Source organism: Melanerpes formicivorus, unplaced genomic scaffold (assembly GCF_026170545.1).
Source record: "Melanerpes formicivorus ecotype bairdi unplaced genomic scaffold, bMelFor1.0.p_v2 SCAF_21, whole genome shotgun sequence".
Taxonomy (NCBI): domain Eukaryota; kingdom Metazoa; phylum Chordata; class Aves; order Piciformes; family Picidae; genus Melanerpes; species Melanerpes formicivorus.
In genome coordinates, this window is record NW_027142373.1 from 11,147,291 (window position 1) to 11,215,919 (window position 68,629).

The following is a 68,629-nucleotide window of genomic DNA, read 5'->3' on the forward strand; positions in this document are numbered from 1 at the left end:
CATGCCTTGGGCAGTGCTTGGGGGATCAGACAGTGTGCTGGAGGGCTGGGCTGAGCACCAAGGATGTGCAGCAATGGGAGGTGCAAGCCTTGCACCCTGCCGGTGACCAGCATAGCAGCTTTTGATGGCTGAAGCATCTCGAGCATCTGGTCTCCAGAGAGTGGGTTCCAGCTGCTATTTTCCAGCAGCAGGAAGAAGCAGTTGTGTTAAATGTGCAGGGGTGGGAGAAAAACCCAGCCTGCCCCAGCAGGCAGAGCAGCTCCAGGCCACCATGGACATCTCCACCCCACCAGCTCCAGACTGCATGAGGCCAAAGATAGTTTTGTTTGGAGGGATTGGAAAGAAAAAGGCTTTTCTTGTTCAAAAAAACAGTCTCTAATTCCTTTGGCTACAAGAGGAGGGAAATAAAGGTTCTTCCAGATCACCATGTGTAGCAGAAGAGCCCCAAGCATCACCTGGGTGCTCCCAGGAATTTTATTTCTCATGCCAGCTGTGTGGGCAGGGAGCAGGCTTGGTTGGACGCTTCCCCATCCCAGCCTTTCCCTCCAGTACAACCAGGACACAACAGGGACATTGCTGCCCTCATGGAGGCAGGAGGGTAGGAGCTGACAGCAGCAACCACAGCAGTGAGGAGCTGTGGCCAGGTGAGGGACTGGCTGCACCCCAGCATGGGGTAGCCTGAGGGGCAGAGCAAGGCCCTCTGGAGGGAAGCCAGAGCCCAGCACTGAGGATGTGGGGGGCTGGATCAGGCCCTTCCAGCCAGATGAGAGCAGCATGGAGAGCTGGAACGGCTGCAGTGAGGGAAGAAGACCAGGGGCTTCATGAGGGCTTGTCCATGGTGTGCACACAGCCCTGAGAGATGCTCCAAGGGGCCCTCAGCTGGGCATGGGGCTGTGTCCTGCATCTTGATCAGGTGCTGGAAGCATCACTGTGGCTCATTGGCCAGGCTGGCAGTCATTACCCTATGGTGAGTCCCTTGGTGACACGTGGCAACTTCCAGGTATTGCCCCATTGGACAGCAGGATCTGGCCCCTGGGTCCTGGTGCTGGGGCGCTGGCTGCCCCCGTGCATGCTCTGCCCGGCTGTGCTGTTCCATCCACACCTGGCTTTGCAGAGCCTTTGGTCACTTGAGGGCAGGTCCGGGCCCCTGCTCTGCCCCCTCCAGGTTGTGTCCCCGGGGCTGCCAGCCCCTCCTGGCTGCTCTCAGGCGAAGGCACAGCAGCTGGACTTCTTCTTCTGTGCCTCGATGTAGTCGTGGATCTGGAAGCGAGGCTCATCCAGCGGCTGCACCGAGCGCTGCTTCAGCTCCCTGGAGGGGGTGGGGGGGCACGTTACCCCACCTGCCCACTCCAGTGCCAATGTGAGAGGTGGTGGGGCCAAGGGCACACCTCCCTTGCCCAGGTCACCCGGGTACTCACTTGGCAATGGCCAGGAAGGCCAGCTCCACGTTCATGCCTGTCTTGGCGCTCGTCTCCATGAAAGGCACCCCGTACTCCTGCAAGGGCAGCATGGCTCCATCAGTGGCCAGCTCTGAAATGCCCTCCTGCCCCTCCAAATTGTCCCTGTCACCTGGCTGAGGCTTGGGGACAAGGTGCCATCCCCTCCCTGCCTTGGCCTAGGTTCTGTGTGCAAACAGCTGTTGTGTTGCCTGCACTGAAGCCAGGTGGGTCTGAGCACCCATGGGAGGGGATGGCAGGGCTGGGTGAAGATCCTGAGTGGCATACAGTTGTCTGGGGGGGTGGGGGGTGTGCAACTGTGTTAGACTCTGGCATGGCTCACCCTGGCCAGTGATGCTCCATCCTCTGTCCTCACAACTCTCCCACTGCTCACATCAGCCTGTTGAGGGAAGAAAAGTGTCACTGTGTACCAGGGACAGCTGGCAGCTTGGGGGCATCTGACAAGCAGGCACTATGGGGTGCATGAGAGGGTGCCAGGGATCTAGGAACATCCAATGCTCAGAGGAGAATCAAGGACCTGTTCAGTATCTGGGACCTGGTAGCACTGAGGCTGTGGGAGGGCACCCAGGACTTGGGGACATTGGGAAGCTGGGGCAGCATCCAATACCTGTGGGCATCCAGAACACTGGGGGACTGGGGCAACATCCAGTACCTGGGGGCATCCAGAACACTGGGGAACTGGGGCAGCATCCAATACCTGTGGGCATCCAGAACACTGGGGGACTGGGGCAGCATCCAGTACCTGGGGGCATCCAGAACACTGGGGGACTGGGGCAGCATCCAGTACCTGGGGGCATCCAGAACACTGGGGAACTGGGGCAGCATCCAGTACCTGGGGGCATCCAGGACCCAGGGGGTTCTTCTGATACTCTGCCGGGAACTGAGAACCCAGCATCACTCAGGATTCAGGGGGCATCCAATCCCAAGGGAAAATCCAGTACTTAATCAAGCATTGGGCAGCTGGAGAGAATTTGGGGTCTGATTTGGCATCTGGGACTTGGAACTACCTGGGATCTAGGGGTGCATCCACGACCTGGGTGGGCACCCTGTTTCCAACAGCACCCTATACCCTTACCAGGAGCATCCCATCCTGGGAGTCTCAGCCTCATGCTGCCTCCCACTGACTGCTGGGAGAACTGAGGACACTGTTACTGCCAGACCCTCCTGAACTTCCCCAATATCCCCAACCCTTTGGGGTCACCTCTGTGCTGCTTGAACCCATAAAGCAGTGGAGCCTGGTGGATGGTGCAGGAAGGCTGCCCCCAGCTGGCACACAGAGCACCTTCTTCATTCTTGGGGGTGGCATGGGATGGCAAACTGTGGGGTTAAGGGGGACCCCCCTGCACTTACCTTATTGCCCAGCAGCATGATGACCACATCCTTCTGGGCATACTCATGGATCTCTGTCAGCCAGGCCTGTGGGGCAGCAGGGCTGTGTTGGGGTGAGCGGAAATGCCTTGCCCCTCTGCTCTCAGCCTTCACCCCCCACCCCCCACATCCCCTATGAGGACAGGGAAACCACATTTTTTCTGGCATGGGAACCATTCCATCCTCACAGCCCAACAGTCCTGCAGACACCCTGGCTCCTGGCTCCAGCCCAAGCCTTCATGTAGTTCAGGTCCATCCACACCTTTTCTCCCTCCAGGCATTTACCCTGCCCCCAAACAAGACTCACCCAGCCCTGCAGCACCCAGCCAGGAGCCCTGGGGATGAGCTCCCAGCCAGCTTGGTCTGGCCCAAGCAGTCTCTGCTTAGGTGTAAAACAGGCTTCAAACTGCCCCAAATAGCCACTCAGGACACCCACAGCCCCGGTCCCCAGAGAGAAACATGGCCCTGACCCACGGGCGGGACTCACACGGATGTTGTCGAAGGACATCTTGCTGGTGATGTCGTAGAGCAAGAGCAGGGCTGGAAGGGAAGAGAGGCATTGCTCTGCTTCAGGAATGTGCTCTGGATGGTCTCCCCCCCCCTCCCCCACCAGACCCCAAACCCACCTTGGGCATCCCTGTAGTAGGCGTGGGTGACGCTGCGGAAGCGCTCCTGTCCTGCCGTGTCCCAGATCTGCTGAGAAGCCACCCTGATGAGAGCAGGGAGGCAAACACCCCCACCCGAGCTGGGGATGCTCCTGTGGCTCCTGGCCCCACCAGACCAACACGTTCAGCCTGGGTGGGGGGATTCCAGAAAGCTGGCTGGGAATTGCTCACCCCCTCCCTAAGCTCACCTGCAACTTCACCTTCACGCCGTCCACGGTCACCACTTTGTTCTGCAGAAGAGAAGGAGAGGATGTTCAGCAGCCCTCAGCACACCTTGGTGTGGGTGCCAGCCAGCCCTGGCATGGAACTGGCTGTGCCCCAGGCCCTTGGCTGCTCTCCCTGGGCTGTTGGGATAGAATCATGGAATTACAGACTAGTTTGGGTTGGAAGGGGTCTTGAAAGGTCCTCTAGTCCAAGCTGGAGCACCTCTCTTACGAGGACAGGCTGAGGGAGCTGGGGCTGTTCAGCCTGGAGAAGAGAAGGTGCCGAGGAGACCTTCTTGTGGCCTTCCAGTATCTGAAGGGGGCTCCAAGAAAGCTGGGGAGGGACTTTTGAGGGTGTCAGGGAGTGATAGGACTGGGGGGAAATGGAAAAAACCTAGAAATGGGTAGATTGAGACTGGATGTTAGGAAGAAGTTGTTCCCCAGGAGGGTGGTGAGAGCCTGGCACAGGTTGCCCAGGGAGGTGGTGGAAGCCTCATGCCTGGAGGTTTTTGCATCCAGGCTGGATGTGGCTGTGAGCAACCTGCTGTAGTGTGAGGTGTCCCTGCCCATGGCAGGGGGCTTGGAAGTGGCTGATCCTTGAGGTCCCTTCCAACCCTAAAACTTCAGTGATTCTATGATTCTAAGCTCTCTGCAGTCAGCACTGCAACTAGAGCAGGTTGCTCAGAGCCCCAAACAACCTCACCTGGAATGGTTCCAAGGATGGGGCATCTCCCACCTCTCTGAGCAGCCTGGGCCAGGGTCTTAGTACCCTCTTGCTTCTCTCTAGTCTAACAGTCAGGATGAATGTGACTCTTTCACAGCTGTGGATACAGGAATGAAGGGTTAAATCCCACAGCTGTGAAAGAGTCACAAATCCCTTCAGATGAAGCCAGGCTGGAATGCTGAAGCCTCATTGTTGAAAACCCCCTGGTCCTGCTGGGAGGCTGCGATGCTCCATGGTGGCTGCAGGGACATCCCAGAGCATCATCCCCGTGTGCCAGGGTGGGAAAATGCAGAATCAGGCCCTGATAGGTGCAGAACAGCAAGATTCCAGCCTGCCTTGGACCTGGTGCCTTTTTTGTGTCCTACAGCCAGCATCCCTGTCCTGTGGCTTCTGAGTCCCTTAAGGAGCCAGCTATGATGCCATGGCCAGGAGAAGCTCAGCAGAGCTGGGTAAGTGGGGAGGTCTTTGATGAACCACATGCAAATGTGCATTTTTTAACAACATCTTGGGGTGCTTTGTGGATGTTTGCCCATCATAAAGCCCTGACTCTCCTGGCAGGATTCCTCTGCTCTTTATGCTGATGGAATGACTGCTGCACTAAAAATTTGGGCTATTTGCAGCAATTTAAGGCCTTTTTACACTGCAGGCTTCCTGCAGACACTCAGTGGGTGATGGTGGGTGTCCAGCTCAGGTTTCCTTTCTGGTGGGAGCCTTTCTTGGCCCTTAAAGATGGTAGCTGACACCAGGATGGGGATCTGCTGGTAGCACATGCAGGGAAGTCCCCTGGGTCAGGATGGTTTGCAGCCAGGCAGCTGGGCTGGGGACTGGGGAAGAGGCATCTGCAAGTGAGGGAAGAAGGCAGTTCTTGGGCTTAAGTAATCGCTGTACCCAACTCAGAAGCACAGGAACTTCTCTCCAGAGGCCAGAAGAAAGAAAAGCAGCAGCTACTGGAGGGTTATTTTAAGCCTCTTAAAGAACTGTACTTAGAGAGATGAGTCTGGGAAAAAAAAAAGAAGACCCCTATAAATAATTTGGTTGCCTGGAATTGTTTGAAATGGAAATTCAGCCCATGTGGAGATGACAAAGACTGAGAAAATGGGCTGATGGGGAAAAAAACCAACATAAAAACCAATTAAATAGTGCCTAAAGAGACCAGCACAGGTCATGAGCTGCTGGAGGGGACACAAGGCAGAGTAGGTATCTATGAGCTGCCAACACCCCTGGAGCCATCAGTGCTGAGCAGTGCTGCAGTGGGACATGGCAGATTTCCCTTCTTTCATGACTCTCTTTGAAGGACAGGCCAAGAGACCCCTCCAAAGTGAACCCCCAGCCTTCTCCTCCATCCCCTGCTCACTAACCCCACCCCACTCCCCTCCGCAAGCCAAGAGCAGTTGGGGCAGGCAGCAAAGGCAGCAGAACTGCAGAGGCAGAGGAAGCTCTGACCGCACTTGACACGTGTCAGACAGAGCCCTGCCCAGGGACACCCCCGCGGCCCCCAGGCGGAGGAAATGCTGCTCTGCCCCGTGCTGCCAGCAGCTCTGCCTGGGTGGGCATCCCCAGAGAGACCCTGCAGCTGGAATCTGCTAACCAGAGAGTCTCAAGCAGGGTTTAAATGGGATCCACTGGCCTTATCAACTCCTCAGCAGCCCATTTCTGCCCTTTTGAGGCACAAAGTTTGTTCCCCCTGCAGTCACTGGCCTCAGCCCAGGCAGTAGAGCATGCTGGGCTCCTGCTGCACACCCCCAGGATGGGCTAAACAGAGGGGTGTTGCTGATTTAAAAGTAAGAGGTGATGCTCCCAGTAGGCTCTTCCATCTGGTAACACTTCTCCAGGGAGAGGTGGAAAGATTTCAGCAAGCATCTGCAGCCAGTTGTGAGATTATTCAGGGTGCAGAGACTGGAAACCCCTTGCTCCCCTTCCCAGCACCCTGTCCTGGCCAAGGTACAGGTGAGGGGAGGTGAGGGGCTGGCAGCCATGGTGGTCTCACCCGGAAATCTATGCCCACGGTGGCTATGAAGGTCCCGGAGAGAAAGGCTCCCTCTTTGAACTGGAGCAGGAAACAGGTTTTCCCCACGCCTGAGTCTCCAAGTAACATCACCTGCAAGATGGGTGCAGGGAGAGGTGTCAACAGGACAGGGAGAGGGCAGCATTGCTGCGTGGGTGGTGCTGAGCCCCCCTCAGCCCGATGCGTCCCTCCATTTCTTTCCCCAGGGCTGCTTCCGATCATTCTGGGGAGATCCGTGAGAGCTGGGTGCCAAGCAGCACCCCCAGGGCAGCAGAGCAGCCCCCAGGCACCAGAGAAGGGGAGAGCAGAAGAGGAGGGTCGGTGGGAAGGCAGCAGGAAGAGATGTCTCCTGGCCAGAGCCTGGCCATCTCCTGGCCATCTCCTGTCCCAGGAGGCTCCTGGAGAGCTGGCCACAGGTCCTGAACGCGCAGAGCTCCCTCCACCCATGCTTTATCCCCAGCCAGGGTGTGCCCAGCCCCGAGGGCTGATGCATGGTTTGGGCAAGCCCTGCTGTGTCCGGGACTCTCACTCTGTCAGTGCCCTGGGCCCTGCTTACCACAAACACCAAAGCAAACATGGTGCCTTTCCCCCTCCTGCTAAGCAAATAAGATCAATCCAGGCTCCTTAATCACTCCAGCACTGCCAGACACGGGCAGGATTGATGCTGATCTGACGCTGGCCTCCATAAGCACAGTCTCACTAATACCCTGGAGCTGTGCTCTCCTCCCTGCTCACCCATAGCAGCTCTTTCCTGCCCAGCAATAATTAACCTAAAAATGGCAGTGAGCAGGACTCCAGTAAGAAGATCCATCCCACCTTCTAGGGATGCTGGAGCCTGCAAAGCAAACCCCCCTAGCCCCACTGCCCCAGACTGGGTGAATGCAGTAAGCTATGGCCACCCTGTGCAGGATGGCACAGGAAATGGACCAGCACAGCCAGAGCTGGGGGCTGGGAATGCTCTGCCTCCTGCCAAACCACTTTGCTGGTCAAAATCCTTCCCTGGGACACCCCCACCCAGCCCAGGCTGGAGGGCAGCTGGGAACCCTGCTCACTTCTGCCTTCACCTTGCTGCACATCAAGCTGGTAACTGATTTCCTCTCTCAGACACAAAAAATGCACCTCCACCAAGAGGAGTTGGAGTGGTGGATAAAGGTGAAGGAATGAAAGTGGTTTAGGGGAAGTGGCAGTGCCATGGGCCAGCTCTGGGAGCCAGCTCAGCAAGCCAGTGGGAGGTCTTGGGGCTGGCACCATCAGCACTGGGATCAGACTGGGGCTGTGGATCAAACTATTCAGGTAGAAGGTTCACGGTTCCTGTGCCTCCCCTGTGCCCAGGGTGCCTCCTTAGGGCAACCCTTGGCAGAGCTGAGCTGGGGATGAAGGGTTCTACCCCGATGCCCAGCAGGGGCATGGGGCTCTGGGGTACACAGACTGCCCCCAACCTCGTGCCCTGGGGATGCTGTGATGGGCTGGGTGGGGTCCTGCTTCTCCTGCCCTGTGTCGTGGGGCAGGAGATCCCGCTGGAGCTCCCCTTGCCCGGGGAAGTCCAGGACGGGTTTCAGAGGGCAGAGCCTCACCCGAGAGTGTCCTGCTGCCCACCGCAAGCCCTGTTACTGCAGCTGGGCCGCCGTCGCCTCCACCTTCATCTCCCCCGGGGCAGAAACACATCCAAGACGAAGACCTCCCGCGGCTTCTGAGGTAGGGACCTCCCGTCCCCACATCAGCTAGACGGGGCACGGGGAGGCAGGGCTGGAGGGGCTCAGCCGGGGCCGCTCCCTCCTTCCCCGGTCCGCAGCCTCTTCCTGGGCGCGGTCGCGGCAGCGGAGGGAGAGGGTGGTCCCCGGGACCCCTCCTGGTCTCCCCCAGACCGGTGGTCAAGACCCAGCCTCCATCCCCAGAGTGGCTTGAGGGAGTCCACCCGTGCTCTCCCCCAGTACCCCACGCCGGCTCCCACCTTGCCTGCCAGCTCGTAGTCCTGGGGCAGCACTGGGGGGTCTTCGCTCCCCTCCGGGGGGGTCCCGCTCCCCGCAGCCCCGCCGGGGCCGTTCATGCTGCGCCAGAGCAGAGCCGCCGAGTTCCGAGGCAGCGAGAACCGCGGCCACACCCGGCCCGGCCCGGCCCGCCTTCCTCCTCCTCTTCCTCCTCCTCCTCCCCGGCCAATGCCACCCCCGAGGCTCTGCCCTTGCCACCTGCCTGTCCGGCCTGGCCTCAGAGCGAGGAAGAGGAGGCTGAAAGCTGGAAACCTGTCCCGCTGCACCCCCACACCGGGGACTCCGAGGTGCTTACGTTTGCCAGGGGCTTTTTCGCATGGGCCGATGTGCAGAGCCCTGGCACATCCCTCCAGGCACATGGGTGACCACAGAAACCACTCACCCTATAAGTGAACAGCCCCCAGGGTGCGAAGATGGAGACCCTCCTGCTGCCAAATCACCCCCAGCCCCATCACCCCCGTGCCAGTGCAAGGTCAAGAGGGGCAGCAGGGACAGCGAAGGCAGCAGCTCCCACTCCACCAGCACACCGAGGGTAGGGGGGTTGCCGCATCCACTGCAGCTCCGATGGCTGCTGAACTGAGTCCTGGGTCACCAGCAAAGCTCAGCAGAGCAGGGAGGAAACCAGCGGCAGCAGCCTCTGGCCGGAAGCCCTGGGTTGTGCTGAGCTAGTTCCGGGCTGGGATGGCTGCTGGGGGTCCTGCTCCCCACAGCTGCTCACAGCCCCCAGCCTCTTCTGCCGGCCAATGCAGCCTGGCTTACAGCACACTTCCTCCGGGAAAAGCCCAAGGATGAGAATGCAGAAGAAATTCCAGGAGGGCTTCAGAGATGTTACATTACCCCAAAACTCTGAGAAACTCCCTCCAGGTCCAGGTGCTGTGGCTGCCTGGGGGCTTCAGGCTTACAGGCAGCACTCCACCACCAGCAGCCTTCAGCACTCTCTGATCTATTTACCCTGGCCCACTTCCCATGTGCCAGGGCTTATCCCAGTGCAAAGCCCCCAGCCTCTCTCACACCACCAGGATTCAGGCATGCAGGGCTCCAGGGCAGAGCTGTGCCCATTGAAGGCTGCAGGAGGTCTGATGGCAGAGATGCCCTCTGTGACAGCATCCACCTCTGCACCTTCCCTGCTGCCAGCTCCTAATCTAGTCAAGCGTCTCCACATCCCTCAGGAAAGGGAACCTGTATTTCCAGTCTCATAGCTGCACTCAGAGTCAGCTGGGGGATTTATAGTTTATATATATATTTATGGTTTTGGCCAGGAAAGTGCCCAGAGCTGGAGGCTGGAGGCACTCAGAGTTCCTAGAAGTGGCTGAGCTCCTGGGCAGCTTGCTAGGGGTTGAGAAGGTGGGGGCTGGAAGGGTACAGCAAACTGTGCTGATGCTCATGGAGCTGCCCAGGCAGGAAAAATGCCTGGCTGAGCATCACCTCTGCGCACTATCAGGTGCTGCAGGAGAAATGAGGCAGCCAGGAGCTGGCAAAGCTTGGGAACACAGCTGAGCCTCCGCAGCCTGCCCAGGGCTGGGGTGCAGAGGCCCCCATGGCTGCTATCCCCTGGGCTGTTTGACCCTTTGCATGTGGACCCTGTGCTAGTACCATGGAGAGAAGGCACCTGGGGGTTGCAGCCTGCCCATGGGTAACAGTCACCTCACAGGTGACAGCCTCCTCATGGGTGACAGCTACAGCCAAACCATGGGCAAGAGCTACTTGCTGAGCCCCATCCCTGCCACGGGTACTGGGGGGATGCTGGGGAGGTGCAGATCTCCCTGTGTGAGGAGGTCCCAGGCGCTGCCTCTGTCCTGGGCTCCCCCAGCAGAGGGTACACACGTGTCAGAGCCACTCGATGGCCCCGCAGCAGCTCTGCAAATAGCACTGGACAGCAGCCGAGTGCTTCTCCCATCTGCTTGACTTTTCATGAGGGCCTGGGGCTGACACAGGCAGGACACAGGCTGGCTCATCGCTGGCAGAGCACGGCTGCTCCAGAGGCGGCTTTCCAGCTGTGATGCAAAAGGTTGAGCTCAGGCACAGTCTCATCAAGGGTATTGGGACATGAAGCCTCCTCCATCCTCCCCAGCAGCCCAGAAGTGTCTGCCCCCCAGCTTGCTAGTGAGCACAAAGCCAAACCAGGCCCCTCATCCAGCAGCCCCAAAGCAAACTCTCCCAATTCTTTGGGCTTTAAGCTCCACTTTGAGTCGTAGACCCACAGGTTAGGATGACCCAAGGGAAACTGCTCCCCAAGTGGGAGCGAGGTTGCACAGCCCAGGGAGCAGGGATTAGGCTCTTACCGTAAACCCAATGCCCACGGTGGCAGAGAAGGAGCCAGGGATGAACTTGCCCTGGTCAAACTGGACCAGCAGTGATGTCTTCCCCACGCCGCTGTCTCCAACCAGGATGGTCTACAAGGAGCAGGAAAAGAGGCATCAATGTGTGGAGCAGGTGTGTGGTGCCTGAGCTGGCAGCCAGGGACTGGGTGCTTGAGCAGGGGGGATGCAGCAGGAAATGCAGCATGATTTGGAGGGAGCCAGCTCAGCCCTGGATTGTGGCAGAGAATCCCAGCAGCAGATTGTCCCCATGGGCTGCTGCCTGACAGTGCCACCATCAGATAGCTTATCTCCCCATGTCCTCTTCTTCACTGCCACCTTTGGTCCTGCCACTCACCCAGAGATTAATTTGCCCCTCTCTGACCATCTCTGTAATAAATAAAATGTACCTCAGTCTGAACTTTGGGAGTGAGCCCCACTGAGCCCTTTCCAGGTGCAGAGAGGTGGAAGAGAAAGCAAAGCTCAGCCCATCATGGAGATGGCAGTGCCCCAGCCTTGGTTCACACAGGCCTGGTGGAAAATGTCTTTGGAGGACTCTGTCAGAGCTGGATGATGTCCAAACCCGTTTATTAAAGAGGATGTCTCCAGCAGCTGCTGCTCACAGCCTCTGCCCCAGCCCTGCAGCCTCTCCAGGGCACCAGGCTCTCTCCATGCTTCACTGATGCCTCAGACCTGCAGAGCTGCCCTTCTCAGGCTGCTCTGCTTGAACTCACAGAACCTCTCATCCTCTCCCTTCCTCTATAGGAAGTTCCAGGGCCCTCCTACATGGAGCAAAGCTTGTTTCCAAGCAGAAGGGCCAGGAGAGCTGTGCAGGTGTCAAGGCTGGGGCACAGCCATCACCTCTTGAGCAGCTCCCAGGCCAGCCTGTGGCCCTGGTACCCACATCGCATCCCCGGGGAGCTCATCCTCCCCTCTGCTCCTGGCTCTGTTCCTCCAAATACCCAGCCTAAGGGAGACCAAGGGTGCAAACACAAGCCCCTCCCTCCCCTCTCTGACAGAATCTGGGGTTTGTTCACAGAGCCACTGGCACAAACATTCACATCCTTTCAGGAAATTGAGGCACTTTCAACCCTTTTGCAGGGACGTGAGTTAAAACAAACATTCTGCTGGCTGCCTCCTTATTTAGGAGTGGCTTTGGCTCTGCCTTTCAGGACATGGGTTCCTTTCTGCATCCCTGGCAAGTGCTGAGCTAGTCCTGGGGCAGTGCTCCCCTGTCACTTGTCCCCACTCCCTGACTCTGCTGTACTTTGCACCTGCTGTTTCCCTCCTTGGTTTGTGTTGAGTCTGATGCAGCTCCAGCAGCTCTGCCCCATCCTGGGGTACCCCAGCTCTTCATCCCCACCTCAGGTGACATCATGAAGGTCACTTTTAGCCTGCTGAGTGACAGCTGTTGCTTAAGCATCTTCTTGATGAACAAAGGAGTCTCCACCTATGGCTGGTCCCAACCCTCCACTGTATTCCCTGCACTGTGGGGCCCTGGGGTGAACAGAATAGTTTGGGTTGAAAAGGGCCCTAAAGATGATCTAGTTCCAACCCCCCTGCCAAGGACAGGGATGCTTTTCACTGGACCAGGTTGCTCAGAGCCCTGTCCAACCCGGGCTTGAAACACCTCAAGGAGGGGGCATCCATGATCTCCCTGGGCAACCTGTTCCAGTGTCTCACCACCCCCACTGTAAAAAATTGACTTCTAATCCCCATTCTAAATCTCCTCTCCTCAAGCTTCAGTCCACCCCCTCTCATCCTATCACTACAACCCCTCCTGAAAAGTCCCTCCACAGCTTTCTTGTAAGCCCCCTACTGGAAGGCCACTATAAGGTCTCCAGCCCCACTTCAGGAACTATGCAACTCCCCTTGTGAAATGCAGGTCAGAGGAGTGGGGAAGAAAGTGCTCAACCAGGTGGCTGAACGGCCCTGGAAGATCAAAACCTGATTTTGTACCCCGGGAGGCCATGTGGGATCCAGACACTGGACACATGTCACAGTGCCCAGCACCATGACACCCCAGGGACCCAGAAGGAGTGGGCTGAAATCAAGAGCTGAGGGGCTTGAGGACCACAAATGAAGCAGGAGCATGGACTGGAGGAGGGTCAGCTTCCTGCCTTGCATAAATCACCACGCCAATACCTGCCTGGAGCCTAGGGAAGTCATTCTGCCCCTGCGTCAGCACTGGTTAGGCCACACCTTGAGTCCTGTGTCCAGTTCTGGCCCCCCCAATTCAAGAAAGATGTTGAGACGCTGGAAGGTGTCCAGAGAAGGGCAACAAAGCTGGGGAGGGGTCTGCAGCACAAGGCTGGGGAGGGGTCTGGAGCACAGCCCTGTGAGGATTGGCTGAGGGAGCTGGGGTTGCTTAGCCTGGAGAAGAGGAGGCTCAGGGGAGACCTCATTGCTGTGTACAACTACCTGAAGGGAAGTTGTATCCAGGAGGGGGTTGGTCTCTTCTCCCAGGCACCCAGCACCAGAACAAGAGGACACAGTCTCAAGGTGTGCAGGGGGAAGTTTAGGCTTGGTCTTAGAAAGACTTTCTTTACAGAGAGAGTGGTTGCCCATTGGCATGGGCGGCCCAGGGAGGTGGTGCAGTTAGCATCCCAGGAGGTGTTTAAGCAAAGCCTGGATGAAGCACTCAGTGCCATGGCCTGGTTGATTAGTTAGGGTTGGGTGATTGGTTGGACTTGATGATCTTAGAATCATAGAATCAATAAGGTTGGAAAAGACCTCAGAGATCATCAAGTCCTACCTGTCACCCAACACCTCATGACTACTAGACCATGGCACCAAGTGCCACATCCAATCCCCTCTTGAACACCTCCAGGGATGGTGACTCCACCACCTCCCTGGGCAGCACATCCCAATGGCCAATTACTCTTTCTGGGAAGAACTTTCTCCTTACCTCCAGCCTAAACCTTCCCTGGTATCTCTTTTTCTGGTGCTGGTTGCTTGGGAGAAGAGACCAACCCCCTCCTGGCTACAACCTCACTTCAGGTAGTTGTAGAGAGCAAGAAGGTCTCCCCTGAGCCTCCTCTTCTCCAGGCTAAGCAACCCCAGCTCCCTCAGCCTCTCCTCACAGGGCTGTGCTCCAGATCCCTCCCTAGCCTCATTGCCCTTCTCTGGACACATTCAAGAGTCTCAATGTCCTTCTTATATTGAGGAGCACAGAACTGGACACAGGACTCAAGGTGTGGCCTAACCAGTGCAGAGTACAGGGCAGAATGACTTCCTTGCTCCTGCTGGCCACACTATTCCTGATCCAGGCCAGGATGCCATTGGCCTTCTTGGCCACCTGGGCACACTGATGGCTTGTGTTCAGCTGCTGTCAACCAGTACCCCCAGGTCCCTTTCTGCCTGGCTGCTCTCCAGCCACTGAGACCCCAGCACTGTAGCATGGGGTTGTTGTGACCAAAGTGCTGCACCTGGCACTTGGGCTTGTTGAATGCCATCCTGTTGGACTCTGCCCATCTGCCCAGCCTGGCAAGGTCCCTCTGCAGAGCTCTCCTACCCTCTAACAGATCAACTCCTACCCCCAAATTGGTGTCGTCTGCAAACTTGCTGATGCTTGACTCAATCCCCTCATCCACATCATCAATAAAGATATTGAGCAGGATCTCAGAGGTCTCTTTCAACCTGGCTGATGCTGTGGTTCTGTGCTCTGCTGCCCTGAATCAGCACTTTCCCTTGGAAAAAAACATCCCAACCTCCAAACACCTCCTGGGAAAGGCCTGACCTGCCAAGCAAAGCTGTTGGCAGGATGGAGCCCTGCACCTCCGCAAGGCTGAGAGGCAGCAATCTGGGGCCAGATCTGCAGCCAGAGATTGCTCCTCCTCCCTGACTCGATGTCAGGCTGTTTGTGGGTCACTTGTACATTCAGAGCAGCCTCGTGGGCTGGAAGCCTGCACCAGAGCTGGAGGGATGTTGGGAGGCAGAATTCTGAGCTAAACCCTTGCACCTGGGTCAGAGGAGCTTGGCCACCCCTTTCCCTGTGGGGAATGTCACTCTCCAAGCCCCACTTGGTTTTACCCTGGGGCCAAGACACGTTCCCCTTGCTAATGGTTGGACTGGATGATCTTAAAGGTATTTTCCCATCAAAAGGATTCTGTGATTCTGTGAGCAGGACCTGCCCTGGAGCAGCCACATATAACACCTCAAGAATTAGTTACTGTGGGCCTGCCACAGCCCAGCATTGCTTTTTTTTTCCCTTGCTGACACACAAGACACTCTTCCCAGTTAAAATGCTGGTGCTGGGAGGTGCAACAGGAGCAGCTTCACCCTGAAGCACTCATTTTGGGAGCAGTTGATGCAGAGAGCAGCATTAATTATGGAGGGAAGAGAGTTAGTTGGCTTCAATGAGCAGCAGAAAGCCTCTAGAGCCCAGGATTTACGGAGAACATGCATAAAAGACAGAGTCTGCTATCAATAATTTAACTGGGACTTATAATAGAGATAACTCATGAATTGTTTCATGATTTAATAATACCCCTGCTAGTAAAAGTTGGCCTGAATTAGCCAAGAGTTTTTCCTAATGGCTTCAGGAAAAGATCAGGGGGTTAGTGGAAGCACAGCAGAGTGGAAATCACTGTGACCTTCCTGGTTATGAAATAAACATAAAAACAGAATAAAATCCCTGCTGTGGAGTGGATGTGGCTGGCCAGCTCTCAGATCTCACATCTCAGATCTCAGAACGTGTCCAGAGAAGGGCTACAAGGATGATCAGAGGGCTGGAGCACCTCTCCTATGAGGACAGACTGAAGGAGTTGGGGCTGTTCAGTCTGGAGAAGAGAAGGCTCCGAGGTGACCTCCTTGTGGCCTTCCAGTATCTGAAGGGGGCTACAGGAAGGCTGGGGAAGGACTTGTCAGGATCTCAGGTAGTGATAGGACTAGGGGGAATGGAATGAAGCTGGAGGTGGGGAGATTCAGGCTAGATGTGAGGAGGAAGTTCTTCCCCATGAGAGTGGTGAAGCCCTGGAATGGGTTGTCCAGGGAGGTGGTCGAGGCCCTGTCCCTGGAGGTGTTTAAGCCCAGGCTGGATGAGGCTCTGGCCAGGCTGATCTAGTGTGGGGTGTCCCTGCCCATGGCAGGGGGGTTGGAACTAGATGATTCTTGTGGTCCCTTCCAACCCTGACTGATACTATGATACTATGATCTCAGGCTGGACATACCTGAGTCATGACGGGAAGAAGCCTCCCAGCCACAGAGCTCCATACCTCACTCTGCCCCTTGCCAATACCTTTGGCCACAGCCTGGCTTTCTCTCACACCCCTCCCCCCCAGTTTTCTCAGGGGTTTTCCTTTGCCTGGAAAACTTTGGCAGAATAGTTCACAGGTGTCTTTTGGTGCTGCAGGTCCCACCTGCAGTGTGCTGTGAGGCTGAAGTGGTGCTTTGCCGGGGTACACACACAAATGGGCTGGCCAAGGTGCAAAGAGAAACCTGGCCAAGACCAGGAGAGCTGCTTGATAGCAGTCCCAAAGCACCACTGTGCTGAGTCCCAGCACAACCAGAGCAATCTATGTTTCAATCTAAAGGAAATTGTTTCCACTGGGTGGGCAGAGGTAACCTCACTTCATCACCCCACAGCTTGCCTAGCCTGTGGCCCCAGCAGAAAAGTGGCACAGCCTGGGACACATCCCTAGGGAAAGAGCAAATATCCCTTCCTACAACTCACAGGAGTAGTTTTGGCCTTTCAGATCACTGCTGGCCCTGTGTAGGTTGCAGAAACAGGACAGAGTAATGGGGCAGTGAGGGCAAATCTACTCAAGTCTCCCCTCTTTGTGTTGGCAGCCAATGAGCTGATGTGGCAGGGGAAGAGCAGTGCTACTCAGCTGTCAGAGCAGCTCAGAGAAGTGCTGCATTTCCAGTGCCAGCCAAGCAGGAGGAGATCTAGGATGGCACATGTGGGTTAAGGTTTTCTTCCCAGTTAATCTTTGAGCTTCAGAATGTGGTAGCTGGACTTGAGCTAACATGTAGCTTGCAGGAGGAGGGGAGAGGTGCTCTCCATAGGCTCTGCTGTTGCTCTCAGACAAGTGCTGAAGCTTCAACCCCTAAAGTGTGCTCCCAGGTCAGCAGGATTTGTGTCAACATCTTGTGGCACTAGCATACGTGCACCCCAGCACAGCTGCCTGCAGAGCTCAGCCAGGACGTGGCACTGGGAGAGGTCTGGGAGTGAGGCTGTGGCTCCTTTGAGCCCCGCACCACATCACTCTCCCTGTCTCTCAGGGATGCATTACCCAGGCTTACTTTCACCTGCTCTATACACAAAATTGCACTGTCTATTCCCTGCTCCAGGCAGTGCTCCAGAGCAACTTGGATGCTCCTGAATGCTGCCTTGAGCTGTCCTGTGCCACAGGGACACCTCTGAGCTGTCCCCAGATTGCCCAGGCAGTGTTTTACCATGGCCAAGCCCCTCAATGCTGGCTCAAGCTAGAGCCCAGGGCCCTCTGCCAGCCCTGCTGGGCCCTTGCCCTGGCAGAAGCTGTCTCAGCCCTGAAGAGCTCTGGGGCAGTGCATCAAACAAAAGCTGGCTCAGATCCTGCAGGGAATCCCTGTTTGCAAACCCCCTGCTAACACCTTGGATCAACCACAGCCCAGGGGCACATCCCTCTCCCTTTGGGACTTGTTCCAACTAAAGACATCCAGGCATCCAACGGGAGGAAGATTGATTTGGCAATGGATCAAATCACCTGAGAGCAGAATGTGTCATTCTGTGCCAAGGGAAACTTTTCTGGAACAGCCCAGAAGAAACCTTCACTGTTCCTGCTTTGATTTCCTCCTAGCCTGCTTCCTCCTCAGGCCTGGGATTAGCTACCAAGCAGAAATGACCTAGCCTTTGCCTCCAGAGTGCAGAGCTCTCTCGGAGTGTCTCAACACGCCTGAAATGCGATTCCTTGCTGTAGTGGTGCGGTGCTTTAGCCCACACGCACCAAGGATAAGAGCACAGCTAAACTCAGTGGGAGAAGGGAATGGGAAGCTGTATTTTACAAGCAAACCCACACACCACAATGGAATGCAATGGAAATGTGCAAAACACACAGTGTTTACAATATTAACCAGGAATTGACAGGAAAGAACACAAGCACAGATCCTCCCGAGGAGAATCCCCTTTCGGGTTCCCCCCAGACCCCCTCTCCCCCTCCTCCCCATTCCCCTAGTAGTTAATTAGGTGAAAAAGGAGAAAGAGAGAAAAAAGGATATTAAGGGAAATTTGTTAACTGAAAGCAGTTGTGAAGAAAGTTAGTTATTGTTATCTCATCAGTTTCATTCCAAGGTCACTTGCATGCTCTCTGGCTAAAGAGCAAGAAGTCAGACAGCCTGAAGCTGGAGCTGGAGTGAGGGAGACAAAGAATGCTGAGAGATATTTGTGATGCTACATCTCACATCTGACCAATGAAAGTCGTTTAGAATGGATCCTTGTTTGCCTTTTTACACCCAAATATTCAGCCAGAGAATTCTGCAGCTGTCCTTTTCTTAAAGGCACAGCCCAACCTGTCACGCTGGCTCAGAAACAGGATCCAGCAAAGTATTTGCTGCCTCACACCCCTGGAGCAAGGCTGGGCTTGCTTCTCCAAGTAACCCAGCCAGGAGCAGCAGCAGGAGACCAAAGAATAGAATAGAATAGAATAGAATAGGATAGAATAGAATGGAATGGAATGGAATAGAATAGAATGGAATAGAATTGAATGGAATAGAATAGAATGGAATAGAATAGAATGGAATGGAATGGAATGGAATGGAATGGAATGGAATAGAATAGAATAGAATAGAATAGAATAGAATAGAATAGAATAGAATAGAATAGACCACGTTGGAAGAGACCTTCAAGATCATCGTGTCCAACCTATCATCCAACACCACCTAATCAACTAAACCATGCAACCAAGCACCCCATCAAGTCTCCACCACCTCCACAGGCAGCACATCCCAATCGGCAATCGCTCTGTGTAGAACTTCCTCCTAACCTCCAGTCTGAGCCTCCCCTGGCACAGCTGGAGACTGTATGCTCTTGTTCTGATGCTGGGTGCCTGGGAGAAGAGACCAACCCCCACCTGGATACAACCTCCCTTCAGGTAGTTGTAGAAAGCAAGAAGATCTCCCCTGAGCCTCCTCTTCTCCAGGCTAAGCAACCCCAGCTCCCTCAGCCTCTCCTCACAGGGCTGTGCTCCAGACCCCTCCCCAGCTTTGTTGCCCTTCTCTGGACACATAAGGCAAAGCAGCCTAAGGTCAAACAGTCTTCTGCTGGCATCAGGACCTGTTCCCTCAATAAAAAGAGGAGGGTAGTTGTTATTGGTGATTCCCTTCTGAGGGGAATGGAGGGCCCTATATGTCGGCCTGACCCATCTCATAGGGAACTCTGTTGTCTGCCAGGAGCCCAAGTTAATGATGTTACCAGTAGGCTGCCTAAACTGGTACAGCCCTCTGACTACTACCCCTTACTAGTTATGCAGTTAGGGAATGATGATGTTGCAACCAGAACTCCCAGGGCTATCAAAGATGACTTCAGGGCCCTGGGAGACCTGGTTGAGGGGTCAGGGGCACAAATAATTTTTTCATCAATACCTTTAACTGCAGGAGGGAATACAGTAAGGAACAGGTCAGCAGCTATAGTTAACAAGTGGCTTAGAGGCTGGTGCAGTCAAAAGAATTTTGGGTTTTTTGATATTGGGAAACTTTCCACTGCACCAGGCCAGCTGGCAACAGATAGAGTACATCTGCCCCAGAGAAGGGGAAAGATCACTGTATATGAGAACGGACTGTCCCCCAAAGATAAAAAAATCCTGGGTAGGGAATTGGCGGGTCTCATAGACAGGGCTTTAAACTAGTTTCGAAGGGGGAAGGGGCTGAAGAGAGTCCTCTCAGACAAGAGTCTGGGGGCGACAAGCTAGAGTTGGAGGTGAAACCAGCAGCCCAGCTGAAGTGCATGTACACTAATGCACGAAGCATGGGTAACAAACAGGAGGAGCTGGAAGCCTTGATGCAGCAGGAAAATTATGATATAGTTGCCATCACAGAGACGTGGTGGGACGACTCACACGACTGGAGCGCTGCAATTGACGGTTACAAGCTCTTCAGGAGAGACAGGCGAGGAAGAAGGGGTGGAGGGGTGGCCCTGTACATCAGAAAGACACTAGATGCCATTGAGATGGAGATTAGGGATGATCGGGTTGAATGCTTGTGGATAAGAATTAGAGGGAAGACCAGCAGGGCAGACACCCTGGTTGGAGTCTGTTATAGACCACCCAACCAGGAGGAAGATGTTGACGAAGCATTCTATAGGCAGCTTAGGGCTGTCTCAAGATCTCCGGACCTTGTTCTCATGGGTGACTTCAACCTGCCTGACATCTGCTGGGAACTCAACACGGCAGAGAGGAGACAGTCTAGAAGGTTTTTAGAATGCATGGAGGACAGCTTCTTATCCCAGGTGCTGCGAGAGCCTACCAGGGGCAAGGCTATGCTTGACCTCCTCTTCACCAACAGGGAAGGACTGGTGGGTGATGTGGTGGTTGGAGGGTGTTTGGGGTCCAGTGACCACGAGATAATTGAATTCTCGGTTTTTGGTCAAGCCAAGAGGGGCGGCAAGAAGACCTCCACTCTGGACTTCCGGAGGGCAGACTTTGGGTTACTCAAGGAACTAATTCAGAGGGTTCCTTGGGATAAAGTCCTTAAAAACAAAGGGGTCCAGGAGAGCTGGACCTACTTCAATGAAGAATTGTTGAAGGCTCAGGGACAGGCTGTGCCAATGTGCCAGAAGATGAGCCGCCGGGGCAGACGGCCAGCCTGGATGGTTCATGAACTTTTAATGGAACTGAGGGAAAAAAAGAGGGTGTATCACCTTTGGAAGCGAGGGGAGGCAACCCACAGAATGTTTAAGGATGTTGCTAGGTCTTGTAGGAAGAGAATTAGGGAGGCAAAAGCACACTTGGAACTTAAACTGGCCTCTACTGTGAAGGACAACAAAAAGTCCTTCTATAAATACATTAATAGTAAGAGGAAGGGGAAGGAAAACCTCCACTCCTTGGTGGATACGGAGGGGAACATTGTAACCAAGGATAAGGAAAAGGCAGAGATACTTAACACCTTCTTTGCCTCAATTTTTACTAGAAGGGCAGAACGTCTTCCTGACAGCTGGCCTGCAGAGCTAGCAGAAGGAGCCAGGGAGCTGCACAGTTTCCCTATGTTCCATGAGGCGGTAGTTGGAACTCTCCTTAGCAGCTTGGATCCCCACAAGTCCATGGGACCAGATGGGATTCATCCTAGGGTGCTGAGAGAGCTGGCAGATGAGCTGGCCAAGCCACTCTCCATAATTTTCCAGCAGTCCTGGCTCACTGGCGAGGTCCCAGAGGACTGGAAGCTGGCCAACGTGGTGCCCATCCATAAGAAGGGCCGGTTGGATGAGCCAGGGAATTACAGGCCTGTCAGCCTGACCTCAGTGCCAGGCAAGATCATGGAACAGGTCATCCTGAGTTCAATAACACAACACTTACAGGATGGCCAAGGGATCAGGCCTAGCCAGCATGGATTTAGGAAGGGCAGGTCCTGCCTGACCAACCTGATCTCCTTCTATGATCAGGTGACCCGCCTGGTGGATGTGGGGAGGCCTGTTGATGTAGTCTACCTGGACCTCAGCAAGGCCTTTGACACCGTCCCCCATAGCAAACTGCTGGCCAAGCTGTCAGCCCATGGCTTGGACGGGAGCACACTGCGATGGGTTAGGAACTGGCTGGAGGGCCGAGCCCAGAGAGTGGTGGTGAATGGTGCCACATCCAGCTGGCAACCAGTCACTAGTGGTGTGCCCCAAGGATCAGTGCTGGGCCCTGTGCTCTTTAACATCTTTATTGATGATCTGGATGAGGGCATTGAGTCCATCATCAGTAAATTTGCTGACGACACCAAGCTGGGGGCAAGAGTTGATCTGCTGGAGGGTAGAGAGGCTCTGCAGAGAGACCTGGACAGGCTGGACAGATGGGCAGAATCCAACGGCATGAGATTTAACACATCCAAATGCCGGGTTCTGCACATTGGCCACAACAACCCCATGCAGTGCTACAGGCTGGGGTCAGAGTGGCTAGAGAGCAGCCAGGCAGAGAGGGATCTGGGGGTGCTGGTTGATGGTAGGCTTAACATGAGCCTGCAGTGTGCCCAGGCAGCCAAGAGGGCCAATGGCATCCTGGCCTGCATCAAGAACAGTGTGGCCAGCAGGAGCAGGGAGGTCATTCTGCCCCTGTACACTGCACTGGTTAGGCCACACCTCGAGTACTGTGTCCAGTTCTGGGCCCCTCAGTTCAGGAAGGATGTTGACTTGCTGGAACGAGTCCAGAGAAGAGCAACAAAGTTGGTGAGGGGTTTGGAACACAAGCCCTATGAGGAGAGGCTGAGGGAGCTGGGGCTGCTTAGCCTGGAGAAGAGGAGACTTAGGGGTGACCTTATCACTCTCTACAACTACCTGAAGGGAGGTTGTAGACAGGCTGATGATGGTCTCTTCTCCCAGGCACCCAGTACCAGAACAAGAGGACACAGTCTCAAGCTGCGCCAGGGGAGGTTCAGGTTGGATGTTAGGAAGAAGTTCTATACAGAAAGAGTGATTGCGCTATGGAACGGGTTGCCCGGGGAGGTGGTGGAGTCGCCGTCATTGAAGGTGTTCAGAAGGAGACTTGACGGGGTGCTTGGTGCCATGGGTTAGCTGTTTGGGTGGGTTGGATTGGTTGATGGGTTGGACACGATGATCTTGAAGGTCTCTTCCAACCTGGTTTGGTTTATTCTAATAAAGGTTTATTCTAATTCCAGCAAGTCAACCTCCTTCCTAAACTGAAAAGCCCAGAACTGGACACAGAACTCAAGGTGTGGCCTAACCAGTGCAGTGTACAGGGGCAGAATGACCTCCCTGCTCCTGCTGGCCACACTGTTCCTGATGCAGGCCAGGATGCCATTGGCCCTCTTAGCCACCTGGACACACTGCTGGCTCATGCTCAGCCTACCATTGACCAGTACCCCCAGGTCCCTTTCTGCCTGGCTGCTCTCAGCCACTCTGACCCCAGCCTGTAGCTCTGCCTGGGGTTGCTGTGGCCAATGTGCAGAACCCAGCACTTGGATGTGTTCAACCTCCTGCTGTTGGACTCTGCCCATCTGTCCAGCCTGTTGAGGTCCCTCTGCAGAGCCTCTCTACCCTCCAGCAGATCAACTCCTGCCCCCAGCTTGGTGTCATCTGCAAATTTATTGATGATGGACTCAATACCCTCATCCAGATCATCAATGAAGATGTTAAAGAGCACAGGGCCCAGCACTGATCCTTGGGGCACACCACTGGTGCCTGGCTGCCAGCTGGATGTGGCACCATTCACCACCACTCTCTGGGCTCAGCAGCAGAGAACACAGGACTGGGATGGTTATTTGCCTGGGCAGCTCTTCTGCCCAGAGACTCATTCCCACCAATCTCATTCCTTTGCTGCAGCAGCTCGTTGCTGGAGAGGAGATAGTTAAGGCTTTGCAAAGAATCAAAGTTTCTCGAGTCATCCCTGGAGGCACGTCCTACTCTGTGCACAACAGAATGGAGTTCCTAGGAACTGATGTTTTCCTGCTAATCAAGTGCTGAGCACGTTGCTCTGAGTAGAGCAGGATGTAAAATAGACTCGGATTTGTGAAGAGGGATCCATGCAGCCCCAGCCCTTTCCACTGCCCGGTCCCACCACTGCTTTTTCCCAGCTCCCCAGGGCTGTCAGTCTCTGCACCGTCATTGGGGACTGCAGCAAAGCGGTGTGAGGACAGCAAGAAGGAGTGATGGGTAGATCTGGCAAAGATCAGAGTCTCCTCCATATCTTCTGGAGTTGCAGGGCAGGATCTGACTGCAGGGAGCAAAAGCCGTGGTCCGGCACAGCCTGCAGCAGAGCCTGAACCACCCCGGTCCTGCAAGGACAGCAGCAGCCTCTGGGCAGTGTGGAGTTACAAAACAGAGTCTCGGGGACCCCGCGGAAGAATTTCAAAGCAAGGCATGCAGGGATGGACGTCTCGGGGGTCACCGCGATTTCATGGCAGGGAGGTCTCAGCTCCTTAGGCTGGCTCTGGCCAAGCAGAGCCCCGGGGTGCATCTCCTCCCGACCCTGCGAGCAGCACAGGGCAGAGGGAGCAGCCGAACGCCGGCTGTGCCGCGGGGCTGGCCCCTTTCCAACACTCCTGCTCGTAAACACGCTCAGTCCTGCTGCGGCACCTCCCCACATGCCCCACATCACCCGGAGAGGGTTGGGGAAGGAAGAGCTGCAGTCCCATCCCCCCCACCCCCACATACACCCCACTAGGATGGGGGTGGGGGTGGTGCAGGTGGACCCCAATGGGGAACAAGAAGTGCGGAAGAGAGAGCGACAGAGTTTGCTGGGGAAGTTCAAGCAGGAGCCTGACCGCGGCAGCCGCATCCCCCTCCCGTTCCGTGCATTTTACTTCCCCCCCGTCCCCGTCTCTCCGAGCACCGCTCCAGCCCTACCTTGTGCAGCAGGGCCTCGTTGTAGCCACCCACTCCCGAACCGCTGGCGTGGGCATCCATGGCCGGGGGAGCAGGGGGTAGGGGCCGGGCCGGGCGAGCTCTCCTGCAGCACAGCGGACAGCGCCCGGCCCCGGCCCCGCCTTCAGCACCGCGGACAGCGCCCGGCCCCGCTCCGCCCGCTCCTTTAGTCCCGATGTGGACCGGCCCGGCCCGGCCCGGTCCCGTTGGTACCAGTCCCGTTAGTTTCGCTGTGGCCCGGCCCGGTCTGGTCTCGTTGGTCCCAGTCCCGTTAGTTTCGGTCTGGCCCCGTCCTATCCCGTTAATCTAAGTCCCATAAGTCTAAGTTCCGTTAGTCCCGGTGCAGCTCCGCAGAGGCCGCGGCTCAGCCCAGCCCGGTTCAGCACAGCCCTGTCCTGTCCTGTCCTCCGCAGGCCAGCAGAGCGGTGCCCGGCTCCTCGCCGCTGCCACCGTGCCGGCCTCACTCTCGCCGGGTTCCCCCGCCCAGACGCGGACGGCTGGTCCCTCCCGGGGGCGGGGAGGCCGTGGGAGCTCCCCTTCACGCACGCAGGGCCCGTGGCAGCTTCCACGCAACTGCTGGTCCTTCTCCAGACACCACCCCCCCACCCCCTCAAATATCCGCCGTGGTAGCAGCCCCCATCCTGGGGCTCCCTGCCCTTCCCTCTCCACCAGGAAACGCTGCGGGAGCACAGTGAGGTGGGGCTGGAAGGTAGCCCTAGGCAGAGAGGCTTCTTGCTGCCAGCTCAGATCAGTTACTGAGCCAGGCAGTTCGAAGCCTGCTATGCTGCACCCGTGCTTCACACCTAGCTCCTTGGCACTCCACTTGGGGATCCCCACACCCAGCCTGCTCTGGCTGACACCCCCCAAAACATCAGCCCAGGCAGCTGTTGTGAGTTCATGGACAGTGGCAAAGCGAAGGGCTGGATAGTCAGCAGGGTTAGTGGTGTGTCACCCCACGGAGGGGCTTGTCCTAGCCAGACTATTCCAGCTTCTTCACAAAGCCAGTGCCAACATGAGCCTGGAAATCCCAGCAGCACCCCTCTGGAAACCCACAGAGCTCCTCTTGGAGTGTCTCTGGAGGGAAAAAACAAACTGTGTTTAGAGACAGGAGCCTCTGCCCAAACCTGTAGGTGACAGTCAATATCTCATTGAGCTCCTGTTATTTACAGGTCCCTTCAGAGCAATCTGTTGTTGTCAATCAGACTGGAATGAAACTCATCATTGCGGAGGACTTCATTTAAGAGAGACTCAATTCAATCTCCAGCTCCTTCCTTCCAGATCAGCGGACTGCCCCAAGGCAGAGGAGCAGACCAGGCTTCCAAGAGCCATCTGCACCCATCCATCGCTGCTCAACTGCCTGGGCCTGACGCTGCTAATTATATCTCTGCACCATTTCCTCTGAGACCGGAGGTGGTTGGGCCGGGTCAGATGATCTCTCTTGGCAACAGCAGCCAGAAATGATGAAAAACAACCCAGAGAGACCAGAATTCAGTATTTTTTTTTTAAGGTTTACATGAGGCCAAGAAGCTAAACCTAGCCCAAACAGACCATCCTGCAGCCAGACCACCTGCTGCTCTCAAACACTGGGAGGTGATCCACAGCACCATAATAAGTGATACCATGAGCCACAGTGTCTGGATCAGATCATTCACAATGCCATGGCCAGCACCACAGTTCGGTGTAGCACACATATCCCACACCAGGTAGGACCACGAAGATGACAGCAGCAAACCTCAGAGGGACTTCAGCAAATCGAGGGCAATTCTCTCTCCTCTTACATACACCAGGAACTTGTGTGGTCAGCTCAGCTCCTTCCATGGGTGTCCCAGTGCTGTAATGGCCCCATGAGGATGGAGACCTAATCCTAACATGTCTTGAGTTCGTGCTCAGCCCTCTCTTGCTCCAACATCCACATAGAGTGAAGCTCTGCCCTGCTCCAAGCTGTATGCTGGGTCACAGAGACCCCAGAGGCCCAGTTCTGTCATGAGTACTGAGAGGCTCTGCCTTATGCTCTGACAGACTGCTTCTGGAGGGTGAGACAAACTTAAGCCCCACTGAAGGAGAGAAAGCCCCTAACACATCACTGGATCTGAGACTCCAGCCCTGCTTACCTCTGGAGGGGATTTCCAGCATACTCCTGTGGCATAAAGTACTCTGAGGGTATCCTGTGACCCAATATCAGGGTACAAGGTTTAGCACCAGAGTTGATTGAGTTAGATAATGGTTGGGCTTGATGATCCTTCCATCCAAAACAGTTCTATAATTCTATGTCAGCTCCAGCCACATTTGTTTCCCTTTTCTGAGTCAAAGGAGAGCAGTGAGGAGCTGCTGCTGAGCGAGGAGAGCCTTGCAAAGCCAAGTTCTCCTTTTCTCCTGCAGGCACTGCCCCCTACACCAGGGACAGTGGATTTATTGGTGCTCAGGAGAAGACAGCTTTCCTAATCATGACACCACCAAGTCTGAGGCAGCCTAACGAGACAACTCAGACTGCTGGCCAAAGACAAGCAGTGGAAGAGCCTGGCACTGCTCCAAGGGTTTTATGCCTCCTGATGGCTCTGAGAGACCTGACCCATGCAGATAAGTGGTATCTGCAGCTTTATCGGAGCCCAGCAGCCTGGCATCTGCATCTCCCTCCTCCCCTCACACACTGATGATTGTCTGCCCCCCACCCCCCAAAGCCAAGCAGCTATCACAGCCCCCAGCAGCGGTTCCTGGGAGCCAGTGGGCAGCTGACAGCCCCGGACAAATCCTGACCAGCTGAAACCAGTGCAGAGCCATGAAATCAGAGGAAATGAGCTGCAATCAGCAGGAGAGATTTCCAGTGAACCTTCGACTGAGCTCCATTGTCTGGTCATTTGCTGGTAGATTGGATCTCTGATAGCTTAATTGCTTGTCTGTTTGCCTGCAAGATTCCAATCCAGCTGAGGACTTTCTGCTTTACTGTAGCCTGCTTGCTCCTGCTCCTTCCAGGCTGCCCAACCCCCTTGACCCACTCTAGCATCTCCCTGAACTGCCTGCACAACACTTTTGGGGACATCTGATCTCTACCAAAGTGAGCTAGGGAGGAGTCAGAACTCCATCCTCTGACTCTGCTGAATTGTGTTTTCTGAATGCCACCGTGCTGACTAACTCTTGTCTTGGCTCTTTTTGGGTGAGGAGCCCAGCCCATGGCACAGCCCATTGTAAGCTCACCACCACCACCATGTCTGCAAGGACTTCTCTCTTTTACTAGCTTTAGTCAGGAGGTCTGGGAGGGATCTGGGCTTGTCCTGGTTATCTGTGATGGCAATGGAAGGAAGAGACAGCGGTGCTCAGTCAGCCAGCACTAAAAGGCCCACAGTAGTCACTATTCAGCCTTCTCTCCTAATGATAGTTCCACCCAACCTGTCCAGTCTGCCCATGAAAGCACAGCCTGAAACACCTGGATTGGTTTGCAAAGGCCCTGCATTGAATGACAGGATCAGGAGGTGGAAATGTCATTGAAGCCTAATGCTGAGCTGCAGGGGTAGGAAGTAAGGTGGGATGGGAGCTGTGGGAAGCTCTGCTGGTGCTGGGGCTGTGTGCTCACTAATTAATCAAATTACTGCCTGTTCCAGGAGGCCTTTGAGCCTTTTATTGCTTTATTGTTTGTTTGTTTGTTTGAAGGCCACCACCAAAGACTAAACCCTGACCCAGAATCTCACCAGAGCCAGGGCCAAGGCAGTATCTCTTTGTGTCCCATCCTGTGTCCCATCACTGCTGGGCAGGGGCTGTGGGAGTTCAGGGCCAGCTCATCTCCTGCTGATGTGTTCCTGTTGCCACCATTGCTCTGCCACTGCTGGGGACACTCTGCTGGGTGACTCCTGACCCCTACATGAATCCCTGCTCCAGCCCTGAGTGGCTGAGAGGAAAGGATGAGCTGATTTGTTCCCATGAGGGTGCATCAGTGGGATTCCTGAGAAGTGCTTCAGCAATGCCTCTTCCCTTACAGAACAGCCTGGCCTTGCAATTCCTGAGCCATTTTCTGCCAAAGCAGAGGAAGTCTCAGCTCAAGAGCAGGGCAGGAACCAACTCTAGGCAGGCAAGACCCAACTTGCCTCATCAGGGCCCCCTTGCCCAGCCACAGCCACCCCACAGAGATTCTCACCCTTTAACTCTTGCTGAGCATTGCTCAGATCCCCTCTGGGGCTGCTCTTCTCCAGGCTCAGCAGCCCCAGGGCTCTCAGCCTTTCCTCCTCACAGAGCTGCTCAGGGCCCCTCAGCACCTTCAGAGTCTCCACTGGACTCTTCCAAGTACTTTTCTGTCTCTCTTGAACTGGATAGTCCAGAACTAGACCCAGTACTCCATCCATGGTCTGTAGGGCATAGTAGATGGGGAGGAGAACCTCCCACAATGCTGGTGCAGAACTCAATGGCTTCCCCTCCCCTTTGTTGCAGCCTCCTCCACAGGCAGCTGCATTGACTCATTCCCTGAGGGTGTCTGCAGCACCCCAGCTCCCCAGCTCCACAGAACCCATGCCTGTGCCCTTGCTGGAGGGTGCTGGGGGGGCACTCTGTGTGCATCTCTCTCCTTTTCTGCAGGGCACCAGGCAGTGTGGCTCCACAACATGCTCTGCTGCACTGCTTTCTCTTTGAATTGCTCCTGTCTGTTTCTGGTTTCATCACTTTCAACCTGACATTCATTCTAATTGGGATAAATACCACAGCCTCTTTCAAGACAGAGCTTCTTGTGCCTTGTGCACTCCAAGATTCCTTGCTCCTGGCCTCTCCCATCCTGCTCTTCACCTCCAGGAGCATGTTCACATGCTCCTGAGGCAGTTTGGGGCCAAGGTGCTGAGCCAGAACAAACCCCTCCTCTACACCCTCCAACCACTGCAGCCAGGGCCCCTTTCTCCAAGGAGTAAAACCCCATGTGGGAGCTGCAGTTTGGTGCTGGGCATTGGTAAATCCCTGCAGTGTCCTTGGGGGAAGGAAGGAGTCTGCCTTCAGCCACTGTGACGGGGTCAGGAGGGCAAGCCAGTGCTGGGAGCTGCAGTGATGGTAGGGCACTGACCCCAGTCCCTGCTGGGGGTCCCATCCGCTGTGTGGGCAGCTGCTCACCCTGCCTAAAAACCAAACCTGAAAGAGAGAAAAGGAAGGGGAAATGAGGCCTCTCATCTGATGGCAATAGCACAGATGTGGCTCAGAAAATTCCCCCAGCCTCTACCAAAGTGGCTCTTTGGCTTTTGGGGTAACTGAGCTGCCCTCGAAATCCCCAGCCATCAAATGCCCTTGGAGACACCCCACACATGTTCAAGATGGCCAATGGCATCCTGGCCTGCATCAGAAACAGTGTGGCCAGCAGGAGCAGGGAAGTCATTGTGCCCTGTGCTCAGCACTGGTTAGGCCACACCTTGAGTCCTGTGTCCAGTTCTGGGCCCCTCAGTTTAAGAAGGACATTGAAACACTTGAACATGTCCAGAGAAGGGCAACAAGGCTGGGGAGGGGTCTGGAGCACAGCCCTGTGAAGAGAGGCTGAGGGAGCTGGGGTTGCTTAGCCTGGAGAAGAGGAGGCTCAGGGGAGACCTTCTTGCTTTCTACAACTCCCTGAAGGGAGGTTGTAGCCAGGAGGGGGTTGGTCTCTTCTCCCAGGCAACCAGCACCAGAACAAGAGGACACAGTCTCAAGCTGTGCCAGGGGAGGTTTAGGCTGGAGGTGAGGAGAAAGTTCTTCCCAGAGAGAGTTGTTGGCCATTGGAATGTGCTGCCTAGGGAGGTGGTGGAGCCACCAACCCTGGAGGTGTTCAGGAGGGGATTGGATGTGGCACTTGGTGCCATGGTTTAGTAGTCATGAGGTGTTGGGTGACAGGTTGGACTTGATGAGGTCTTTTCCAACCCTATTGATTCTATGATGCTATGATTCCAGTTGGAGCATCTACCTCTGAGCTGCTTCTCCCAACCCTTCTCCCACCCCAAGGGAAGGGTGGGAAAGGCTCACTGTGCTTTGCCAGGTTATGGCAGGCATAAATCCCCCACACCTCCCTGGGCATGCAGAAACCTTTGCAGGGTTGCTTGCTGTCTGCCTCTCCTGTCTGACAGGTTCTCAGGGGGAGTTCACATCTTCTTGCCTGCCTTTTGAAAATCTCAGTCCTCTGCCACAGCCCTGCACGTTGTGTCCCACAGTACAGCACCACCAGGCGAGCTGGGGAGCAGCTCTTCCATCCCAGCACCCTCACTCTTGGCCACAGCAGAGCAGCCCAGACTCCAGGGCAGATGGAAACCACAGTTCCTCCAGCCAAGATCAGCCCAGGGTGCCAGTGTGAGCGGAGGGTGGGCCACTGGCCCTGGTTTGGCCACTCCTCAGGATGTTTCTCCCCTTTCAGCATCAGGTTTTCCCCTTTGAAAAGCAGAACTTATTTTGTCATCAGCCCTGAGACTCTTAAACAGTGGCAGGAAGTCAAGGAGGTGAAGAGCTCCCTTGAGGGTGGCACAGCCACTCCTGGGGACATGTAGCTCTGGGGAGCAAGGACTGAGCCTGCAGCTGCCCAGTGAGTGGGATGGAGGAGAAACTCCTGATCTGGACCTGGATTCTCCTCCCAGGTGAGAGCAGGTTCTTCTTGTGTTGATGGGAGTGGGTAAAGGCTCACTGGGGCTGTGCCAACCTTCCAAACTCCACATCCTCATCCAGCAGAACTGGAAAGGCCTTGCAGGTACCTTCCTTCCTTCCCTACTTTCCCCTCTGCTAAGAACTGATTATCCCAATGCCAAGCAGAGGCTGGCAACTTTTCCCTACTGATGGTTCCCTAAAAACACCCTGGCAGGGGGGCTGTGAATCCTGTGACCCCCTCAGTGCCAGGAGGGCAGTGGGCATGGTGGGTAGGGCAGGCAGGGTGAGTTTGCTACCTTGTGCTGCTTGCTGAGATGGTTTTAACCAGAAACCCAAATACTTTGGGGTGCACAGCAGCAGCACCCCGGGGGGCTGGCTTTAGGAAGGGTCAAGTTGTGTACAGGGAGATGTTAGGTTATGGATGGACTCAGTGACCTTAAGGTCTGTTTGGGCCGGGTGATTCTGCAAGGGCAGAGACGAAGCTCCCCAGGGGGCTGCAGGGTGTGTGTGGGGTGCAGATATTCTGCATTTCTCCTTTTCTTTTAAACATGACCCTGGGAGACCCTGGGGGGGACGACTCTGTCCTGCCCAAGGATGGAGAGGGGGGTGGAGGGGGCAACTCTTCACCCCAGAGCCCACTGGCAGAAGCAGGAGGGGAGCTGCAGGCGCTGGGGTTTCGTGGGGGGGGCAAAGAGAGACCGCGTGGTTCCCCCACCCTGTGTCCTTCCTCCCTCCTCAGGCTCTGACACGAAGGCACAGCTTAAAACTGCCACAAAGGCACAGCCTGAAACTGTACCGGGTGAGGGCAGCCCGAAGGAGCTGCCGCGGGAGGGGGCCAGGCTCGCGTGTGGTGCGCCGCTGGTGGCATGGGCTGTGTCTCCGCAGGCTGCGGGGCTCTGCGGGGCCCCGCGGAGGTGAGCGGCTTCCCGGGCGGCGCCGTGGAGGTGCCCTGCGAGTACGAGCCGGAGCTGGTGGGCGCCAACAAGTACTGGTGCAGGGGCAGGAGCAGGATTTTCTGCTCCATCCTCCTTCAGACCACGGCCCCCGGTGCTGCAGCGTCGGCAGAAAGGGTGTCCCTGCGGGACGACCCCGCTCGGCGTGTGTTTGTGGTGACCATTGAGGACCTCAGAGCGGAGGACGAGGATTGGTACTGGTGTGGGATCCAGGTGGACGGGCGCGACCCCATGTGCCCTGTCATGGTGTCTGTTCTCCCGGGTAAGTGCGTGGCACGGCCCTTCTGCCCTGAGGCAGGCAGGAGGGGCAGAAGGCATGAGGAAAGGGGAGGGGGTTTTCTGTGCGAGGGAGGATGGGGAGAGCCGGGGATAGAAGCAATTCCCCTCCCACTGGCTTCAGTGATCCAGCAGCGTCCCCCCCCCCCCCCCCCCCACTCCTGCACTGCACACCCCACTCTGGGGCCCTGCTTGGCAAACCCCCCATCCAGCAGCCCCTGGAGCCTTGAAGCCCCAAGCCCCCAACCCGAGGCACTGCCCAGGACTGGGGGACGTGCACCATGGCAATTTGTGTCCCATCTGTTTGCCCTGCAGTGCCTTCCACCACACACTCTGACCTCCACACCACACAGAGGCAAGAGGCAACATCCACTGACATGCCAAAAGTCAGAAGCCAGCAGGCTGGGTGAGTGCCAGGGCCACCATCAAGGAGAGAGACCGTCCCAACCCAGGGACTGGGCAGCCCAGGGATGCAGGAACAGCTCCAGCCCACCTCCAGGGCTTTGGGGCCAGCAAAGCATCTCTGGAGAAAGCAAAATGTGATGCTGAGGGGGGCTGCTGTGGCCCTGTGTGCCCCAGGGCTCCACTGATAGGGCTTCCAGAGCTCCCAGTTCCTGCAGGGCTGCAGGGCACCCTCACCTCCCAGGCAGGTGTCTGGGCACTTGTCTGTGGAGGTGAGGGATGCATCTGTGCAACTCATTCATGCCAGGTTGCTCAGATACAGCTTGTACATGTGCATGGATCCCTGCCCAGGAAACCTGGGAGAAATCCTTGGAACATCCTTGCCAACCTTCCCAGTGCTGTGCTAAATACAGCCCTGAAGGTCCTCCCTGGGGCACAGGGCTGCAGAGAGGGCAGCACAGCAGGACAGGAACACCCTTTTGTCTCCTCCTAGCACCCCAAAACGGCTTGTCCTCATCCTGACTCTCTCAGCTGCTCTGCTTTTGGGCATCATCATCTGCTGCAGGATGAGAAGAGCATCACTGGAGAAGAGCAGAGGTATAAGTGACCTGGGAGCCCAAGCCATGGCTCCCCTCTGTGAGGTGGCTGTGGGGGTCCCCATGCTGCTTCCCAGCATCTGTCCACCCGGGTGTCACCCCCCACCTCCACCTCCCCTCCCAGGCTCTGAAAAGGGCTTGGGGCAAAAGGGGTTGATGTCCTCCTCAGGACCCCAACCCACTGAGCTCCATGGTCTAGGGGTAAAGTCAGACCAGACCTGAGATTGCACAGGAGCTGATGTGGGCACTTGTGGGGAAGGGCTCAGGACTCCCAGGAATGCTCCCCTTCAGCAGAGAGAGCTCTGTGTGGGTCTGAGCTGCTTCTCTTGTTCTTCCCCAAGCAGCTCAGGCCGTGGAGATGAAGAGGAACAAGGACCTCCAGGTATTGTGGGTGGCAGGGCAGTGGGATAGGGGTCTTGTGATGGCTCCATCATGAGGGAACCACTGCCTGGAGCCCCCCTTGTCCTCAACACACCTCATCCCCTCCAGGTCACTGCCAGCTGGGAGCGAGCAGCCACGTCCCACAACATCTACATGAACACTCAGTGGGAGCTCAGCTCACCTGAGGATGACTATGAGAACAGCCCAGCCAAGTGGCAGGTAGAGGGTCTGAGGCAGCTCCTGGGGTGCACAGCAAGTCACCCCATGGGTACCCCTTGCTCCCAGCCCTGCAGCAAGGAGGACAACAATTTAGGGCAAGGAGGCTGGTGAGGGGTCTTCACGACAAGTCCTACGAGGAGTGGCTCAGGGAACTCGGGTGGTTTAGCCTGGAAAAAAGGAGGGGAGGCTTCATTGCTCTCTACAGCTCCCTGACAGGAGGTTGGAGTGAGGAGGGGGCCAGTCTCTTCTCCCTGCTAATGGGTGATAGGATGAGAGGGAATGACCTCAGGCTGCACAAGGAGTGGTTTAAATTGGATATTAGGAAAAGCTTCTTCTCCCTTCCCTTCCCTTCCCTTCCCTTCCCTTCCCTTCCCTTCCCTTCCCTTCCCTTCCCTTCCCTTCCCTTCCCTTCCCTTCCCTTCCCTTCCCTTCCCTTCCCTTCCCTTCCCTTCCCTTCCCTTCCCTTCCCTTCCCTTCCCTTCCCTTCCCTTCCCTTCCCTTCCCTTCCCTTCCCTTCCCTTCCCTTCCTTTCCCTTCCTTTCCCTTCTTCACCCTTCCCTTCCCTTCCCTTCCCTTCCCTTCCCTTCCCTTCCCTTCCCTTCCCTTCCCTTCCCTTCCCTTCCCTTCCCTTCCCTTCCCTTCCCTTCCCTTCCCTTCCCTTCCCTTCCCTTCCCTTCCCTTCCCTTCCCTTCCCGGCATGATGCAGGCACAGGCTTTGAGTGCTGTAGCGCAGATGGAGCTGCACAGTGCCCTGAATGTTTGCCTTTATCCCCCACTGCAGGGCTCGGGGAAGGGAGCAGTTGTAGGCTGCAGAGCTGCAGAGCTGCAGGCCGTCTACATGAACGTGCGCTGAGCAGCTTCCCGGCCAGCAAGCTCCACGGCTGAGAGCATCGCCCCCTGCAGCATTCCCAGCATCCAGGCTGTGCTTCCCCACTGCTGCCTGAGCTTCCTCTGCCTCTCCCACGGAGATTTCCTCTATCCTGCAGAAGTAAACCCTGTCTCCTTTGTACCACATGAGACTGGGGACCCTGTTCTTCCAGGGGATCCCTCAGTGTGCCAGGGAGTCCCTCAGTGTGCCAGGGAGTCCCTCAGTGTGCCAGGGGGCCCCTCAGTGTGCCAGGGAGTCCCTCAGTGTGCCAGGGAGTCCCTCAGTGTGCCAGGGGGTCCCTCAGTGTGCCACACACTCCACTGGGCCAGCAGCACTGTTTGTCCCCACCCTGCCATGAGGTTATGAGATGAGATGATGTCAGAGGATTTGGGATGTGTTTAAAATCTCTCCCAGTCAAGGGTTAAAAGCCCAACATCCCCAGGCTCTGCTGCAGGGGCCAGGAGATGTACCCTGGCAGCCCTCTCTGGGTCTCCTCAATTCTTGTGCTCAGCAGTAGGCAGCACAGCAGGAGGAAGGGGAGGTCTGTGTCCAGGCAGAGATGTGACCTCCATCCCCTCTTTGGTCACCCCTGTTCCTGCACAGCCTTCAGACTTCTGCTGCTCTATTTTCACCTGGCACCTTGCTCCCTTTTCGCTGGGTCTCTGCACAGAGTGAAGGGGCTGAAGGGCAGGGTGGGGTGGGGGGAGGGTGCCTGGGGAGCTTGGCTGCAGGGGGTCTCATTGTGCTCCCCAGCCCAGCCTCCTGTGCAGACATTAGGTTTTCATCTGTGTACCCGAGGCTGGGGAGCTGCTTGGGGTGGGTCTCAGCACCTACCCAAAGAGAATCACCCTCCTGTGAAATGGAAACCTGTGCTGCACTTCTAGAGAGGAGCAAAAACCACAGGGGTGGAAAGAAAGAGAAGTGGGGAGAGGCTGCACAAAGGGCCTGTGGCCAGCCCTGTGGCAGCAGCCTGGGCTGTAGTTGGCTGAGCTGCAGCTCAAGCTGGGGGGAAGCTCAGCTCTGTCCCTGCTCCACCGTGGGCCAGAGGATCTCCTCTGGGAGCCACTTGCTCCCAAGGGCAGCCCAAGCCTCATCATCTGCAAGAAGCTTTGATGTTGAACAGGGAAGGGGAGCTGCTGCCTGGACCAGCTCAGGGATGCAGCCATGCTTCCAGCTTCCCCTTGAGCCTCAGTATGATCATACCTGGGATAAAAAGAGCCAGGGGAGGAGGAGGAGGAGGAGGAGGAGGAAGAGGAGGAGGAGGAGGAAGAGGAGGAGGAGAAGGAAGAGGGAGCCCCACATCATCCCAACCACTGTCCCAATGAGCACTGCTGGCAGAGTCAACCCCCAGCTAGCCAGCCCCAGCCTTTGGTGCAGTTGCAGCAGCTCTGGGTGACGTCCTGCTCCCCCCTTTCCATGTGTCTCATGGCTTCCACTTCTCCCCAGACCATCCTGGTGCACAGATCCCAGCACAGCCTGGGGCCAGGCACCCACATCCCAGCGAGCTGGCAGGGCCTGGCACCTCCCTCTTAGCTGAAACACAGCCCAAGGGCTGAGCTGACACCTGCAGGGGCTTGGTCTGGAGTGGGAAGAGAACAATGTGGTGTGCCCACAGAGGCACCCTGCTGCTGCCAACCCTCTGGGGGTCTCTGGGGCACTCCAGTACTGCTGGGGCTGCGTTAGCAGGGGTCAAAGGGAGCAGCATGCAAAGCAAGAGCACAAGAGTGGCTGGGGAAGCTGCTGCAGCACAAAGCAGGACTGCAACCTCCAGCTGCTGCTGGAGTGGAGATCTTGGTCCTGTCTGCAGTGCCTCAGCTCACAGCAAGTCACTGGGTTCACTGGTCAGAGGGAAAAGCCAGAGGTTCCTCTTGCTATGGTGGGGGATGGAGAGAGTGTGGGATGGGGGCAGGAAGGAGCAGCCTCAGCCTCCAGCAGGGCTGGGGGGTGTGCTTTCTGTTCTTCCCAAGGGGCAGCAAGGCAGCTGCTGGGGAAGGAGCTCTGCTTTCTGTGTCTGGGTTTCTGAAACTTCCAGAGGAAACATTTAATTCTGGGAGGAAAACCTGTGCTGTCCCTCAGAACCCATGGCTGTGCCCCCCAAAAAAAGGTGGTTTTGGGGTGGAAATGAGGCACTGCTTGAGAAAACAAACCAAAGCAGCCCAGCTCACACTGGCAGCCAGCTGGGGATGGGGGTGGGGAGCAGTGATGCAGTGGGGATGGCTGTCTGTCATCCCAGTTCAACATCCCAGGCTGTTATGCCAACCCATCATGACTAGGAGTCATCCCAGGAGTCCCACAGAGGCTGACCTGCATTCACTCTGTCCTCATCTTTGGACTCCTTTGGGCTCTGAGTGTGGGGAAGGGTTGGCACATTGGCCACAGCATCCCCAGGCAGTGCTACAGGCTGGGGTCAGAGTGGCTGGAGAGCAGCCAGGCAGAGTGGGACCTGGGGGTGCTGGTTGATGGTAGGCTGAACAGGAGCCTGCAGTGTGCCCAGGTGGCCAAGAGGGCCAATGGTATCCTGGCCTGCATCAGGAACAGTGTGGCCAGCAGGAGCAGGGAGGTCATTCTGCCCCTGTACACTGCACTGGTTAGGCCACACCTCGAGTCCTGTGTCCAGTTCTGGGCTCCTCAGTTTAGGAAAGATGTTGACTTGCTGGAAGGTGTCCAGAGAAGGGCAACAAAGCTGGGGAGGGGTCTGGAGCACAGCCCTGTGAGGAGAGGCTGAGGGAGCTGGGGTTGCTTAGCCTGGAGAAGAGGAGGCTCAGGGGAGACCTTCTTGCTCTCTCCAACTCCCTGAAGGGAGGTTGTAGACAGGTGGAGATTGGTCTCTTCTCCCAGGCAACCAGCACCAGAACAAGAGGACACAGTCTCAAGCTGTGCCAGGGGAGGTTTAGGCTGGAGGTTAGGAAGAAATTGTACACAGAGAGAGTGTTTGGCCATTGGGATGTGCTGCCCAGGGAGGTGGTGGAGTCACCATCACTGGAGGTGTTTAGGAAGAGACTGGATGGGGTGCTTGGTGCCATGGTTTAGTTGATTAGGTGGTGTTGAATTGGTTGATAGGTTGGACTCAATGATCTCAAAGGTCTCTTCCAACCTGGTCTATTCTATTCTATTCTATTCTATTCTATTCTATTCTATTCTATTCTATTCTATTCTATTCTATTCTATTCTATTCTATTCTATTCTATTCTATTCTATTCTATTCTATTCTATTCTATTCTATTCTATTCTATTCTACTCTACTCTATTCTGTTCTGTTCTATTCTATTCTGTTCTGTTCTGTTCTGTTCTGTTCTGTTCTGTTCTCTGATCCCACTGGGATGGAGATCACAGCAGAGGAGCCTGCTGCATGTTGGCATTTCTCTGGGAAGCAGAGGCTGTTTCAGAGCAAGGCACAGAGCCTCTCTCATGAGACACCCCAGGTGAGTCCTGGACCCCAGATGGGTCCTGGACCCCAGATGAAAGGGAAGGAAGCAAGAGACTCCTTTCTAAAAGCCACCCAAGAGCTGGAGGTGAATGCTGCCTGAGGAAGTGATGGGACAAGGAGGCTTGGGAAACTCCTGGGACAACCAAGTGTGTGTGAACCTGGCTCTGGCCCAGAGGGTGCTGTGTGAATGATCATGAGGGAAGAATCCACATTCAGAGTGACAAGCTGGAAAAGGAGGATTTTCCTGGTTTAGATCCTCCTCCCAGGTAAGATATGGGAGCCCAGGTCAGGCAGCTCCCACCTCACGGGCTCTGGCATATCTGTGGAGGGGCTGGGACAGAGCCAGCTCAGGAAGGCCACTGCTGTCACAGCAAGAGCCCACAGGACACTGTCCTTTCCCTGTGGCCAGTGGGTGGCTAAGGACATGATCTCTGAGACGTGCTGGTTGCTCTCAGGTGGGGCAGCCACTGGCCCTGCTGCCCTCCAGTGGGCCCTGGGTCTTCTTCCAGGCTTTTCACCAATCCACAAGTGGCTTTTCCTCCTTCCAGTGAGCACTGAGTCTTCCTCTAGGCTTTCAGCAAGCCCACCTGAGGCCAGAGTTGGACCAGGGAGACATGAATAGATGGTAACTGCTGGCAGCAAGGAAGTCAGGAGGTGGGACATGGGCGGTCAAGGTGCTCTGGATGGTGATGGAGCTCTTGCAGGAGGAGTCTCCAAACTTCTGCTTAATTGCAGCATGCTAGCTCACATGCTGGATGGAGCAGAATGGAGGGTCTTGGATTTGGGTGCCTCCCTTATCCTCAGCAGAGCCAGAGGCTGGTGGTGGTGCTGGTAGCTCACAGGCTGGATGGAGCAGAGTGAAGGATCCTGGGTTTAGGTTCCTTCTTTATCCTCAGCAGTGCCGGAGGCTGGTGGTGGTGCTGGTAGCTCACAGGCTGGATGGAGCAGAGGGGAGGATCCTGGATTTAGCTTCCTCCTTTATCCTCAGCAGAGCCAGAGGCTGGTGGTGGTGCTGGTGGAAGCTGGTGGTGGTGCTGGTGGAAGCTGGTGCATGCTCCCCATGTGTGCCAGGGATGTACCCACATGCCTGAGGCCCCCATGCTGCTGTAGCCCCATCAGTGTGGTGTTTCTGGAGGCCATCCCAGCACTGCTTGCCAAAGGCTGCTGCCCTGCATGGGCTGTCATCATCTCCTGGTTGTAAGCCAGCAGAAGGTTTCACCTTGCACCCTACAGCATCCTGGTGCTTGCTTGCAGCTGCTTTGGCAGACAGGAGATGATTAATGGGCTGCAGAGCCTCCCTGAGGTATGCTGGGTCAAGCTGGGGAGCAGAAATACGTCCCCTGCACATCCCAGCTAAAGTATGCAGTTTGCCTCCTGGGGTGGGGAAGGGCATGGGATCTCCACCAGGGATTGATTCCACTCCCCAGGAGCTTCTGAACCTGGGGCCACACCTGAGCATGCTGATGGTTGTCCTTCCTTGGAGGCCCCCCAGCATCTGAGCAGGAGCAGGCTGCACGCAGGGTCCAGGAGTGAAGGTGGAGGTGAATACCTCCTTTGACAGCAGGAACCAGACTGAAGCTATGTCAGTGGAGAGAGGCAGAGCAGCTTTTCCTGTTCTTCCTGTTGGAGGCTTTGAACTGTGTCCTGCAGGGTGAGCACATGGGGAGACACCCTGGGCTTGGATAGGGAGGGTCTGAAACCCTAGACATGAGGAAAGGGGAGACTGATTGTCTGGGAGGTGGATGAGCAGAGCCCATTTATCTCCAGAGCATTAGCCAGGAGGAGGAATCTGGGGGTGGGCAGTGACCCATGTGTTCCAGAGTGATGGAGGTGGCTTGGGCTGAAGATGGAGAGCAAATCTGGTGTTAGAATCACAGACCTGTTTCAGCTGCAGGAGGCCTTCAAGTTGATCAAGCCCAACCATCAACCAGCACCACTGTGGCCATTAAGCCCCAAGTGCCATGTCCACGTGGCTTTTGAGCACCTCCAGGCATGGTGACTTCCCCACCTCCCTGGGCAGCCTGTTCCAAACCCTGACCACTCTTGCAGGAAAGAAATTGTTCCTAATGTCCAACCTAAACCTTTCCTGCTGTGACCTGAGGCTATTTCCTCTCATCCTATCACTTGGTACTTGGAAGAAAAGACCAACACCCACCTCACCCCAAGCTCCTTCCAGGGAGTTGTAGAGAGCAAGGAGGTCTCCCTTCAGCCTTCTCCTCTCCAGGCTAAGCAACCCCAGTTCCCTCTGTTGCTCCCTATAAGGCTTGTTCCCCAGACCCTTCAGCAGCTTTGTTGCCCTTCTGGTGTGATGTTTTGTCTGTGAAAGGTTGCCTCTGCCCTACATGGGTGGTTCAGCTGCTATGGGTAAGAGTGTGGTCTGGAAGGGAAACTATGGATGCCCCAAAGCACTGGGATGTCAAAGCACCAGGGAAACCTGAAGAGGACCCCTTGGCTGCAACCCCACCTCTGGGGCTGGGAACTCCACAGGGGTGTTTCAGGATTTGCTGTAAGATGTTCACTCCCCAGAGCAGGCAGGGGGCCCAAAGCCAAGAGAGCAATGAATGTCCCCAGCTAAATGTGGAGAGGCAGGGTTTAGGGGCAGGGTTTTCCCCAGGGCTCAGTTGTAGCCAGGTGGGGGTTGGTCTCTTCTCCCAGGCAACCAGCACCAGAACAAGAGGGCACAGTCTCAAGCTGTGCCAGGGGAGGTTTAGGCTGGATACTAGTAAGAAGTTCTTCATAGAAAGAGAGATTGGCCATTGGGATGTGCTGCCCAGGGAGGTGGTGGAGTCACCATCACTGGAGGTGTGTAGGAGGAGACTTGATGGGGTGTTGGTGCCATGGTTTAGTTGATTGGATGGTGTTGGGTGATAGGTTGGACTTGATGATCTTGAAGGTCTCTTCCAGCCTGGTTTGGTCTATCCTATCCTATCCTATCCTATCCTATCCTATCCTATCCTATCCTATCCTATCCTATCCTATCCTATCCTATCCTATCCTATCCTATCCTATCCTACCCTACCCTATCCTATCTTATCCTACCCTACCCTATCCTACCCTACCCTACCCTATCCTATCCTATCCTATCCTATCCTATCCTATCCTATCCTATCCTATCCTATCCTATCCTATCCTATCCTACCCTACCCTACCCTATCCTATCCTATCCTATCCTATCCTATCCTATCCTATCCTATCCTATCCTATCCTATCCTATCCTATCCTATCCTATCCTATCCTATCCTATCCTCCTGCTCTTGTAAAAAAGATACCAGCACAGACCTCAGACCTCTGAGGAGTCTTGAACACAAGCCCTGTGAGGAGCAGCTGAGGGAACTGGGTTTGCTTAGTCTGGAGCAAAGAAGGCTTGGGAGAGGCCTCATTGCTCTCTACAATCTCCTGAAAGGAGGTTGGAGCCAGGTGGGGATGGGTCTCTTCTCCCATGTAGGAAGAAATAGGACTTGAGGAAGTGACCCCAGGCTTGGGTTGGGTATTAGGAAAACTTTCTTCACTGAAAGGGTCATCAAACACTGGAACAGGCTGCCCAGGGAGCTGGTGGAGTCACCATCCCTGGGGGTGTTTGGGTGAGGAGTTTAGGGACATAGTTCTAGCAGTTGTGTAGAGAGAGATGTCAGGTTATGGTTTGGACTTGATGATCTTAAGAGATTTTCCAACCAGGAGATTTCATTGTCCTGATTGTCTCAGCTCTGAGTCCTGGCCACAAAGTGGGTAAAAGCTGCTGGGAGGGGGTAAAACCCTGGCTCATGAAGGGCAGGTACAGCCTTGGGGCCACTCATCCCACAGTCTGAGTCCTCTCCATGCTGTAGTTCACAGGATCACAGGGTGTCAGGGGTTGGAAGGACCTTTGGAGGTCATTGAGTCCAACCCCAGTTTATTACTCCAACCATAAAGGTATAAAAGCTGATAGGATGGGGCCCTTCCTCCTGGTGCCCAGAAAGCTGTTTGCTACTGGTTTGTTGCTCTGCTGGTGGAGCACAGGGCAGGGAGAACCTGTGAGCCACAACCTGTACTCCTCAGCTTCTGCAGGAGTGGCAGGGGAGCAGTGCTGGTCAGTTAGATCAGCTCTGCTGGAGAAGCTGGGCCCTGGGCCAGCAGCATAATTCCCCCCCTAGCCCCATGGATATGCAAAATCACCACTACTTAGGTGCTCTGTGAGTGCCTCAGGGGTTTGCTGACACAGATGAATCAGTGCAGGGCTGCACCTTGCCCTATCCAGGACTCGAGGAGAGGCACAAGGTCTTCTCTGGGTGGTTTTTCCCTCCCAGTGTGGTTATTGCTGCAGCTAATGGATTTATTGGCGTCAGGCAGTGAGTTCTGATGGCCCTGCCAGGGGCAAGCTGGTGCACAGCCACCTCCTGCAGCCATTTTCATTCTTCTGCTGACATCTAGTGAGGAAAAACCTGTAACACAGAGCGCTGGATGGGGTGGGGGGTTTGGGTCTGGGACAGATGAGGCTGCTTCTTGCCCTGTGTGTGGTGAATGGTGCCATGTCCAACTGGCAGCCAGGCACCAGTGGTGTGCCCCAAGGATCAGTGCTGGGCCCCATGCTCTTTGATATCTTCATTTGTGATCTGGATGAGGGGATTGAGTCCATCATCAGTAAATTTGCAGATGACACCAAGCTGGGGGCAGGAGTTGATCTGCTGGAGGGTAGAGAGGCTCTGCAGAGAGACCTGGACAGGCTGGACAGATGGGCAGAGTCCAAGGGCAGGAGATTGAACACATCCAAGTGCCAGGTTCTGCACATTGGCCACAACAACCCCGTGCAGTGCTACAGGCTGGGGTCAGAGTGGCTGAGAGCAGCCAGGCAGAGAGGGACCTGGGACTACTGGTTGATGGTAGGCTGAACATGAGCCTGCAGTGTGCCCAGGCAGCCAAGAGGGGCAATGGCATCCTGGCCTGCATCAGGAACAGTGTGGCCAGCAGGAGCAGGGAGGTCATTGTGCCCTGTGCTCAGCACTGGTTAGGCCACACCTTGAGTCCTGTGTCCAGTTCCGGGCCCCTCAGTTTAGGAAAGATGTTGACTTGCTGGAAGGTGTCCAGAGAAGGGCAATGAGGCTGGGGAGGGGTTTGGAGCACAGCCCTGTGAGGAGAGGCTGAGGGAGCTGGGGTTGCTTAGCCTGGAGAGGAGGAGACTCAGGGGTGACCTTCTTGCTCTCTCCAGCTCCCTGAAGGGAGGTTGTAGCCAGGTGGGGGTTGGTCTCTTCTCCCAGGTAACCAGCAGTAGGACAAGAGGAAATGGCCTCAAGTTGCACCATGGGAGGTTTAAGTTGGAAGTTAGAAGAAAATGCATAACTGAAATGGTTCTCAAGCCCTGGAATGGGCTGCCCAGGGAGGTGGATGAATCCCCATCCCTGGAGGTGTTCACAAGCTGTGTAGGATTGGCACTGGGGAACATGGTTTAGGGGGCACGGTGGTGTTGAGCTGGCAGCTGGACTTGATCTTAGAGATCTTTCCCAAAGCCTTGTAGTAGGGTTTAGGCTGCTGCTGGTGGCAGTGGGGGCAGTCCAGTGGGAGGCAGGGGCTTGCTGGAGGGGAAGGGAAGTATAGAATAGAATAGCATAGAATAGCTTAGAATAGAATAGAATCAATAAGGTTGGAAAAGACCTCAAAGATCATCAAGTCCAACCTGTCACCCAACACCTCATGACTACTAGACCATGGCACCAAGTGCCACATCCAATCCCCTCTTGAACACCTCCAGGGATGGTGACTCCACCACCTCCCTGGGCAGCACATCCCAATGCCTAACAACTCTCTCTGTGAAGAACTTTCTCCTCACCTCCAGCCTAAACCTCCCCTGGAACAGCTTGAGACTGTGTCCTCTTGTTCTGGTGCTGCTTGCCTGGGAGAAGAGACCAATCCCCTCCTGGCTACAACCTCCCTTCAGGTAGTTGTAGACAGCAATAAAGTCTCCCCTGAGCCTCCTCTTCTCCAGACTCTCATAGCTGTGAGCCACATCAGTAGGACCTTCTTGGAGCACAAGTGAGACTTCAGTAAGCTCAGAGTGGAGGAGATGCCCGTTGACAGCCCCAAGTACCTCTCCAAATTCAGCCTGTCTGAGGTGTCCCATCACAGCGGCTGAATGGCTGTGGAATGAGGAGAGCAGCTGTACCCCCTGCAGTGAGTTGTCCCCCCTGGAAAATGCCTCCAGCACACAAATCATTAAGCTTGCAAAAGATCTCTAAACAGTGTCAAGCTCGACCTTCTACCCAACACCTCTGTGACCACTAGCTCATGTCCTGAAGTTACTCATGTTTTGAACACCTCCAGGGATGGTGACTCTAACACCTCCCTGGGCAGCCTCTTCCAGTGCCTGACCACTCTTGCAGGAAAGGAAATGTTCCTGGTGTCCAACCTAAACCTCCCCTGGTGCAACCTGGGGCCATTTCCTCTTGTCCTGTCGTTAGGCAACACCAGTGAGGTCTCTTCTCAGCCTCCCCTTCTTCAGACTGAACAACCCCAGCTCCCTCAGCTTCTCCTCACACTCTCTAACATGCAGCAGCATAGCCTAAACCCCAGGAATCTGCTTATTTTGTGGCTAGGAGTGCTGTGAGCTCAGGAAGAGCTCTGGGATGGATGCTTTCCTCATTGCTGACACTGGGCTGGAGGGCAAACTGCCTCAGGTCATCATGGAGCCTGGTATCTGCTTGTACTTATCTTTGTAACGCTCCACCTGAGGGCATGTTCTTGCTTATAAACAGCTCTGTGCTACCCCAGAATCACAGAGTGATAGAGGTTGGAAGGCAGCTCTGGAGATCATCTAGTCCAAACCCCTTGCCACAGCAGGATCACCTAGAGCAGATCAGACAGGAAGACATTCAGGTGGGTTTTGAATACCTCCAGAGTGGGAGACTCCACAACACCCCTGGGCAGCCTGTTCCAGTGTTCTGTCAGCCCCACAAGGAAATAATTCTTCCTCCTCTTTCCATGGAACTTCTATGCCTCACCTTCCACCATTGCCTCCTGTGCTGGCAGTGGGCATCACCCAGCAGAGCCTGGCTCCAGCCTCTTGGCATTCACACTTTACATCTTTATCAATATGAATGAGGTCACCTCTCAGGCTCCTCTTCTCCAAGCTACAGAGCCCTCAGCTCCCTCAGGCTCTCCTCCTGAGGAAGATGTTCCACTGCCTTCATCATTTTCGTGGCTCTGTACTGGACTCACTGCTTTGGACTTAGTATCATAGTATCAGTCAGGGTTGGTAGGGACCACAAGGATCATCTAGTTCCAACCCCCCTGCCATGGGCAGGGACACCCCACACTAGATCAGCCTGGCCAGAGCCTCATCCAGCCTGGGCTTAAACACCTCCAGGGCTGGGGCCCCAACCACCTCCCTGGACAACCCATTCCAGGTATCTATCCAGGCCATCCTGGCCTGTATCAGGAACAGTGTGGCCAGCAGGATCAGGGAAGTCATTCTGTCCCTGTGCTCAGCACTGGTTAGGCCACACCTTGAGTCCGGTGTCCAGTTCTGGGCTCCTCAGTTTAGGAAAGATGTTGAGCTGCTGGAAGGTGTCCAGAGAAGGGCAACAAAGCTGGGGAGGGGTCTGGAGCACAGCCCTGTGAGGAGAGGCTGAGGGAGCTGGGGTTGCTTAGCCTGGAGAAGAGGAGGCTCAGGGAAGACCTTATTGCTCTCTCCAGCTCCCTGAAGGGAGGTTGTAGCCAGGTGGGGGTTGGTCTCTTTTCCCAGGCAAGCAGCACCAGAACAAGAGGACACAGTCTCAAGCTGTGGCAGGGGAGGTTCAGGCTGGATGTTAGGAAGAATTTCTTCACAGACAGAGAGATTGGCCATTGGGATGTGCTGCCCAGGGAGGTGGTGGAGTCACCATCACTGGAGGTGTTTAGGAAGAGACTGGATGGGGTGCTTGGTGCCATGGTTTAGTTGATTAGATGGTGTTGGGTGATAGGTTGGACTTGATGATCTCAAAGGTCTCTTCCAACCTTATTGATTCTATTCTATTCTATTCTATTCTATTCTATTCTATTCTATTCTATTCTATTCTATTCTATTCTATTCTATTCTATTCTATTCTATTCTATTCTATTCCATTCCATTCCATTCCATTCCATTCCATTCCATTCCATTCCATTCCATTCCATTCCATTCCACTCCACTCCATTCCATTCCATTCCATTCCATTCCATTCCATCCATCTATTTATATTTGGGTTTGCTGAACCTGGGGCTTTTCAGAGGTCTTGCTAAAACTTCCCCTTGAACAATGTGTTTCAAATCCAGGAGGGACTTTCTTGTCAGGCCTAGAGAGAATGAGAAACAGCCAGAGAAAAAGGGCATGAACTCACAGTGTGAGCAACAGAGACCAAACTCCCTGCTCACCTCAGTGCAGACAAGATGCATGACCTCACCAGCCCCTCGAGTCCCCCGAGAGCGGGGTCAGCCCCGCAGCTACCTCTGCTTTATCTTCTGGTGAACAGCTTCAGATCTCTCCTTGACAGGGAATGGGAACACCCTGGTGTTTTTGCAAGATGTTTTTTTGGAGCCCCACTGTTTCTTGCCTGGCTTCAGTGACAGGCTGTGGGGAGGCGTTAGCAGGTCGTGGGCTGATCAAAGGCCGAGGGGAGGGATTCCCCAGACCGAGAGGGATGCTGCTTCCCACTCCAACGCCACCTCAGAGCAGAGGGCAAGGAGGAGCAGGGGTTTATGCCTCCTCCCTTTGCCTTTGCCCTGGTCTTTCTTTAACATGATAAACAGCAGCAGTCAGCTGAGAATGATTTAGGATGTGGAAAGCCAGAGCTTTATCGGTGTCCCCATCCTGGCTCCTTTCAAGTCTGCAGCACAAAATCTCACGAGCAGGAAGGTGGAAACTGGCTGAGCTTGTAGGCATGCAAGGCAAGGTGGCCCAGCCTCATAAATCCCACCACCTTATGTCCATCAGCCCAGTTTCCTCCACAGAGGCAAGACTACCAGCAGTGATGAAGAGAAGGCCTTGAGCTGCCTGGGGTCGATCTCACAAAGCGTTTTGCACCCCAAATGTCAGCAGAGATGATGTGCTCAAGCACCAGTGCCTCTGGGATGGCACTTGGAGCTGTGGTTTAGTTGTCAGGAGGTGTTAGGTATTGGGTAATAGGTTGGACTTGATGCTCTCTGAGGTCTTTTCCAACCTAGTGGGTTCTATGATTCTTGCCTGTTCTCAAACTGGCCCCAGAAGCAGCCCTGCAGAACAGCTCCAGTGCCTCCAGGAGGCACAAGAACATCTCTCATCACTCCTGGCTTTTCCCCCAGTTGTCCATGAACCTCTTGTAGATGCCAGGGTCAGGGAGCCTTTTCTGATCTCTGTCCCCTGTCACTGTAGGTGGTTGTGCCTTGGAGGAAGCCAGGGTGCTGTGTAGAGCACCTCAATGTGGGGATTGAGTCCTGTGTCCAGTTCTGGGCCCCTCAGTTTAGGAAAGATGTTGAGATGCTGGAAGGTGTCCAGAGAAGGGCAACAAAGCTGAGGAGGGGTCTGGGGCACAGCCCTGTGAGGAGAGGCTGAGGGAGCTGGGGTTGCTTAGCCTGGAGAAGAGGAGGCTCAGGGGAGACCTTCTTGCTCTCTACAACTCCCTGAAGGGAGGTTGTAGCCAGGTGGAGGTTGGTCTCTTCTCCCAGGCAACCAGCACCAGAACAAGAGGACACAGTCTCAAGCTGTGCCAGGGGAGGTTTAGGCTGGATGTTAGGAAGAAGTTCTTCACAGAGAGAGTCACTGGCCGTTGGGATGTGCTGTCCAGGGAGGTGGTGGAGTCACCATCACTGGAGGTGTTCAGGAGGAGATTTGATGGGGTACTTGGTGTCACGGTTTAGTTGTTCAGGTGGCTTGGATTGGATGATAGGTTGGACATGATGATCTTGAAGGTCTCTTCCAACCTATTCTATTCTATTCTATTCTATTCTATTCTATTCTATTCTATTCTATTCTATTCTATTCTATTCTATTCTATTCTATTCTATTCTATTCTATTCTATTCTATCCTATCCTATCCTATCCTATCCTATCCTATCCTATCCTATCCATTGTCCCTGTCCCCATGATACCATGACCCCTGGTTAGAGCTGCACCAGCAATCATTTCTCTCTTTCCTGTTCCTCCTGTGGGAACAAAACTGTGGTGTCTGCAACAGCCAAACAGCAAAGTTCTGCTCCCCAGCCAAAGACATGGAGTGGTTCCCTCAAGTGTAGGTCCTGGCTTCCATGCTTTTAATCCTGACCAGGCTTTCAGGTGTAGGTAGAGGTTGGTAAAGGGATTTTTGGGGCATACTGAGTGAAATCCATCTCAGCTGGCTTGGACCCACACCTCTGTCAGCAACCTCTGGAGCTGTCTGTGTGCTGCCACCGACTGCAGGGAGAGCTTTAGACCATGGTTTAGACCCCAAAAAGGGACACTTTGGATAGAAAAGCCAAATGAAAGAAAGCTTTCTGGATTAAGCACCTCAGGAGGAGCCTCTTACAAGGAATTCAGTTGCTTTGCATTCACTTAAGGAGAACTGAGCTGAGCCATGGTCATTTTCATTCTGCTTACAATGGAACAAAGAAGTTGAATGTGACTTATCTTAATCCACTTGGCACAAAAAGAATCAATCCAGCTTAATTTTCTGGAGTGTCTGGCATAGTTTGCCTTTGATTTTACAGATGTTAATTAGTTTTATTGTGCTTGGCTGGAGCTCAGCATGGCCTTGGCTTCCATCAGTCACAGCAAATGCTCCTGTGGTTATGGGGCAGACTTGAAATACAGAGCTTAGATGTTGGGTAGAGGATGGAGAGTGCTCCTGGAGAGATCCTGTTAGCAGCTGCACAGAACAACTGTGGGCAGCAGGAACCCCTGGAGGTCTTGAGTCCAGCTCCTCTGCTCAGAGAAGGGTCAAGCACCCCTCTTCCCCCTCCCCTTTTGCCCCTTCCCTCCCCTCCCCTCCTCTCCCCTCCCCTCCCCAGAGCTCTTATCTTGGAGCCTTCTCTGGAAAGGAATGCCCAGGGCTTCATTCTGAGCCATGCAGTAGCTGGAGTAATGCTTCAGCAAGGAACATAAGGAACTTAATCATAGAATCAACCAGGTTGGGAAACTCCTCAGAGATCATCAAGCCCAACTGTCCATGGTTAGTGGTGACCTAGCAGTGCTGCATTAATGGTTGGACTTGATGATTTTAAAGGGTTTATTTTCCAATCTAAATGGTTCTGTCTTCATCCCCAGAAGGATGCCCAGGGTTTGTCCCTGCTGTGTATGACCTTGGAGAGAAGCAGTTTATCTGTCCTGTCAGAGGCTTTTTTGCTGTCTAAAAGGCACCAAGGGCTGCAGAGGCACATGGGGATGTAAAATCATGACTGGTCCTGTCAGACACTTGTTTTGCAGATCAGTATCACAGTGAGCAGCACCTTGTGGGAGCTGAGCTCTGCCCATGGGACTGAATGTGGCCAGGACAGGGATGCCATCATGCTGCCAAGCAGCCTTGGGGTTCTCCTTACCCTGTGCCACAGGGCTGGCTCTGCCCCAGGGCTGCACCCCAATGTGATGGAGCACCATGTCCTGCTCAGGGATGGCTTGTGCCTGCTGTGGTGGCACAGAGGTGACTCAGGTGTGAGTGTCCATGTTTAGTGGTGACCTAGCAGTGCTGGATTAATGGTTGGACTGGATGATTTTAAAGGGTTTATTTTCCAGTCTAAATGGTTCTGTCTTCATCCCCAGAAGGATGCCCAGGGTTTGTCCCTGCTGTGACCCTTGGAGACCCTTGTCCCCTATGACCTTGGAGAGAAGCAGTTTATCTATGGGCAAAAGGGCAGTGATGACTCTCTGCTGCCATGCTGGGTTTGGGAAGCCCATGCAAGGCCTGGCACTTTGCACAGCAGACCAAAGATCTTGGAGCCTGGACCTTCTGTTGCACCAACCCTCACAGCCTGATCCTGCTGGTTCTCTGTGCTGATGTCCAAGGGACTCCTGCAGCAAAGAATCAGAGAATCAACCAGGTTGGAAAAATCCTCAGAGATTTTCAAGGCCAACCTATTACCTAATCCCTAACACCTCCTGACAACTAAACCATGGCTCCAAGTGCCACAGCCAAGCCTTTTTTCAACACCTCCAGGGCTGGGGACTCCACCACCTCCCTGGGCAGCACTTCCCAATGGCCAATTACCCTTTGTGGGAAGAACTTTCTCCTCACCTCAAGAGAAACTTCTTTCCTATGAGGCTGGCAGATCACTGGACCAGGCTGCTCACAGAGGTTGTGGAGTCTCCTTCTCTGAAGCCATTCAAAATCCATCAGGATGTGTGCCTGTGCAACCTGATCTGATCCTGCTTTGGCATCTGAGCATCCCATAGGTGAGAGGTGGACAAAGCTTGAGAGGTTGTGCAGTGGTTTGTGCAGGAGTCAAGGCAGATTGTTCCCAGCAGGATGCCAAACAATACTCTGGAGGATGGTGGTGTGGCCCTGCCCTGCCATGTTGGCCTTACCATGCTGGTGTGAGTAAGCAGGCAGAAGGCAGGCTGAGCAAGGCTCTGTTGCCATTTTCCCCCTGCTGCACCTGGACAAATGTCCTCAGCCTCCAACTCAGTTGCCAGCTGGCTTCAGGATCAAGGTGGCAGTGGGATGGTGCAAAATCTCTCTTGGTCCTCCTGCCCCCATATCTGCAAGGAGCACAGAGAGCTGCAAGTGAGGCTGGGGCAGGCATTGCTTCTGGCAGGATCTTTCCATTCGGTGTCCCCCAAGGACAAGTCCCTCTTCCTTCTCCAGAGGTTACTGGGAAATGTGTGGGAAGCGCTGGTGAGGAGCAGCAGAGGCCACAGAAGTGTGAAAGCAGAAGGATGAGGCAGGGATCAGGGGCTGCGCTGGCAGTGCAGGAGCGCTCCTCAGCTCAGCAGCAGCAGCAGGCGGCTCGCAGCCCACAGGAGGGAGCTCTCAGCCCGCTGCTAGCTCTGCTGCCTTCATCTCCCTCCCCTTCTCGCTCCCCTTATCCTTCCTCTTCTCCCTCCCCTTCTCCTTCCTCTTCTCCCTCCCCTTCTCCTTCCCCTTCTCCTTCCCCTTCTCCCTTCTCCTCTCCCTCCTCTTCTGCCCTTCTCCCTTTTCCTCTCCCTCCTCCTCTCCCTTCTCCTCCAGCAGGAGCTGGGACAGAGCCCTGTGTCCCCAGCACCTGTTCCCCGTGGGCAGCCTGCTTGGCCCTCAGCCCTGCCCCTGTGTCCTTGCTTGCTGCTGTGGGACCCCAGGGAGTTAAATGTGGGGGTGCCTGAGGGGTGCTCCTGTGTTAGGCCATGTTGGGTATCTTACTCACTCCATCACCCCTGCTCCTTGCCCATGCTCCTCATCCCCTTGGCGACTTTTGGCCTGACCACAGCCCAAGGGTAGCAGAAGGGACAGCTTTAAGAGGGTCTCTTTGCAGGCTAATGTAGGTCTGTGTTCTGCTCAATGACCTCTGGGGACCCAAAGTGACATTTGCAGCCCCCTTGCACCCAGGGCCAGGGAACAAAAGGGTGGGAAGCAGGGAAAATTCCTTGTGCACCCCACTGGTCTTCAGCAGGATGGGTCAACGTGGGCAGCAGATCTGTGGAGCTCCAGGGGCTGCTGGGGGAATGCAGAAGTCAGCAGAGCCAGAAGAAAACAGAAGAGATAGAAGCTTTTACAAAGAACTTAGCAGAGGAGGCTGTGTTCCATCAGGGCTCTGTCCTGCAAGTGGAGGCTCTGGCCAGCCTGACCTAGTGTGAGGTATCCCTGCCCATGGCAGGGGGGCTGGAACTAGATGATCCTTGTGGTCCCTTCCAACCCTGACTGATTCTATGATTCTATTCTCATTTAACCTCTAGGGAAAAAATAAATACACACAATGGAGAAAGAAATCCCCTTTCTTATGACCCAGGAAGCCAAGAGTCAGTGCTTCATGAAATGGTCCTACAAGTTGCAGTGTCTCAGAGATGAAGCTGGGCAGGAGATACCATTTCAGTAGCAGGGACAGTGACAATCAGCCAGTGTCTCACCACCATGAGGGAACAGTTTGCCCAGGGAGGTGGTGGAAGCCTCATCCCTAGGGGAATTTGAAGCCAGGCTGGATGTGGCTGTGAGCAACCTGCTGTAGTGTGAGGTGTCCCTGCCCATGGCAGAGGGTTGGAACTGGCTGAGCCTTGAGGTCCCTTCCAATCCTAACAGTTAGAAGCATAGAATCATAGAATCAATAAGGTTGGAGAAGACCTCAAAGATCATCAAGTCCAACCTGTCACCCATGACCTCATGACTACTAAACCATGGCACCAAGTACCACATCCAATCCCCTCTTGAACACCTCCAGGGATGGGGACTCCACCACCTCCCTGGGCAGCACATCCCAATGCCTAACAACTCTCTCTGTGAAGAACTTTCTCCTCACCTCCAGCCTAAACTTCCCCTGGCACAGCTTGAGACTGTGTCCTCTTGTTCTGGTGCTGGTTTCCTGGGGGAAGAGACCAACCCCCACCTGGCTACAACCTCCCTTCAGGTAGTTGTAGAGAGCAAGAAGGTCTCCCTTGAGTTCTGTGATTCTATGTCCCCTTAGTAGCTCCAGGGTGGCTTCTCCACCACCAGAGGCCAGTAAACGTGGGTGGATGTGTAGCTAGAAGCAAAGTTCCTCTGGTGCTGGGTGTGTAACAGCTGGTGCTCCGAGAGGCTCTCAGCTTGCTCTGCATGCTGAGAAATGTCAAACTGCACAATCAGATCAGCTCCTGTGGGCTTGGAGACTTTATGGATCTGCAGTCCTGAGGGGGCTCTGATGGATCTGCTGCCATTTCAGCAGGACTTGTTACAGGAGCATTTTGTTCCAATACACTGACTAGAGCAAAAGGGTTGTGAATTGCACCCACAAGCAGCTTGGTCTGGTGGGAGGTGTCCTTGCCCAGGGCAGGGGGGGTGGAACTGGATGATCTTTAAGGTCCCTTCCAGCCCAAACCATTCTGTGATTCTGTGAGGACTTGATGCTGTAGGCATTCCAAAAGGGGACAGTGTGGCTGAAGCAGAGGCTTCCCATCAGCTGCCTTGCCTTGGGGGGCTTGGAAATGAGGAGGTGAGAAGCTCATTAGGGCTTCAGTGAGCCTCCAGCAATCCCAGGGTCGAGCACTGCTTCTCCTCTCTTTGCAGGCTGAAGTTTCCTTTCTCCTGGCAGCACGCTGCACCCACACCTGGAATGTCCCTGGCTGTGTCCATGCCTGCACTTGTCCTGCCAGAAATAAGAATTCATGCAGGAGAGATGTGCTTCCAGCTGAGTGGAATGTAGAAAAAGGGGAAAAAAGCCACAAAACTTCCTTGTGTCAAGCTGCTGCAGGCCTGGGACCTTCTATGGACCCGAGTCCAGCTGCAAAACCAGCTCAGTCCTGCTCCCTCTTCATCCCCCAGCACATCCCCCACCAAATTCCACCTCCCAGCACCTGTGTAGTAGGTGCTCCTGGCTGCAGGCTAGGAGGCACCACAGCCATAAGGAAGAACTCATTGCTCTCTACACCTCTGAGAGGAGGTTGGAGTGAGGTGGGGGGAAGTCTCTTCTCCCTAGTATCCGGTGATAGACAGAGAGGAAATGGCCTGAAATTGTGCCAGGGGAGGGTTAGGTTGAAGATGAGGAGAGATTTCCTTCCTGCAAGAGTGGTCAGGGATCGGAGCAGGCTGCCCAGGGAGGTGGTGGAGTCCCCATCCCTGAAGGTGTCCAAGGAATGTGTGGAGATGGCAGTTGGGGGCATTGTTCAATGGCCATGGTGGTGTTAGGTCGATGGTGGGACTCGCTGATCTTAGAGGTAGAAGCCCAATTCTGTGCTTGTGTGGTCACAGTGGTGGCACTGAGCAGCCCCACACCCCAGTGCCACCACTAAGGGCAAAGCTGGAGGAACCTCCCCCCAGAGCTGACTCTGCAGCTCTGCTCAGCTCTCCTTTCAGCTTGGCAGCCCATGCCCAGGAGCTGGGTATTTTATCCCAGGAGTGCCAACTGCTTGCTCCATCCTCAGGCTGCGTTCAAGGGCTGGCAAGCAAACAGGCCCACTGCTGCCTCAGACTGGGATCATTAAAAGTGAAGCTGTAGAGCAAGCTGCATCCATTTGGGTTTTGGGTGCACATCCCCAGCAACACATGGAGATTGGACTGGGTTAGGAGATATTTCCAGCTCCTCAGCAAGCTCCAAATAGCCTGGAGAGAACTGGGGGTGGGGGAATTTAGCTGGTGCAGCAATTTCAGATGTCAAAACAAGTTTCCTTCTTAATCTGAAACTATTTGGATTTTGCATTTTTAATTAAAGCTTTTTAATTATCTGACTGTACTTTATTAGCTTTTATGAAGGCAGCTGCTGGGAATGCTCTGAGCCAGAGCTGTGCTCTCAGGCGCTGCTTGTCCGAGATGGGGCTTTGGGTTGTGTGAGCAGCCTCGTTGTGACTAAATGGGGTTGTTTAATTCCAACTAGAATTTACTCTCCCAGCTTGATAGAAACTCTTTTATGGCAGAGACAATGAAAAAAGCCTCGGTGGGAGCCCTCGGAGGATCACAGGATCCCTTCCTGTGCCCATGGCCGGGTGGGGGACGCTGCGCTGGCAGCCCTGGGGATTTGCCTGGCAGCCCTTCCCAGGGTGAGCACTGGCTGCTTCTGGGTAGGGTTTCCCTGCCTACCTCACCTCCCTTTTCATGTGGTTTTTGGTGTTTGAGCACTAGATCATAGAATCATAGAATGGGTTGGGTTGGAAGGGACTCCACATGTGTGTTTCTGCCTTACTGGACAGATCACCAGATTAGAATATAGAATAGAACAGAACAGAACAGAACAGAACAGAATAGAATAGAATAGAATAGAATAGAATAGAATAGAATAGAATAGAATAGAATAGAATAGAATAGAATAGAATAGAACAGGATAGGATAGGATAGGATAGGACAGGACAGAACAGAACAGAATAGAATAGAGTAGAATAGAATAGAATAGAATAGAATAGAATAGAATAGAATAGAATAGAATCAACCAGTTTGTAAAAGACCTTCAAGATCATCAAGCCCAGCCTATCACCCAACACCATCTAATTGACTAAGCCATGGCACCAAGTGCCTCGTCCAGTCTGTTTTAAAACATCTCCAGTGATGGTGACTCCACCACCTCCCTGGGCAGCACATCCCAATGGCCAGTCTCTCTTTCTGAGAAGAATTTCTTCCTAGCATCCAGCCTAAACCTCCCCTGGCACAGCTTGAGACTGTGTCCTCTTGTGCTGGTTGCCTGGCTACAATCTCCCTTCAGGTATTGTAGAGAGCAAGAAGGTCTCCCCTGAGCCTTCTCTTCTCCAGGCTAAGCAACCCCAGCTCCCTCAGCCTCTCCTCACAGGGCTGTGCTCCAGACCCCTCCCCAACTTTGTTGCCCTTCTCTGGACACCTTCCAGCACCTCAACATCTTTCCTAAACTGAATGGCCCAGAACTGGACACTGGTGCTGGGCAAGACTATTCTCTCCAGACCTAGCTGTAGTTGCTGGAGATGAACTCTTTTCTTCCTTCTTTTGTGCTAGGAGAAGGTTCTTCCCCATGAGGGTGGTGAGAGACTGGCACAGGTTGCCCAGGGAGGTGGTGGAAGCCTCATGCCTGGAGGTGTTTGCAGCCAGGCTGGATGTGGCTGTGAGCAACCTGCTGTAGTGTGAGGTGTCCCTGGCCATGGCAGGGAGTTGGAACTGGCTGATCCTTGAGGTCCCTTCCAGCCCTGACAATTCTATGATTCTGTGTACATTCCAGACAGCTAGACCCTTCACTGGATGGTGGGACTGTTGGCAGGGGATTTGGACTCGATCTCCAGAGGTTCCTTCCAGCCTCTAACATTCTGTGACTGTGATTATAAGAGGAAAGAGAAAGGAGGGAGAAATGAAAAAGCTTGTAGGTGTGAAAAAATGAATGCAAGGAGGGAGTGAAAGTGGAGCTGGAAGGCAACAGGCTGGTTGTCACTTAATAAATGTGCTCCTGCTGCTGACAGCATCACCTTCTTGATTTGTAGGGGCACTTCTTAGACGAAAGCAGCCCCAAGCTGTGGCTCTGAGGGGATGCTCCAGGGAGCAGCCTTCTGGAGGGGGTCAACAGGATATCCAAAGGGTGGGCCTGGAGCAGAAATCCTAGCCTCACTGGGTCCTAGTTGTGGAGTTATAGCAGCTGCTGGACTGACTCCTCGCTGGGGACAGCCAGCAGCCCCAGCTGGGACAGTGTCTGTGCTGCTGCATGTGGACAGGGCTGAGGTCTGCCCTGGTTTGGCTGGGACAGAATCCTTGGTCAGCCATGGGTGCAGGCTGTTAGCAGGAGTCAGCCAGGACAAACAGCTTGAGCTGGCCCCAGGTGTATCCCAGACCAGAAACATCATGCTCAGAGGGATGAGACCGGGGGCTCCTGCTTGGGCTCCTGCTGTTGCTTAAGCTCCTCTTGACCCTGCCCCTCTTTCTTCTCCTTCTCCCAAAGAATTCCTTCCCATTCAGTCTGGAGGGGAGAAGGCTCTGAGGAGACCCTATTGTTATGGCCTTACAGTATCTTAAGGGGGCCTGCAGGAAAGCTGGGGAGGGACTTCTGAGGGTGTCAGGGAGTGATAGGACTGGGGGGGGGGGAAATGGGTAGAGTCAGATTGGATGTTAGGAAGAAGTTGTTCCCCAGGAGGGTGGTGAGAGCCTGGCACAGGTTGCCCAGGGAGGTGGTGGAAGCCTCCTGCCTGGAGGTGTTTGCAGCCAGGCTGGATGTGGCTGTGAGCAAGCTGCTGTAGTGTGAGGTGTCCCTGCCCATGGCAGGGGGGTTGGAACTGGCTGAGCCTTGAGGTCCCTTCCAACCCTAACAGTTCTGTGATTGTGTTTATTTTACCCACTGTATGCTTCCTGGGCTGGGTACAACTTTATATACATTGTATTGGTACTGGTGTTAGCTTTGTTGTTGATTTCATTAAATCCATTTTCATTTCAGCCCATGGATCTCCTCTTCCCATTTCCCCTTCTCTGCTGGGGAGAGGATGTCAGGAAACAGAGCAACTGCTGTTGTTTGGCCCCAGATGTGGACTAAACTTAATATCCCAGGGTTTTGCTGTCTGAAAGGCACCAAGGGCTGCAGAGGCACATGGGGATGTAAAAATCATGACTGAAGGGTGCTGTCAGAGACATTTTTTGCTGACTAAAAGGTACCAAGGGCTGCAGAGGCACATGGAGATGTAAAAATCAGGACTGAAGGGTCCTGTCAGAGACATTTTTTGCTGACTAAAAGGCACCAAGGGCTGCAGAGGCACATGGGGATGTAAAATCATGACTGAATGGTCCTGTCTGAGGCTTTTTTGCTGTCTAAAAGGCACCAAGGGCTGCAGAGGAACACAGGGATGTAAAAATCATGACTGAATGGTCCTGTCTGAGGCTTTTTTGCTGTCTGAAAGGCACCAAGGGCTGCAGAGTCACATGGGGATGTAAAAATCATGACTGAATGGTCCTGTCAGAGGCTTTTTTGCTGTCTAAAAGGCACCAAGGGCTGCAGAGGAACACAGGGATGTAAAAATCATGACTGAATGGTCCTGTCTAAGGCTTTTTTTTAGCAGATCAGTATCACAGTGAGCAGCACCGTGTGAGAGCTGAGCTCTGCCCATGGGACTGAATGTGGCCAGGACAGGGATGCCACCATGCTGCCAAGCAGCCTTGGGGTTCTCCTTACCCTGTGCCACAGGGCTGGCTCTGCCCCAGGGCTGCACCCCAATGTGATGGAGCACCATGTCCTGCTCAGGGATGGCTTGTGCCTGCTGTGGTGGCACAGAGGTGACTCAGGTGTGAGTGTCCATGTTTAGTGGTGACCTAGCAGTGCTGGGTTAATGGTTGGACTTGATGATTTTAAAGGGTTTATTTTCCAACCTAAATGATTCTCTCTTCAGCCCCAGAAGGATGCCCAGGGTTTGTCCCTGCTGTGACCCTTGGAGACCCTTGTCCCCTATGACCTTGGAGAGAAGCAGTTTATCTATGGGCAAAAGGGCAGTGATGACTCTCTGCTGCCATGCTGGGGCTGGAAAGCCCAAGCAAGGCCTGGCACTTTGCACAGCAGACCAAAGATCTTGGAGCCTGGACCTTCTGTTGCACCAACCCTCACAGCCTGATCCTGCTGGTTCTCTGTGCTGATGTCCAAGGGACTCCTGCAGCAAAGAATCAGAGAATCCACCAGGTTGGAAAAATCCTCAGAGATCATCAAGGCCAACCTATTACCTAATACCTAACACCTCCTGACAACTAAACCATGGCTCCAAGTGCCACAGCCAAGCCTTTCTTGAACACCTCCAGGGATGGGGACTCCACCACCTCCCTGGGCAGCACATCCCAATGGCCAATTACTCTTTCTGGGAAGAACTTTCTCCTCACCTCAAGAGAAACTTCTTTCCTATGAGGCTGGCAGATCACTGGACCAGGCTGCTCAGAGGGGTTGTGGAGTCTCCTTCTCTGAAGCCATTCAAAATCCATCAGGATGTGTGCCTGTGCAACCTGATCTGATCCTGCTTTGGCATCTGAGCATCCCATAGGTGAGAGGTGGACAAAGCTTGAGAGGTTGTGCAGTGGTTTGTGCAGGAGTCAAGGCAGATTGTTCCCAGCAGGATGTCAAACAATACTCTGGAGGATGGTGGTGTGGCCCTGCCCTGCCATGTTGGCCTTACCATGTTGGTGTGAGTAAGCAGGCAGAAGGCAGGCTGAGCAAGGCTCTGTTGCCATTTTCCCCCTGCTGCACCTGGACAAATGTCCTCAGCCTCCAACTCAGTTGCCAGCTGGCTTCAGGATCAAGGTGGCAGTGGGATGGTGGAAAGTCTAAACCTCCCCTGGCACCACTTGAGACTGTGTCCTCTTGTTGCTGGTTGCTTGGGAGAAGAGACCAATCCCCACCTGTCTACAACCTCCCTTCAGGTAGGTGTAGAGAGATTCTCTAGGACAAGGGCTCCAGCAGCACCAAGGTGATGAAGGAAACCTCCAGACTGGCAATACCCTTTATCACAGCATCACAGTATCACCAAGGTTGGAAGAGGCCTCAAAAGTTATCAAGTCCAACCTGTCAAGTCCTACCTTTCCAGCAGGTATTTGTGTCTCAACACCAAGAAGTGCCATGGGTTTCCCTTCTTTCTTCATCCCTTTCCCATTTGGTTTCTCTTTGCTGTTTGGATCTTTAAGGGGGAAAAAAGCTGCAATATTCTGTGTCAGTATCTGGGCCTTGCTGCAGCTGAGAGCTTGCACTGATGAAGATTTAATGCAAATCAAATGGACTTTTCATCTTAGGAGAAAAGTATTTACAGCCCATTAAGTAGATGGGAAAAATGGTCATTTTTTTTTTGGGGGGGGGAGGGGGGAGGGAGGAGGGGAGCAGAGAAAAGAAAAGTAAAATAGTGCTGTGTAAAAAGAAAGGGGGGGAAGAAAAGTGGCCACAAAAGGCTCTCAGCTTGAGAAATTGAGCCTGAGAAATTTATCAGCTTTTGGGGGGGATGGAAAACTCATCATTTATGTATAAAAATACATCACTTTTAATTACACAGCCAACCCCAGGCTTTACTCATTAGCTGCCCTGCCAAGTTACACAGTGGCGAGCTGGCTGGAATGTTTTATGTGGCATTTCATCCTGGACTGGAGCAGCCAGCACGTGGCTCCAGCAGCCTTTGTTTGCCACGGCCAGAAGGGAGGGAAATGAGTGCAGGGAAACCAGAGGAAGGTTGGAAGTTCCGAGGGGAAGAGGAAAGGGAGTGCCTGGCAATGTGCTGCCCTGGGAGTGCTGGCGGATAACGAAGTTCTCCATGTGCCTTGGTGGCCAAGAAGGCCAGTGGGATCCGGGGTGTATTAAGAAGTGTGCCCAGCAGATCCAGGGAGGTTCTTCCCCCTCTCTACTCTGCCCTGGTGAGACCTCCTCTTGAGTACTGCGTTCAGTTTGGGGCTCCCCAGTTCATAGTATCACAGTATCAGTCAGGGTTGGAAGGGACCACAAGGATCATCTAGTTCCAGCCCCCCTGCCATGGGCAGGGACACCCCACACTACATCAGCCTGGCCAGAGCCTCATCCAGCCTGGGCTTAAACACCTCCAGGGACAGGGCCTCAACCACCTCCCTGGACAACCCATTCCAGGGCTTCACCACTCTCATGGGGAAGAACTTCCTCCTCACATCTAGCCTGAATCTCCCCACCTCCAGCTTCATTCCATTCCCCCTAGTCCTATCACTACCTGAGATCCTGACAAGTCCTTCCCCAGCTTTCCTGTAGCCCCCTTCAGATACTGGAAGGCCACAATGAGGTCACCTGGGAGCCTTCTCTTCTCCAGACTGAGCAGCCCCAACTCCTTCAGTCTGTCCTCACAGGAGAGGTGCTCCAGCCCTCTGATCATCCTTGTGGCCCTTCTCTGGACACCTTCCAGCACCTCCACATCCCTCTTGTAATAGGGGCTCCAGAACTGGAGGCAGTACTCCAGGTGGGGTCTCACCAGGGCTTAGTAGAGGGGGAGAATCACCTCCCTTGACCTGCTGGCCACACTTCTCCTGATGCAGCCCAGGATCTGATTGGCTTTCTGGGCTGCAAGTGCACACTGAGAGCTCCTGGTGAGCTTCTCCTCCCCCAGCACCCCCAAGTCTCTCTCCTCAGGGCTACTTTCCAGCCAGTCCCTGCCCAGCCTGGATTTGTGCCTGGGATTGCCTCGACCCAGCTGCAGGACCCTGCACTTGCTCTTATTGAACCTCATGAGGTTGGCTTATGCCCACCTCTCCAGCCTGTCAAGGTCCCTCTGGAAGTTCAAGAGGGATCTGCTGGAGAGGGTCCAGCAGAGGGCAATGAGGATGCTTAGGGGACTGCAGCACTGCCTGGGGAGGAGAGGCTGAGGGGCCTGGGGCTCTTTAGTCTGGAAAAGAGAAGACTGAGAGGGGATTTAATAAGTGTTTCTAAATATCTGAGGGCTGGGGCTCAGGAGGGAGGGGACAGGCTCTGCTCACTTGCTCCCTGGGATAGGACAAGGAGCAATGGATGGAAGCTGCAGCACAGGAGGTTCCACCTCAACACAAGGGGGAACTTCTTTACTGTGAGGGTCACAGAGCACTGGAACAGGCTGCCCAGAGAGGTTGTGGAGTCTCCTCCTCTGGAGACTTTCAAGGCCTGTCTGGATGTGTTCCTGCCTGATCTATTGTGGGGTGTCCCTGCCCATGGCAGGGGGGTTGGAACTAGATGATCCTTGTGGTCCCTTCCAACCCTGAATGATACTATGATACTATGACTCCATGATCTCTTTGGGTCCCTTCCAACCCCTGACATCCTGTGAGCCTGGGATCTTTTGCTGTGGCCAAGGTCCTGTGTGCGTGCAGCTCTTTGGGGGTGATTGCTCTGCTCTGAGGCCATGCAGCCAGGGCTGATGCTGAGGGACCAGACAGGAGCATCCTGGGTGAGTGGGCTCCAAACTCCTTTGGGTTTTTTTTTTGTTTTGTTTTAGGTCTGACCTCTCTTTTCACCTGGGTCACATCCACATCTCCTCCTGACATGTGCTTATGTCAGCTTCAAATACCTCTGATAAGGCCCTGCCTCGCTGCTGGGCTGGCTGATTTCTGCACCTAATCACTCTCACTTCCAAGACAGTTTTTCTTAATGCCTTGCCTGAAATATTTCCCTTTCTAGCTGCAGCCCCCAGCAGTCCTTGTTTTACCGTTTCCAGATCATTTGAATAATCCCCCTCTCTCCTTTGATGGTATTTCCCTGGAGGTATTTATACCATTAGCACTCTCCCCAGTTAATCTCCTTTCTTACAGACTGTTCAGAATGTAACTCCCCCAACTCCCCTCCTTTGCCTCTCAGCTTTGTGTGGTTGTGGCAGCTTGTTTGGAGCTGTCTCCAGTTTGGGGTGACCCCTTTGATACCCTGTCACGGCAGAGGGCAGCTCATCATTTAGGGTAGTGAAGCTGCTGAGGGGTTTTGAACACAAGTCTGATGAGGAGCAGCTGAGTGAGAAATGGGGGTGGGTCAGTCTGGGGAAAAGGAGGCTGAGGGGAGACCTCATTGCTCTCTACAACTCCCTGAAAGGAGGTCGGAGTGAGGTGAGGGTCAGCCTCTTCTCCCAGGTGATAAGAAAAGAAGGAATGGCCTCAAGTTGCACCAAGGGAGGTTTGGGTTGGATATGAGGAAACATTTCTTTATTGAAAGGGTTATTGGGCACTGGAACAGGCTGCCCAGGGCAGTTCTGGGGTAACCATCCCTTCTACCTCCCTGCTGCTGCTGCTTTCTCCCCTTGCTTCCTACCCTGAGTGCAGAAGAGCTCAATCTTCTCATGCTGAGCCAAGCTGCAGCCTCCAGCCCTTGTGAGTGAGGAGCAGAGGGTGTTGGGGGCAGAACAGTGGTAAATTCTAATTTGAAGGTCTTTTCAGGGCCAAAAACATCTCTGGAAACTAAATTATTGCAGGAAAAATCTGATTTCCATTTTTTTTGCCTTTCCTTGCCTTGCCTTGCCTTGCCTTTCTTTCCCTTGCCTTGCCTTGCCTTTCTTTCCCTTACCTTGCCTTGCCTTGCCTTTCTTTCCCTTGCCTTGCCTTGCCTTTCTTTCCCTTACCTTGCCTTGCCTTGCCTTTCTTTCCCTTGCCTTGCCTTCCTTTCCTTTCCCTTCCCTTCCTTTCCCTTCCCTTCCCTTCCCTTCCCTTCCCTTCCCTTCCCTTCCCTTCCCTTCCCTTCCCTTCCCTTCCCTTCCCTTCCCTTCCCTTCCCTTCCCTTCCCTTCCCTTCCCTTCCCTTCCCTTCCCTTCCCTTCCCTTCCCTTCCCTTCCCTTCCCTTCCCTTCCCTTCCCTTCCCTTCCCTTCCCTTCCCTTCCCTTCCCTTCCCCATCAAGACCCAAAATGTACCTTTTTTTCTGGCATTCTGGAAGAGCAGTCAAATATTTCCAGTGCAAATGGCAAATAGTTGATGTTTTCAGAACTTACCCCAAAAGAAGGAGACCTTCACTGCTTTTCTTTGCCTAGAGTCTCCTGGGCCAAGCTGGATGATTGCACAAAGCTGCTGGATGTCTGCAGACCCTGGGTTAGAGCTAGGTGCCTTTGCCTCCAGGATATGCCAGCTCCAGAGGTCTTCTTTCTCCCTGGTCCAGCCATGCCTGCCACTGGATCCTCTGAGATGGTTTGAAGCAGAGGGGAGAGCAGAGAGCAGGACTGCAGCGATTTGTAGTTGTGCTGCAGTGTGGGGAAGCCTGAAGCCATGGGCAGCAGTGGGGAGGCTGCTCAGTGGAAAATGCCAGCACCAAGCTGGATGTAACCCCCCCTTGACAAGCAGACCCAGATATTAGTAGGGAGAGGGAAAAGAAACCTTTGAAATGTTTGCACCTAAGCAGTGATTTTTTTCCAAGCCATCACCCTGGCAGTGGGCTACTGCCTGCCAGGAGGCTTTGAAACCTGGGCTGGGGAATGTGGGTAGATCAACACAGCTTTCCCCCCCTTGAATGTGAAATATTCCCTTTAAACACAAAGAACATTTCCCTTCCCCACTTTCTGGCAGAGCAATTGGGAACGGGGAACCTGTGGACAGGGTCCAGTGTAAATGCGCCAGCTGAACGCTCCTGCTGAACCTGAGAGAAATGGAGTTTGTGGCTCCCATGGGGGGAGTTTTGGGTGGGATCTCTCTGGTTTTGTAGTGGATGTCCCTGTTGCTGCAGGGCTGGTAGGTTTTTTTTCCCCCCACTGGCACCAGTTGTCACCGTGCAGAGGCTGTGTGAGAGCTGCCGTGGCACTGATGTCTGCAGGACAGGATGCTGAGAGTGCTGCCTCGTGCTCCTTTCTGGCTCATAGCACCCAACACCTTGTGTCACCCAGCAAAGGGGAATTAATGGGCCCAGCTCACAGTAGCATCATTGTTTGGCATGTGTGGGATGTGGAAGGCAGCCCTCCCTTTTTGCTCCTACCTAACGGGTAAGCAATCAAGGGACGCTCAGAGAGAAAAAACCCAACCCAGCCCCCCCCTCCCCCCTCCTCAAAACCCCTCAAGTCTTATGTCAAACCTTAAGTCATATGACAGAGCAGTAAATAATGGATCTGGTGACCTAGACCTGCAAATATTTACATTCCCTTGGCTTGGCTGATAGCAGGGGTTCCTCTTACCATGTCTCACCTAATTAGCAGAGGGCTACAAGAAGCCAGGGGTGGGTTCTGGTTTCTTTTCCACCTCGTTTGTAATGCATGCAGCTCTCTGCCTTTGCCATGGAGCTTGCACATGGGCATGTCAGCAGGAACATGTGGGCAAGGTGTGTGGTTAACCCAGGGACAGGCAGGACTCCCAGGTAGCAGCAGCTGAGAGCCTGAGAACAGGTTCCTGCAGCCACACAAGAAGGTGTTGGCCTTCATCCCCTTTTGGTCTGGTGTGTAAAACCTGAGGCTTGCCAGAGATACAAAATTCCCAGTGGGCTGTGAGCTCCCTGATTTTTAGGGCTGTCCCACTCCAGGAGCTCAGCTGGCTCTGAGTTCCCACTAAAACCTTGCCCATACTACTGGGAAGAGTTCCTGGCCCATGGTCTGTCCTGATCTGTGCCCAGGCCTGGCTTATCATAGAATCATAGAATCAACCAGGTTGGAAAAGACCTCAAAGATCATCAAGTCCAACCTGTCACCCAACACCTCATGACTAACTAAACCATGGCTCCAAATGCCACGTCCAATCCCCTCAAGGAATGGTGACTCCACTACCTCCCTGGGCAGCACATCCCAATGGCCAATTGCTCTTTCTGGGAAGAACTTTCTCCTCTCCTCCAGCCTAAACTTCCCCTGATGCAGCTTGAGACTGTGTCCTCTTGTTCTGGTGCTGATTGCCTGGGAGAAGAGACCAACCCCCTCCTGACTACAACCTCCCTTCAGGGAGTTGTAGAGAGCAAGAAGGTCTCCCCTGAGCCTCCTCTTCTCCAGGCTACACAACCCCAGCTCCCTCAGCCTCTCCTCACAGGGCTGTGCTCCAAACCCCTCCCCAGCTTTGTTACCCTTCTCTGGACACCTTTAAGAGTCTCAATGTCCTTCTTAAACTGAGAAGCCCAGAACTGGACACAGGACTCAAGGTGTGGCCTAACCAGTGCTGAGCACAGGGCAGAATGACTTCCCTGCTCCTGCTGGCCACACTGTTCCTGATACAGGCCAGGATGCCATTGGCCTTCTTGGCCACCTGGGCACACTGCTGGCTCCTGTTCAGTTGCTGTCAACCAGTACCCCCAGGTCCCTTTCTGCCTAGCTGCTCTCCAGCCACTCCAACCCCAGCCTGTAGCTTCCAGCTGGGCACAGAAAACAACTGGGCACAGGCTTTCCCTTTCCATTGCACAGAAATGGGAGTTTGTGGCTTTCCAATTGCCTTTGCTTTGTGGACCAGCTGATGCTCATGGACCATCAGTGGGATGCAGATCACAGCTGAGCAGTTAGTTCTCCAAGCTCACATGCTGTGGGTGATGCACTGCTGTCCAGGAGCCTCTCTGGCTCATGAAATGTAAACTATGAATAACTGGACCTGAGAGAGGATCTCTCCCCTGCCTGCTCTAGGCCCCTGCAGGTGGTATGAAGATACATGAGAGGATGTGTGCCTTCAGGGCAGGCTGGAACATCACCCCCAGTGTCTCTGGGCTGTAATGAGGGCTTTGGCTCCATGTGTTGCAGTTGGGTAGGGTACAGAGGGGAGCCAGAGGCTCCCAAACAGAATCTGGGTTTGGTGAAAGCTGTTAGTTGAAAACTTGCTGCTTTCCCTGAGCTCTTGATGTGCCTTAAAGGCAAGGGTGTTTAAAAATGGTCTTTCCTTGTTGACGAGACCAGTCCAGCCAGCAGATGCACAGACCCAGCTTTGCTGACAGTCATGCTGCTGAGGCTTCTACCTTCACACCCCAACTCCTACCAAGTACTCAATCAAATCTGCCTCATTTGCATCTGTAGGTCACTTCACCTCCAGCACTGATGCCTGAGGAAAGCAGGACACATGGAGCATCCCTTGGAGTGTGAATGGAATGGAATGGAATGGAATGGAATGGAATGGAATGGAATAGAATAGAATAGAATAGAATAGAATAGAATAGAATAGAATAGAATAAAATAGAATAGAATAGAATAGACCAGGTTGGAAGAGACCTTTGAGATCATCAAGTCCAACCTACCACCCAATACCATCTAATCAACAAAACTGTGGCACCAAGCACCCCATCCAGCCTCTTCCTAAACACCTCCAGTGATGGTGACTCCACCACCTCCCTGGGCAGCACATCCCAATGGCCAATCTCTCTTTCTATGAAGAACTTCTTCCTAACTTCCAGCCTAAATTTCCCCTGGAGCAGCTTGAGGCTGTTTCCTCTTGTTCTGGTGCTGGTTGCCTGGGAGAAGAGACCAACCCCCTCCTGGCTAAAACCATCTTTCAGGTAGTTGTAGAGAGCAGTAAGGTCTCCTCCTCTAAGAGCCTCCTCTTCTCCAGGCTAAGCAACCCCAGCTCCCTCAGCCTCTCCTCATAGGGCTTGTGTTATGCTTCCGAGCCACAGTCTTTAAACTCCCACCAGCAGCCACAGCCTGCCTGGGACTTCCCCTGTGCTAATCTGTCCTTTGCAGCATCCAGCCCTGCAGAGCCAATCATTAACTCCACTCCTTGGCTGCACAAACTTTGCTTCTGCTGGGGCACTCAGTTGGCTCTTCCCTAGAGTCCAAATAAATCTGGGAACGAAAGGAGAGAGCAGCTCGGGAAGGCAGGGGTTCTGTGCCACGCTTGGCCCAGTGTGGAGGAGCTTTGCTGCACAGGGATGGCCTTTCTGTTCCTTCCTCTTGCTCCCAGGGTGCAGTGATGCAAAGCCCCTTTGGAGTGGAATTCTGGAGCTGGTGATAAGGACAGCATGCTCAATTTGCCGGCGTTCCGCTCAGACGTCACCCGCCTGATTTATACGGAGGAAGGGATCAAAAAGAGGGGGACAATTAGGAGGCTGACCCTACATAAATTAAGGAGAAGACAACCCCCTCCTCGAGCCAGGCTAGTTTTGCTGGGGTGGATTGGGTTACCGGAACAACACTGCTTGAGGGAAGGGGAAGTGGGGGCGGCGGGGGTGCACGTGTGTGTGTGTATGTCAAGGGGCAGATCGGGTGTGTGGGATAGCAGCAGGACTGGGCTGGGAAGGTGAAAAAATAAAGAGTGTGAGTCTGTAGCATTGCCAAGCAGCAGCAGAGGGTCTTGGGAATGAGTGTGAAAGGAAAACAGCCCCTGTGCTGCTGCACTGTGGGTGCTGCTTTTGGGCTTCTTGTTTGTCCAAATGCTACTTCCAGAATGTTTTGGGGCAAAGCTGCTTCTTCCTCTTCTCCTTACAGAATCACAGTATCACTAAGGTTGGAAGAGACCTCAAAGATCACCAAGTCCAACCTGTCACCACAGACCTCATGACTAAGCCATGGCTCCAAGTGCCATGTCCAATCCCCCCTTGAACACCTCCAGGGATGGGGACTCCACCACCTCCCTGGGCAACACATCCCAATGATGAATGACTCGCTCGGTGAAGAACTTTCTCCTCACCTCCAGCCTAAACTTCCCCTGGTGCAGCTTGAGACTGTGTCCTCTTGTTCTGGTGTTGGTTCTATACAGAAGTTCTATACAGAGAGAGTGATTGCCCATTGGAATGGGCTGCTGAAGGAGGTGGTGGAGTCGCCATCATTGGAGGTGTTCAGGAGGAGACTTGATGGGGTGCTTGGTGCCATGGGTTAGCTGTTTGGGTGGGTTGGATTGGTTGATGGGTTGGATGCGCTGATCTTGAAGGTCTCTTCCAACCTGGTTTGGTTTATTACTTGGTTTATTCCTTGGTTGCTTGAGTTATAAGCAGAACAACTGCCTTCTGAGGTGGGCTCCTTGTTGAAACCCACCCTTGCATCTGTTTTCAGCTCCCTAGGGTGCTTGATGCCAAAGGAAGAGGTATTGAGGAGGTGATTAGGAGCAGCTGAGGACCTAGAGAGCCAACCAGGAGAATGTGAAGCTGGAGTCAAGTGGTGCAGCAGAGCCTTGTCCCTGCCAGGAATCTGTGAGGGTGCACAGTGAGGCAGTGGGTGTGAGAGGATACAGCAGGGACATCAAAGCACAAGGCACATCTCTGGCTAGTTTGGGTTTCAGAGAAGGGTTCATCTGCTTTCCCTGCCCTGTGTATCAGGTGCTTTGGCAGTTTCTCACCCTTCAACAACCCTAATGCTTTTGCTGCCACGTGGATCTCCACCTTCTTCAAGATGTCACAGTATCACAGTATCACAGTATAACTTAGGTTGGAAAGGACCTCGAGGATCATTGAGTCCAACCTATCAACACAGACCCCATGGCTAGACCATGGCACCAAGTGCCACATCCAATCCCCTCTTGAACACCTCCAGGGACGGTGACTCAACCACCTCCCTGGGCAGCCAGACAGAAGGACCTTTTGGTCCCTGAATTTCTTTGAATTCCTTTTAGTTTCTTCTCTCTAAGTCACACTCCTTGTCTCTGCAGGGCTGATGGGTGTCTCACCCTAGCTCTCAAAGGTGAGTTTGATAGTGATGTAATGTGCAGCCAGGAAAGAGCGGTGGTTCCCCATGGGTAGCCCCAAGAGCATCCATTGAAGCTGAGACCCGTTGGGCTTCAGCCGCTGTGTGCTGGACCCCACACAGCCCTGTGAATGCCTCTTTATCTTACTTTGCCCTGCTCCCTGCTTGTCTAGGCTGGGGGCCTTGCATCATTCTTACAACACTTCTCGGCCTGACCTGTAATGCCCTGGGTTGTACAAACAGTCACATGAGGGAATGTTATTCATGTCTCACAGAGCTCGTACTATGTCTTGGGCAGTGGATTACAAAC

At 54.3% G+C, this 68,629-nt stretch overlaps 2 protein-coding genes across 10 annotated transcripts; one reads left to right on the forward strand and one right to left on the reverse strand.

The window, feature by feature from the left end:
• Positions 1–429: 429 nt before the first annotated feature.
• Positions 430–24,282, reverse strand: RAB37 (RAB37, member RAS oncogene family). Of its 7 annotated transcripts, XM_068151601.1 has the most exons (10): positions 24,182–24,280; positions 10,693–10,803; positions 6,405–6,515; positions 3,679–3,720; positions 3,452–3,521; positions 3,313–3,365; positions 2,808–2,873; positions 1,780–1,836; positions 1,419–1,495; positions 430–1,309 (listed from the first exon to the last, which is right to left on the reverse strand). In XM_068151601.1, the coding sequence occupies exons 1-10, from the start codon at positions 24,239–24,241 to the stop codon at positions 1,204–1,206; spliced, it is 753 nt and encodes a 250-aa protein (XP_068007702.1). In that variant the 5' UTR covers positions 24,242–24,280; the 3' UTR covers positions 430–1,203. The 7 variants fall into 7 exon arrangements, with proteins under 7 accessions (XP_068007702.1, XP_068007704.1, XP_068007697.1 ...); XM_068151603.1 differs by lacking the exon at positions 6,405–6,515 and having other exon boundaries at positions 3,452–3,518; positions 24,182–24,282; XM_068151596.1 differs by lacking the exons at positions 10,693–10,803; positions 24,182–24,280 and adding an exon at positions 8,374–8,540.
• Positions 24,283–30,594: 6,312 nt separating this feature from the next.
• On the forward strand, positions 30,595–34,602 carry LOC137447815 (CMRF35-like molecule 5). 3 transcript variants are annotated; one of them, XM_068151730.1, is made up of 8 exons: positions 30,595–30,756; positions 31,649–31,677; positions 31,798–31,978; positions 32,308–32,398; positions 32,888–32,991; positions 33,332–33,372; positions 33,480–33,590; positions 34,372–34,602. In XM_068151730.1, the coding sequence occupies exons 1-8, from the start codon at positions 30,714–30,716 to the stop codon at positions 34,441–34,443; spliced, it is 672 nt and encodes a 223-aa protein (XP_068007831.1). In that variant the 5' UTR covers positions 30,595–30,713; the 3' UTR covers positions 34,444–34,602. The 3 variants fall into 3 exon arrangements, with proteins under 3 accessions (XP_068007831.1, XP_068007829.1, XP_068007830.1); XM_068151728.1 differs by having other exon boundaries at positions 31,649–31,978; XM_068151729.1 differs by having other exon boundaries at positions 31,649–31,978; positions 33,335–33,372.
• Positions 34,603–68,629: the final 34,027 nt, after the last annotated feature.

What these genes read in the sequence shown, in the direction of transcription:
- RAB37 (XM_068151598.1), bottom strand. Translation starts at nt 8,769, where the DNA reads ATGTGCCTGGAGGGATGTGCCAGGGCTCTGCACATCGGCCCATGCGAA. An exon ending in ACTACGAGCTGGCAGGCAAG is followed by an intron (nt 3,721 to 8,373) that starts GTGGGAGCCGGC and finishes TCTCTTCTGCAG; the next exon opens with AACAAAGTGGTGACCGTGGA. An exon ending in ATGGAGCATCACTGGCCAGG is followed by an intron (nt 1,496 to 1,779) that starts GTGAGCCATGCC and finishes CTGCCCTTGCAG; the next exon opens with GAGTACGGGGTGCCTTTCAT.
- LOC137447815 (XM_068151728.1), top strand. Translation starts at nt 30,714, where the DNA reads ATGGAGGAGAAACTCCTGATCTGGACCTGGATTCTCCTCCCAG. An exon ending in AGAGGAACAAGGACCTCCAG is followed by an intron (nt 33,373 to 33,479) that starts GTATTGTGGGTG and finishes CATCCCCTCCAG; the next exon opens with GTCACTGCCAGCTGGGAGCG. An exon ending in ACAGCCCAGCCAAGTGGCAG is followed by an intron (nt 33,591 to 34,371) that starts GTAGAGGGTCTG and finishes CCCCCACTGCAG; the next exon opens with GGCTCGGGGAAGGGAGCAGT.